A 72089-nucleotide genomic window follows, 5' to 3' on the forward strand; every position below is an offset into this window, starting at 1 on the left:
GGGTGTCTAATGTAAAGAAAAAAATGGTTTAGGGACTGGCAAGTGGGTGCACTTGCCCAGTCAGCATGACAGTACCAGACTGCACACAGGCCCTGCAATGGCAGGCATTAGACACATTTTACAAGGCTGCTTCTGTGGGTGGCACAACCGGTGCTGCAATCCCACCAGCAGCATTTGGATTTAAAAGCCCTGGGCACACTCAGTGCAATGTCCTAGGGTCTGATAAGTAAACCAAATAGGGCAATCATGGAAACACTAATCAATACATCAATTTACAATAAGGAGCACTTGTACTGTGGCACTGGACAGCAGTCGCACAGTGCCCAAAGCATCTAACACCAGCAAAAACACATGAGGCAACAACAAAAATGGGAGGGAGACCCATGCAATGGTGCCAGGTCTAACAGTGCACTTTTCCTGTTTGCACCTGGTGTACCTGTTTTAGGGTGCGCCGGTCACAAGCAGGGAAAGTGCGCTCTTTACGGTATACAACCTTTACAACAAAACTTTTACTATGCACTACCATTACAACGCAGTCATTACAACGCAAACCATTACAACGCATTGCGCTGGGGGGCGCTCTAGGATAGGGAATACGTTTAATTTACTATCCAACACCTTCCCTAGTGTCCACGGGGACTGGAGTTGGAATAGTAAATTCAACTTTTCACTATCCAGCACCCCAAAGCGCTATGGGTTGTAAAGGCATGCGTTGTAAAAACCGCGCTGTAAAGGTATACGTGGTAAAAGTATGCGTTGTAACGTCATACATCCGCTCTTTACATAATAGGGCCTTAGGCATCCCAAGTGGATGTCCATTGCCAATCGCCATGTCTTCGTCAATCAAGCACACAGAGTCCTTCACTTCTGTCTCAATTCTAGGTACTGTGTCTCTCTAGAGTAACACATAACATAAAATCTGCCAAATTGAAGAACAATATCCACCTGTGAAGTGGGGGTGGGGCCTTGAAGGGGACGGGACTCGTGCCAAGAAGTACCTACAAGACACTTTACAACCCCACTCTGCCTCTAAGCCCCCTCCTCCCAAAAAAAGAACATTTTCCTGAGGCTGGTGCTCATGTCCTGGGATGAATTCACACCCTTTAAAGAACATAGGTTGTTTAAAGCCTCGGAGAACGAGCTGGAAAACCATTATTTAAAGTGGTTTTAATCTTGTTTGCCCTGCCACCATGTGATATCAGCTCCTCACCAGGAGATCATTTGATGGGAGCCAATATCGTATGCCACACTATGTCACTGTGTGAGTTGGCAGGTATGTAATGTGTATTTGTAAAGTGTGCATTCGTCCAGAAGGGTGACTTGGTGCTCAGTGACAGATGCTTATTGTTACTCAACTCAATGGTACTCATCTTATCAACCTCAGAAGGAAGAAAGGCTGAGTGGCCCCCCAGGATTTAAACCTGTGACGATGAGGTTGAACACAGGCCTCTACAGTGGACACATTAGTTCACTAAGCCACTAGAGCCAGCAGAATCTTTACTATAAAAACTTTGTAATGCCTGGTACACGTTTCCGACTCTGTCTCCACAAATTGGAGACATTTGCAGGTAGTGGCAACAAGAGAGCTGAATGATGTGGGGTGGAGTCAAGAGGTGGCGGCACTATGAAGAACAGTTAATTACAATCAGACTGTGTCCTGCCATTACATATACATTAATTTTAAAACACTGCTGCTAAAGACATTTACAAGGAAAAATGCAACAGTGAAGTTGTTCTGCTTTTCCTAGTTTACTACAAACAAACTGAATTTTGTTCGTTATTAGAGCGATAAGTCATTTGCTGCAAAGATCTATTTGGCTCAAGGCAAGCTGCTGGTAAAATGGTTGGTTAGTGAATGCCTCCCTAGCCAAACCTGTGTCCAATTTCTTGTCGCAGGTTTGAATAACTAAATTACCTTATAGGGTTAACGTACATAATACAGAGCAGTGCATGTACCATCATAGATTTGTAATCTATGTAAGCTTGCTCAGTTGAATAATGTGTCTGTTTCGCAGGTCAAACATTGTAATTCTGGTAAAATAGCTCAGTGAGTTACGCACTTGCCACAAACAAATGTCTGTAACCTGCAAGACGACTAAATCTTTCGCTATTTGAAAGTTAGCAACATGATTTCTGTTTGGTAGAAGTGCCACTTATTATTAGGTTGCAAATGCAATTCAGTTCATAAGGTGGCACACTGACTCCGTCAATCGAATGATCGCTAATGAAAATAGAATGTGATTTACTGGTCATGAGTTTGAGTCCTGCAAAGGCAGACGGAGAATTCACTTCTCCTGAGGCTCAGTTAAATTAGTAACAGTTGCATATGCTACTTACAGTTCCTAGAAATTTTAAAAGTGTGACTCGAAGGCGGCACTGTTAAAACAATTTATTATTGTGTGCTCCATGCACAATTAATATTAGTGCAATTGCCCAGCAAGATATAGCAGACGTTACTACAGAACATGCATGGATCTTGGAGGTGCTAGAAGGCACCAAGCAAGATGGCCGCATATGTGTGAAGCTCCTGCTGCCTGGTAGAGTATCCAACAAATATCCTACCCATCTCTTGCTCACCACGCCACAAAAAAGGTCCTACCTTACTGCCCTCATCACGGACCACTCTGAGAGACCAGCTGGCGGTTGCGGAGCTGCTTTGGCCTCGGAATACTCGCACTGCTGTCCCCACCGTTGGTGATCTCAAAATGGCGGCTGTTGCGCTCTGGTAGCCGGCTGAGGTGTATGCTGGGCGGATTGAGAGGCGCTGACCGTCGCAGACCAACAATGCTGCTGGCCCAAATTAGTAGCAGGCCTCCTTGGGCTGGCGCGCTCCCGCGCAGAAGGTGGCTGCCCGCTGACACTGCGAGGAGGCCTGACGTGGCTGCGGTGCTGGAGGCACGGGGGATGCCTCGACTGGCTGATGCGGTGAGTGTCTGTCGCTGTCCGCGTGCCCCTGCCGTGGCCGCTGGAGTGCTCGCCTCTCCTCAGCGCTGACCTGGCGCAGTAGTGGAGAGCAGTGCCCCCCTGCATTGCGGGCCTCGACCATAGCGGCTTTTGAACACTCGTACTGTGCTGGGGGCGAGGGCGGGGTTGACGATCCCGGCTCCCTGCCTGACTGCTCCCCTGACTGCGGCAGCCCCCCCTGGGATCCCTCTGCGCACGGGATCGGTGAGGCAGCTCCTGACATCGCGCTGGGATAGCGGCGCACTACAGAACCTGCTGGGCCTTTTACAAGACTTGACCCCCTTCCCCTATTTGCATGCGGGGAGTGGAATGCCCCCCACATGAAGCTGCGCCATAAAGCCAAGCAGTGCCTGCGTGAATTCAAACACAGCTTGAGATAGCCTGAATGTTGCCATAGCTCTGGGATCTGAACCACTGGCTGTCACGCGCCGGGCCTGGAGAGAGGTGCTCACACTCACCACTGACTGGAGGAGACGCTCGGCTGCCCGGCTGCCTGGCTGCCCGGCTGCCACCCCGGACTGGCCTACAACCCGTGGCTTCACCCCAATACCTTCACACATATAGCCGACTCCTTAGGAACTGCGGGGGAGACGCAGACACTACCACCTCCTAGCATAGCGGTGGGACCCCATTAGCCCTTACAGGCAACGTCGAATACTGACCTCCCCTGCAGCGGAGTTTGTGTTGCAGGTGCCCTGTTCCCCCCACCCTCGCTACATTTTGCGCTGAGCCTCCGGCCTCCGCCGCAGGTCACCGGGGCGCATATGTCGGGAGAGCATAACGGACCCCTCTGGACCCCGACTGAGCCGCGAGCCCTCCCGCCTCGTCGCCATGGGGAAGCTAGATGGAAAACAGCCGAAGCTCAACTTTGATACACGAAAGACTCCTCACTCCCAGACGGAGCCTGAAGAAGATCACGTCGACACTCCCACTACCTCTAGCGCGGACCTCAAGGAACTACTGTTGGTAATGCAGTCGAGCCTGACTTCCATAGAATCAAAGATGGACTCTATGTCTGCTAGAATGGATGGCCTAACCCACAGAGTAGAGAAGCATGATGACCGAATAACTAAGGCAGAGAGGCAAATATCTGACCTGGAGGACAACTCAAATGCTACCACCAGCTGCACGCTCGAGATGGAGAAGGTCCTCAAAGTGATAGCTGAGAAGAATGAAGACTTGGAATCATGCTCCAGGAGAAATAACCTCCGCATTTTAGGTGTGTCGAAGTCGACAGCCACCGGAAAAATGAAGGAATACGTGGAGGGCCTTCTCATAGCATTGTTTGGCAGGGAAGAATTTTCATCGGTCCTCATAGTGGAGAGGGTGCACCGCTCACTGGCGAGTCGACCTGCCCCCGGGACCCCTCTATACCCCTTCATAGCCAAACTGCTGAATTATAGAGACCAGGACTCTGCCCTCCAGCTTTCATGCAAAAAAGGTAAACTTAAACATGAGGGAATGGAGATATTCCTACAGGTCACAAAGAAACTACAACAACTCAATATACCATATGCTATGCTGTTCCTGGCCCGCCTCAAATTAACACACCAAGGTAAACAACATTTTTTCACCAATCCGCAACATGCCCAGGACTTCCTCAGGACCCTGCCTAGGCAGCCTGGCTGCCACAAATCCCCGGCACGCCATAATGGAAATAATGGTGGTGCATCTGACATTGAGCAGCACCTCCCAAGGCTAACACCAAAACTGACAGGGACGACTCCATGCCTCTGCAGTGACACCCAGAGGCCCTTAAAGCTTCTATGGACTTGCACGGGACTTATATGGCTCCCACCCAATACACGAGGGCCTATCAAGACATAGTGCTCACTCTCCACAAGCTACTGAGAAGATTTGAACGCTCTACTTCCTATAGCTGGCCGAAGAGGGAGCAACCTGCTCCCCGTTTTTGCATCATGCTTACTGCCCCACATCAAAATTTCTTGACTCTCTAATGATATATAACACTACACATACCTCACATAAGGGGCATCCACACCAGAATCAGCACCGGATGTCCTGAGGCGGGAGCCAATGGCCTACGCTATTGCACAGGCTAAACTTGTCTCCACTGTAAGACGCACATTGCATTAAGGACCACATTAGACACTGCATCAAGAAGGACTCACACCACGTTACCCGGGCACCCCCCCCCGCGAGGTGTATCTGGTCGCCCTTGAGCCGCCGTCCAGCAGGTCAACCCTAAAACTCTGTATCTTAAAAATGACTAAACGGTTACCTCACTGTCCACAGTTGCGAAGGGGGATTATGGGACTATTGGGGAAGAGGGAGGGACGAGTCACTGCAAGATGGGGATGCTGCTGTGGGAGGGGTTAGGGATTGGGTAAGGTTTTTCACATACCACTTTACACTATACCAATCTTGTCACATAGGCTGATGCCATCTGATATGACCAATCGCATCGCATTCTACATAGATGCAACTCTCCACATACACCATGGAGTCCTGACCTAGAACCCTCCAGTACAATTTTCTGACATGGAATGTATGAGGCCTGGGGAACCCCTGCAAATGTCAACACATCCTAGCCTACCTAGACCGTCACAACATAGACTATGGCATGCTCCAGATTACACATCTTGCTCCCAATACACCCTTAACTTTTGCAACCCGCTGGGTGAATACCAGATGCTTCTCAGCATATTCCTAATATGCCCGGGGTACTCTCATTCTGGTGAAGCACACGCTCCCCTACACCCCCATATACTCTTATGGAGACCCACAGTGTCGCTACAGCATCCTATGGGGACGACTATCCACACAATCCATAACACTAGTATCGTGCTATGGGCCCAACACTGATGATCCAGAATTTTTCCGGATCTTATGGGGAAAAATAATGGACATAGGATCTACGCACTTACTATGGGGAGGTGACTTCAATGTCACCATACACCCGACTCTGGACAGGTCGCACCCGCAGCCTCACCACTACACTAATGCACAATTGACTTTCAAAAACATTGTTGAAGACCATGGCCTCGTAGACGCTTGGAGAACTCTCCACCCAATAGCGCAAGAGGGTTCTTGTTACTCCTCAGCCCACTCCTCCTGGATGCGCATTGATGTTTGGTTAGTCGACAAAAGATTAGGAACCTGGATTACACATGTGTCTCACCTCCCTCGCACATACTCAGATCACTCCTCTGTACTCCTCACCCCTACACCTCCACATGAAGGCCCCCCTTCCTCTCCTGGCGCCTCAACCCACAGACACTGTTAGATTCCATTTTCAAGGATGAACTTGAACAGGAAATGTCTGATTTCTTCCTCCGCATTACTGGCTCAGTTCCGCAATACTCCACGATATGGGAGGCCTTCAAGGTCACCATACGGGGCGTCTGCATTGCTAAAAGTGGGGGAGTGTTAAAAGATATCAGCAATGAACTTCGGAAGCTGAAATTAGACATTAAAAAAATGGAGTTGTCTATACAGTCCACACCCTCCTCTACATTGCAGATGCACCTACATGCGCTGGTTACAGAATACCCGGAAACGTCTGAACATGAATGTAAATTTAGGGGAAAATACCACCAGGCCCGTCAGTATGGAGAGGGGGAGCGACCGGTAAAGGTGTTGGCCTCCTCTGTCCGACCCCCTCGATTTGCCAACACTGTCCTCGAGATTGAAGATGGGGACAGAAAAACACGTAGAAACACTTCAGATATACTCAATATTTTAAAAAAATTCCATAAAAACAATATGCTACCCACTGAAATTCTGGGGTGGACTTCACTGCATTCTTCGAGGACACTGCTCTCGCGTGGTTGGGAGACGGCCAGATGGAATTTCTCCTTGCGCATCATGAGGACGAGGAAATTATCTATGCTATCATGCAGCTACAATCTTGTAAGGCTCCAGGGCCAGACAGCCTCCCGGCCGAATTTTATAAAACATTTTGCCATCTGATCATCCCTGTCATGCGCCACATCCTTGTGGAGGCCCGTGAATCTCCCTACCCAAACCGGGCAACCGACCACACAAGTTGATTCATACAGGCACCTATCCCTTACAAATGCAGATGCCAAGATCCTAGCTAAATTAATCGCAAATCGTATCAGCCCCCTTCTGTCGGTGTTGGTCCTCCCCGACCAATCGGGGTTTGTCCTAACTAGAAGTACATCCCACAATTTACGTACCCTCTTCGCGCTGCTTCACGATATCGACCCTGAGGAGAATGCAGCTGCAATTTTTCTTGATGCCACTAAGGCATTTGACTCCTTGGAGTGGGACTATCTGTCCTTTGTATTAGTGCGCATGGGCTTCCCTCTCCCATTCTTAGAATTAATAAATGCATTGTACACAGGACTCGGTGCTACGGTAATTATTAATGGAATACAGTCTAATACCTTCCCCATAGCCGGGGGCACCAGGCAAGGGTGCCCTCTATCCCCCCTCCTTTTTGCCCTGGCTATTGAGCCCCTTGCTGCCAAGATTCAGCAGCATTATCGAGAACACACAATTATTTATCCTGACAGAAAAATTCTTATTTCTCTATATGCTCACGACCTTACTCTGTATTTGCATCATCCAGCCGAAAGCCTGAACACAATTCTTCAACTCCACATTCTCTTTGGGCACCTTTCTGGAGTCAACATTAATTGGGGTAAATCCAAATATATCCCCTCACTGATTCCACCCCAGAATTCACACCGGACTATTGAAGGACTGGGTTATTCTAAGACCCAGCGGTGCCAGGGATAACACCTGAAACCTTCGTGGGTTACCTGTTCCGGCGTACAAATGACAGAGACACGGGACACTTCCTTCGGCGTCAAAGATTCGAGGTTTATTTACTGCAGGGAACACAGAAGTCACAAGAAGTACAACACGTGTAGGTTCTAGGAGACTGCTTCAAATTGTATCTGTGGATCACTCTTTTTATGTAGTTTTCTGTCATAGGATAACATGACAGACAAAAGGTTACAACCCGGTTCCCACAGTAAATATCATAGGGGGGCGCTTTCATGTATTCAGGTCCCGGAACATAATTACAGTAGCATTTGGCAGTTCCCAACTGTAAAAGTACATCTTCCCACCATTAGTGCATTCCTTTCGGCTGTAAACGAATCAAAGAAGAGTCAGAAACAGGTGCAGAGGAAGACGAAGGATAGCGAACAGATCGAAGAAGGTGTAAAAGGGGTGGTGTCAGGAAACACGATTGCAGGGATCAAAAGGACGTGCCTAATGAATGCACAACTGAGACAATAGACCGGCACGGCAAGATGAGCCTCAAGCGGGGCCATCTGCCCTATAGTGTCATCCCCCTCCTCATAAAGACACCCTCAAAGGAACACGTGTCTTCCGCCAGAGTTTGGGAAACCCATGGTCGCGAAGCGGACAGCGTCCGTTCGCTGGCTACTTGAGGGCAAGAAACAAAATGGATGCCATATCTAAAATGGAACCCGTGGGTTAAAATAAAGAAACCCACGAAACAAAGGAACGGTTCGGCTAGTACAGCGAAAATGCGTACACCCACTAAACTCGTCATTTGCGGTTCATAGATACCAGACTCGACCATATTCGTGCGAGTCGAAAACACCACTTACAATTGTCACGGAACCTCACTATCCCCTTAAATGGTGCCACAATACACTTACTTACCTTGGGATTATCATATGCCGCAATCGCGAGGAGCTGATAAGAGCAACTATGGACATGTGTTGGATTCAATAACTGACAAAATTACGAGATGGATAGCCTTGCCCCTCTCTATGGCTGGCAGAACTGCCCTTATAAAGTTGATTATATTGCCTAAGCTTTTATATTTGTTTGTTAATATTCCCTACGCCCACAGTCGTCATTTCTTCTCGTCCATCAAGACTCAGCTCATACGACTTACCTGGGGAGGAAAACAATCCAGAATGTGATGGGACACCCTCACTCGCCCCTTCTGTGCAGGCGGATTCGGAATACCAGACATTAGCTGCGCGCAGGCCCACTTTGCCACATATTGGATGAAACCCCCTCCCTACATTCCCCACCTTGCGATTGAGGATAGCTATATGGCCCCTACCCCCTGTACTGCCTACCTCAGCACCACTGCAGTCCCGCGGCACCTCGCTTCCACCACTATCCACTGCACCACTAGTGCTTTGCAAGATCTAGCCAAGTCCACACAATGCACACTGTTGTACTCCCCTCTTCTCCCGCTCCCTGGACAACAAGATATCCCAGTGGCACAGGAGGGCAGATGCCACCAACTCCTCCATAAGCTGTCCATACTAACTTGGGGACAACTTTACACTGAAGGAAAATTCCGCACATGTGAATCATGTTTTGGCCATATCATTTCAACCCCTCTAGAGCGTTTTTATTATATTAGACTGCGCCAGAATGTGAAAACCATCACATTGGACTTCCCACAAGAGCCCTCCATCATGTTCCCACTACACAAACTCCTGCAACAACCTGCTCCCTCACACGTGTTATCTCTATTATATCGCACGGTACAAGCTAACAGAGAGTATGACCCCCCTTTGGCCAGAGGCAGATGGGAGGAAGAACTAGGACACCCCCTCACGGATAAACAGTGGACAATTTGCTGTAGGTAAACAGGAGATATATCCGCCAGCAGAAGATTTAGACTCATACACTATAAATATGTACATCGACTCTACTATACACAAGCGTGACTGTATCGCTTGAGACTCCGGGATCACGATAGATGTGACCAATGCGGAGGGAGGGTGCGGATTTTAGACACATAGCCTGGGACTGCGCGCCTGTCCAACGCTTCTGGTCGGAGATACTAGAAGCACTTAGGGCCAGATGTAGGTAGCCCTTTACCGATCGGAATCGTCCGAAAATACCGATTTTCTGCCGTTTCCGATCGGTAAAGGGCTATGGAGATGTAGGTGCACATATTCGGTAAATTTACCGAATCGGTATTATTACCGAATCGGTAATTTTACCGATTCTGTAATATTTACCGATTCGGTAAAATTACCGAAAATGATATGTGGATAGCCAATTTTCCATTGGCACATGGCTTTCAGAATCGGTATTTTACCATGGAATACAAATCCATGGTAAAATACCGATTCCTATGTACATGCACATCTGTGCATGTACACATGTGCCATTTGACAGACAGACGTGCCCTTAGGGCATGTCTGTGTGCCACATTGCACACATGCTCGTTTTGGGGGTGCTAGAGGGTGTCAACGTGACACCCCCTGCACCCTTGACAAATTCGGTATTTTCCGATTCGGTAAATACTGAATCGGTATTTGAATTGAATCCTATGGCCTTCAAGGCCCATAGGATTCAATAGCAAATACCGATTCGGTATTTACCGAATCGGTAAATACCGAATTTCAAGGTATCGGTAAAAAATCCAGATGTTGGTACCTACATCCCATTTACCGATTTTGAAATACAGAATCGGTAAAAATCGGTATTTCAAAATCGGTAAATGGGATTTACCTGCATCTGGCCCTAGATCACATGACAGGTTTACATGTTCCCGCAGACCCCTGACTGCATCATTGGGTTATACTGAACCCCTTGATGCTAAAGTGCACAGATACACCTCTCTTACACTCCTTCTTGCTAAGAGTAGGATCGTCTGTAGGTGGGGAAGAGGGAGGGCGCCAAAATTTAAGGACTGGCTCCAAGACCTTATCTATTGCCAAGAGTAACTACATATTTATGCGGAAGCCCCGAAGGATATTTGGGCCCCCTTACAGACATATTTACTTGAGCACTCTGCCGATACAGATTCCATGACGCCCTAGTAGGTACATGACATGAAACACAGGGAACCCCCATCTAAACCTACACTTACCCTTTACTGGAGACCATGTGACACTATGAGGTACCACCTCACACCACAAAGGATCGGAATGCGACAATATTTCAGACTCGCATACCTTGATTTTAGTGCAAATAACGGAAAGGTTGTTGTTTTTTATTTTTCTTCTTTTACAGTTATTGTTCATTGATAGATGTCTATAGATATTCAACTGCCCTTAATGTTCAACGCTCCAAGTAACGCGGCCGGCCCGACGTGGTTGTAGGCGGCTTACGATGTCCTTCCCTCGCCTTTTGATTTTGCTATTTTCATGCCTGATCTATTGCAACGCCGGCCCCACTGCGGATGTGAGCAATATGCTGTGGACTAGCCTTTTTTTAAACTTTTAATAAAGGTTTAAAAAAAAAAAAGAATATGCATGGATTTTGTGTAAATAAAGAGCTTGAGAAAGTCAAACAGCACATTGAAGTTCTTGTTTTGGCAATTTATGAATTGGCGTGTTGTGTCTTTGGTCCATGAATGGGCTCCTTCGCCTTGAGTATAGGTTTGAGGTACCATGTCTACTCTGGCTGACAGTCCTGGAACATCTGGAGAAAAGGTGGTACTGACTGTGAAGTAAGGCATAGGCATCCAAGGTGTGTTGAAGAGAGAGAAGCAGCGGCAGCCCGCTCCATTAAGACGGCAGAGCGCCGCTCCCCCTCAACTGGTCACAAATTAAATTATAATAAAACAGGTTTTAAACCAGTTTTATTATCGGTTTATTTTAATCCCTTTGGACCCACCCTCAGTGCTCTGATGAATCTTGGGGTAGGTACAGGGGGGTGACATTGTGGTGGGGGAGTGGTAGTGCACTCCCTTCTCTGCGCATGAGTGTTTGACCGGCCATTTCAGACCGGCCAAACCCTCATGCACGGTGAAGCTTTCTCCAGCCCCAGTTGCGTTGCTGGGGCAGGACAAAGCAAGCACAGGCTTCCAGTCTGCCTGGGAGTGCAAATTCCCAGTGTTCATGCCAATCCTGACATTGCTTTCATGCAGTAACAGGATTGGCCGCAGTGCTTTCTGGGAGCCTGTGCCCAGAAAAGTGCAACAGTGATTGGGTACGTTTTTTGTTTTTTTTCAATTATTATTATGTGGAACCCAACAGCCCCCCAGCTTCCCCCTCCAGCCCGCCCGCTACTTTGGCAGGGGAAGGGCCGTTACTGGTGAAAAAGGAATGCCATATACCACCTCTAAACTTCTGCTCTGCACAACATTCACTAAATGTGCATGCGCTGCTTCATATAGTTGTGTCAGCGCGTCTTACAGGATAAATGTGGAAGGTTCGTTGGAGCAGCCATGTTTCTGTTCAGGAACAGCTGAAGGAACCAGAATCCAGTAGTTTTTACCTCACAGCTAGAAATAGTAACACCTTTTTGCGGAAGGTATCTGTTCACCCTTGTTCCATTTAATTAGTGGCGGCTGGTGACATTTGAAAGTGGTGAGGCGTAAACATTCGGGATGAGTGACCTGTGGCGAGCGGGCATAGCCAGCGAGCCTGACAGTCCCAAAGGAGGGGGTTCCAGCAAATTTGGAAAAAAGAGTAGACAATGGTGCATTTTCAAGCAAATTTGAGTAAGCAAGAAGGCTAATATGGCAATTGTGAAAGTGTAGTTATGACATCAATAAAGAGATTTCATATAATGATGTAGGTAGCTGCTTATTCAGTTAAAGCAGAGAATTTCATAACAGACTTTGAAATAACAATCAACTTAAGCAAAGGCAACATTTATTATTTAGGTAATTGAGTATTGCAAGTGCACAGTTATCTAACCTAGATTATTCTAGAATGTCATTCTGATTTTGAGTAATAACTGCACTCAATATCCACAACGTCAGTACAAAACAATTCAAGCCTCAATGGTGCAAAGGTGCAAATAACAAAATGAACACACAAGGTGTGTTTTGGCCCTAGCAAACTGTAGTAAACCAAACTACACTGGAAGTAGGTCCAAATAGATGTATTCATATGAAGCACAGCTTAACAACCACAGGTAGCAAGACATGTCTTCATACCATCAGCAAGCCAGTAACAGTCCCAGTCAAGGGAAAACATTCTAAGTTACTCAAACAATTCTAAATGACATAGGAAGATTCCCGATGACATCAAGTCATGGAATACCACACACGTCCCCCCCCTTTATTAAAAAAAAAAAAAAAACTAAAACCCCAAGAGAAACAAAGTAATACAACAAGAAGTTAAGTTCTAATGTAATCTTTAAGCTTTGAAGGAGCACATTTCACGCGCTCACTGCGTCTTAAAGGAACTTCTTCACATTCTACATTTGATTGGTTGTCTATTTCGACACACGGAAAAGGTCGAACATCAGGATTAATCACAACATGAGAATTATGTACAGCCTTATTTTCTAAATTGTCATAAGCTTCATGCGTACCAGAAAAACCATCTGAATTATAGTCTGAAGTAAGTTTTTCTGGAAAAGTAGTTTTTTGAGTGGAAGAAGGAACAGAAGACTTGCATAAGGAAATCCTTCTCAAATTCCATATTTTACCTCCTTCAACTCTGACAGCTTTGCTAAAGATTTCAATTACTTTGACAGGATCAGACCATCTAGAAACTTTCTTGTGAAACAAACCACCCATTTTTACACGAACTAGGTCACCTATCTTTACACTGCAAGAATTGTACTTCTTTTTGGCAGAATGTTGGATCATTCTCTCCTGGTATTTTCCAATTTTATCCTTCAATTCTTTAAAATCCACCTCATAAGGAGTATTACCTTTTAACCACCAGGGCAAAAGTCGAGAACCTGGTTTCCTCCCTCGTAACAACTCAAAAGAAGACAGACCAGTCACTGAATTGGGAGACAACTGATAAGTTAACAAAGTTGCTTGAAGAGCTTTCTTCCACTTCAAACCACTTCTTACAGCTAATTGGCAAGATTCCTTGATGACCCTGTTGAACCTCTCAACTTGGCCGTTGGCCTGTGGAAAATAATTTGAGGTTTTTTTATGAGTAATTCCACAATTTCTAAGAAAATCCTCAAATTCGTTGCTAATGAACTGTGGACCATTGTCTGAAATCAGTTCATCCGGTAAACCTTCCCTAGCAAATATCTCATCAAGAAAATCAATTATTTGCTCTGAAGAAGTTTTCTCAACAATTTTCAATTCTGGCCATTTTGAGAAGTAGTCAATTAGAACTAATGCAAACATTTCTTTACCAGATTGGTAACTGAAAGGTCCGATAATGTCAATACCTAACCTTCGCCAAGGACCATTAGCATACTCGATGGGAGTAATGTCAACAGACACACTCTTCACTGATTTGTCGCTCAAAGAGCATGGAGAACAATTTCTGACCCAACTATCCACCATAGCATCAACACCAGGCCACCAGTAGTGTTCCCTAATCCTTCTTTTGGTCGTGGAAATGCCCATGTGCCCTTCATGTGCTAATTTGCAAATTGTTTCTCTCAATTTCATGGGAGGGACAATTTTATCAGATCTAACAATGATGTCCTGACATAACATTAAATCGTCCTTGACTTTATAGAATGACCCCAAATCACCAGAAAGCTTCCTTTCCTCAGGCCAACCTCTAATCAAGAACTGCTTAACTTGATTCAAAACGACATCATTCTCCATGGCTTCTGACCAATCTTTTTCTGAAAGAACCAAAGAACTCTCTTGATCTGAAATCATATTCACATCTGCAAACGAGTATGCAACATCACAATCAACACTATTCCCTACATCTACACTTGCTGGAAAACGTGACATGCAATCTGCATGAACATTCAAACGTCCTGGAATATACACAACCTCACAACGATATTCTTGTAGTTTGGCTGCTAGCCTCGCTAAATGAGCAGTAAGAACTCTTCCACCTCCTGCAGCTAACATAGTGATCAAAGGTTTATGGTCAGTTCTCAAAGAGAATTTTGTCCCCCACAAAAATTGTCTGAAGTGCTGAGAAGCCCAAGTACAAGCAAGCAATTCCCTCTCAATATTTGAGTAGTTCTTTTCAGCGTCACGTAGGGCTCGAGAAGCATACGATACAACAAACTCACCAGATTTGTCCTTTTGCATCAAAACAGCACCTAAGCCAACATTGCTTGCGTCAACATAAACAATACACTCCTTACCCACTGAGTAAGGTTTCAAAAATGGTGCTTCAACAATTTTGCGTTTCAAAATTTCAAAGGATTTCTCTTGTTCTTTGCCCCACTCAAAATTTGCATTTTTTTTAACAGAATCCTCAAAGGATGCACGATATCCGAATAATTTTTTACAAATTTACCGTAAAATTCAGTCAAACCTAAAAAGGAAAGTAATTGTTCTTTTGAGTTAGGAGAAGAAGCATTGACAATATTGTGGACATGGTTAACTTTGGGTTTGATACCATACTTTGAAATTTCATGTCCAAGATACTCAACCTTGTTTTGTCTAAACTTGCATTTGTTATATTTCAGTGTAAGACCCTTAGATCGAACTTTTTCCAAAACACAAACTAAATTCTCATCATGTTCCATGTAGTCTTTCCCAAAAATCAAAATGTCATCCTGGAAGGCTATAGCTCCCTTACATTCTGATAGTAATTATTTCGTAAGGCGCTGGAAGACGGAGGCTGCATTTGCCAACCCAAAAGGCATGCGTAAATATTGAAACATACCTTCTGGAGTGACAAAAGCAGTTAACTTCCTTGAGTCTTCATGTAATTCTACTTGGTGGTAAGCGCTAGCCAAGTCAATGGAGGAGAATACGGTAGCACCTGATAACGCAGCAATCAATTCATGTATGTTTGGCAAAGGATGTTTATCTATCCATATTTCTTTATTAAGGCTGCGAAGATCCGCACATAAGCGAAGTTCGCCTGAGCTCTTAAGTGATATCACAATGGGCGAAACCGAAGGAGAGGATTCAATTGGCTCAATTATGTTCCTTTTTACTAAATCATCTAGTATTTCTTTTAATTTGGGTCTATAAGCTAAAGGAACATTTCTTACCCTATGCCTGACAGGAACAGCATTATCATTTAAAATGATCTTGTGTTTGAAGTCAATGTATTTCCCCAATTTGTCGTTAAAAATTTCAGGAAATTTTTCAAGTACACCCTTAGTGAAACCATCATTGTTAGATGCATCTAAGGTTAAGTTAACCAATGAATCGGTAATAGGCTTTTCAAATCGGGGCTCATCAACATAAACTGGTGGAATAGCATTAGGATCTAACTTGATTCCTAAGGCACGTTGATGAGGCCAACCAAGAATAGACACACCCTTGGTAGCAACATAAACTTTTGCTCTAATATCCCACTTCTTGAAAGATAACTTGGCCCAAAAAAAACCCTCTAAAGCAATCTTTCGTCCCGTGTACCCACCAGGATATATGTCTGGACTCAAAAGTTCTCTTTGATGCCACAATTGTTCAAAAATATTCTTACCAATAATGGTGTACCACGCACAAGAATCAACAAAAATCTCAATAGGTTTGTCATCCATAAAAATTGTACAAGAAGGAAAATTCTTTTGAAAACTCTCATCAACAGAAAGTATGCAGTTCAGGCTATTAAGAACTTCCTCTTCTTCAGGGGAAATGTAATTAATTCTTTGACCAGATCTGCACACATTACCAAAATGCCCTTTTTTCTTGCATTTGATGCAGATTTTATCCCAAGCAGGACAACCTTTGTAATTGCCAACATGGTTGGAACTACCACATCTATAGCAAAATATAGTACTTTTCTTAACAAAACTCCTATTATAATTAGCATTTCTTACATATTCTTTTTTGAAGTTGGAATTAGTGTTGAAGGTACTTGAAGTGGGAAGACTGGTTTGACTTTTAACGATGGCTACTTCAACCTCAGGAACATGTGTTTTCAGATTTTTCCCTCTAATTTCAGATACAAATATTTCGGAATGTTCTATACCCTTAGCTATATTCACTACTGCAGCTAGTGTAGTCTCAGTCCCTAACCAAAGTCTTTCTTGGATCTTTTTACTTTTTGTCTTCATCATAATTTGGTCCCTAAGAACTTGCTCATATGATATGGTTTCGAAAGAGCAAGTGCAGGCAAGTGAACGTAGTGCTGCAACATAATCTTCAATTGTTTCATCGGGTTTTTGTTCACGAGAATAAAATTTGAACCTTTCCATCACAGTATTTATCCTTCTGCCAAAACGAATTTTCATTTGCTTAGAAACTTTATTAAATACATCCATGTCACCAGCATCCTCCAAAGGTGGTAGATTATCAAATTCTTTTATCCCTGCTCCACCAAGACAATGTCTTAAAAGAGCAAGTTTTCTTTTTGGCGAACAATCATCTTTTTCTAAAACATCCACATATGCAATAAACATGGGGAACCAAAGGTCCCATTCAATAGGAGGATCACCTGCAACTTGAAGGAAGGGAGGTGGTGCTGCAATATTAGACATCCTGTAAATAAAATGTTAATGTTAGTACACAATAAACGAATTTAGAACAGTAAGAATAAATAAATCAAACAAAAAAAATATGTATATATTTTTTTTTTGGAAAGGTGTGCAAATCACCGTAGAGATTTGCAGCGAAATGTTTCAAAGAGGTGTGCAAATCACCGTTGAAAAGTGCAGGAAAGCGTTTAAATAAAACTCGAGTTGCAAATATTCCGGAATTAGAAATTCTAATGTACACGTTAAATCCAAAAAAACACGAAGCTATTGCTTCAAACTGCACCAAGATGGCCGCCGTGAGCGTGTAGACGTGCGCGATGACGTGCGCGATGAAGCTCGTGTCCCAGAATACACTGCAAATGATCGGAAGAGTAAACGAACTCCGGGATGCTCGAGACTGAAGCTCGAGGTGAGTTCCTTAATGTGTTTACTTTCAAAACTAAGCGAGGATAATAAAAGCGTACATGCCAAAAATGAAGGATTTTAAATACTGAACGTGAAAACCGCTCGATGAATGCGGTCGAGGAGTAGAAATTAGGTGCTGAAATGGTGGGTGCGTAAAATAGAGATAAAAGTCCAGCAAAACTTGAAATAGGCTCACTTACGTTTGAGAAGCAATGTCCAAACAGTTCTTTAGAAAGTTGAAAGGTATATAGATGAAGTTTCTCACAGCAGAAGAAAACGAAGATTCCTTTAGTTGGCATAATTAAATTTTGCATGAAATTGAAGACAAGGAAAATGAGTGAACGCTGTCTTCATAAATCCACTGCTCTCAACATCGCCAGTAATTGTGTAGTAAACCAAACTACACTGGAAGTAGGTCCAAATAGATTTATTCATATGAAGCACAGCTTAACAACCACAGGTAGCAAGACATGTCTTCATACCATCAGCAAGCCAGTAACAGTCCCAGTCAAGGGAAAACATTCTAAGTTACTCAAACAATTCTAAATGACATAGGAAGATTCCAGATGACATCAAGTCATGGAATACCACACAAACATGTTCAGAACCGGTTACCATATCCAGTATTCTGGACCAGTGCTCTAAACTTGGGACCAGTACCCAAGAACTAACAATCATGACCATTAACTATAAATACCTAGTCCAGTAACTAGAGCAGGACTGAGGACAAATATCAGTGCCCAGTACCCAAGAATGGTAAATCAGACCAGTAGCTTGGATTCAACCATATGCAGTTCAAGAGGCGCCTAAAAATGGAAATGTTCAGCCTCACAGCACGTTATAACACTGCACAATAAATGAACATCAACAAGCATAACAACCCGATGTCAGCACTTTCTTCTCATCCAGCAGCTACTTCTGGCATTCTGATCATCATACTCTGGGGGTCCGCTGTAGACTTCAACCTTCACCCAATCTCCTTGGTAGTAAAACAAAGAGTTCACAATCAGGGGCTGAGATTTCTGAATAAGAGCTAGAGGAGGCCGAAACTTGGGAGCTGAAACTTCGTCGTCTGGCGCAGTGGCACACCAGGGGACTCAGGAATAGCTCCTCATGCATCTCGTGAAAATGATTCTTTAATAAAAACCTCTCTATGACAAATAATCTCATAAAACAAATTTGCATCTACTGACAAACTATCTATTCTAAATAAAAGTAATTTCCTCGACTGACAATGAAAAGGGCAGCACTGGAATAGGGTAAACTGATGTTTTATTATCCTGTCCAGCTTATGAATGCTGGCCTGTGCTGCTGAAGGTTGCACTGGGCCTTACCTGGTGCTGGTGAACTTCTCCGAAGTTCACAGATAATAAAGTCTTCTGCTCTGGCTCGTACTCTCCCGAGTCCCGATACAACACAACAGCAGCTGGTCAGTGCTGTGCACAGTGGCAAGCAACTATCTGGGCAAGCTGCTACTGGCAGCACTGCACTGCAGCAGACGATGATTCAGACTGCATCCGACTCTGTCAATCACGCATACAAGCAGATTTTTTTTAATGGCGCCTTCAACGTCAGATTGACCCTGCAGAGACTCACGCGGGAAGCAGTCTCAGGTCAAGTCTGCGCATACTTGATTCCTGCTTCCCACCTGCCACACCCTTTCCCAACTCGTCACAGGGTGGGGTCCTCCCATGTCCTGTAACAAGTTGGGAAAGGGTATGGTGCCATTGTTCTCCACTCTCTGATTGACGTTGAGGCTTAGCAATACCGGGCTTGGTTTTCAATCGCCCGGGGCTACCTTTGTCTCCACACCTTCAGGGGGTGGAGACTTGGCCCTGAAGCTAGATCTTTGCCGAGCTAATGACATCACAGCCTTCAGGGCTCTGAGGTTGTTAGCCCAGCGAACCCATAGGCTTCTTTGGGACCGCATGGGGAGCAAACAAACAGAGAGAGAGTCACTGAGTCTTGTGAGGTAGCGACGGAATCGGTGAGTGGGGCAGACAGTGCCCCATGCTTTTCTAGCAGTATTATACATAGTGAGAGTAGTAATATTAGACTACAATAAAGGTTTTTTGTTATATGATATAAGCTGAGCATTTATTGTTGAATGTAACAGGCCGAGCCCCGATGCCCTTGGAGAGAAACCACCACTGCATTTAATATATACCCAATCGCTGGTTTTACACTTTGAAAACATTTATTTCAAGCCCTTGCATTGATTTGAATTTGTACCCGAATCGCTAGCATTGACAGAATGTTAGCTGTATCTTTTTTAAACTTTTGAATATTCCAAAGTTGTCAGGTGAGCCTATAAAAAGTATTTGCTGATCCCTTGTAGGAGGCTTATCATAACAAAAGATGGGGGCCCCATATATCAGATACAGGCTTGTTCTGCAGGCCTTTGTTCAGCAATGTCAAGGACACTGATACTCAAAGAACAGCAGGGGTCCGCATGCGGCCCTCCTGACCTTTACATGCGGCCCCCTGGTCAACAGCAGCACTGGGATGCTGTTTACTCAACTCAGTAATAATATTTACAGATGTTAAATAAACAGGCACGCTTTATTGAAAGGTTCATTGAAGTTAAATAAAGAAAGCAACTAGGTTGTCCTGCATTGCTGAAATTTAGAAACACCTTCATTTTTAAAGACATCTGGTACTATAAGTGTAAAAATATGATAAAGTATCTTCAAATTAAAAAAATATATATTTCATTAACATGCAGTACCATTTCACCTTAGCACATATCAGATTATTTCAGTGCACTGACAAGCATTTTTTAAATAAAGCAATAGTTTTCAAACATTACTTTAGAAACATTAATTCTTCACCCCACCCAGACAGCAATGGCAATAGTGAACTAAGAGGAAAGGCAGTTGTTATGTGCACTGTTTGGATGGCCTAGATTCCTATTATATGTTAATAACATTTAATTTTTTTGAAATCAAACACAGGAGAACGTTTTGTACAACCCATGGCCTGAAGTCATGTATTTATTTTGAGGTACTCATATATGTTATAATGAAGAAATGAAGAAAAAGGAGGGAAGGTGAAACAAAACATTTGCCTAGGATCACACAATTTGGTAAATTGGGAAAGCTGAGATTAATTCCAGGTTTTCTAGTTTTACGTTGTGCAATTCAGAAGCTAGATGCATATGCTTCACTTCCCCAACACCCATCTTATTGCAATCCCCTCCCACCCGAAACCCCCTCACCTCTGACCACCACCATGCTGGCATCAATTCAGATCTAACTTTTTGGCCCCTGGAAAAAAAATTGCAAGTATCCATTGTCAAGGATGTAACCCAGTCATGTTGTTTGCAAGCACCTGCAGAAATCCTACTTAATAAGCATGAATGAGGATTCATTCTGTGAACACCTGAAGAGAAGCTGAGAATACAGAGATGAAACTCTATACAAGCAAAAGATATTCCCTCTCTTGATTCACTTTAGCAAAGTGCTGGCATTGTGACCTGTATCTCTTTAACGTTTAAAGGAACAGTGGTCCCTAGTATAATAGTGATGTGTTGGAACTGGCACTTTCTGTTTGGCTGAGACGATGCCCTGGCCAGGCAGCACCTACCACTCCTATCTGGGGTGGTTGATTACACACACCGTACAACCTGCTCTAACCTTTGGGTAGCTTGGCACTGAGCAGTCAGGCTTATCACAGAGGCAATGTGTAAAGCATTGGCACAGCAATCGCTCACAATAACTGCACTGAGCGTCACAAAAGAGACTTCATGTGATGTATGTAAAGAACATTTGTATTCAACACACACAATATTCAACACAACATGAGCATCATCTATTTCTGGGCATAAAGCACACTTGGAATTATTACTGGCAGTACTAGGCCCAACCGTGTTAAAATCACATCAGTAATATGCATGCTGAGTTTTAATATAGTTCTGGCTGTATGGTGCCAGAATACTGTAGACTAAGTATCATCTGACACAAATCCAAAAATGTGTACAAAATTAGTACCCAATGGGACTTGTTCACACCATCTACCTCCATTGGGATGTTATTTTGATAGACCAGTTTTAGGACACAATTTATATGACATATGATGTTTATGTAAACAATATAACGATATGAAATCAATTCTGGCCAACTGTAAAGGTGTGCACTTGCTTACGTTACCCTCATTTCTCCAACATGTTACCATTATTCAGTATCGGAGGTGCCCTCTTGATATCTCACAAAGACAAATGCTCACTAACCAGTGCCCAACCAGGAGCGGCTCATGCAAGTAAGAACGATGGGGCCGGTTTGGGGAGTTTCAACAGACGACCACGAGGGGAAACTAAATAAAGAATTATTTTTCCCTTGTCTACACCCACTCACCCCACCCTGCCCCACTGCTCTTACTACACGGCCGCGGCTGAACACAATGCAACACACCAAGTACCTGACATGTTACCCTGATTTTTGTTTTTTAAATACAATCTCCAATGTCCTATTATATATGCAACAATTAAATGAAATTGCTAGAAAAGTGCAGAATGCAGCCCCACTCCATAAGCATGACACATTAGCTTTTTTTTTTAAAGTTTAAATTTTATTAACAGAGATAGTAGAGAATGCATATGAAGAGTAATAATAAACATTAAATACCAATAATACAAAATAAATAAAACTAGGGGCGTGGCCAAGATGGCGGGGTGAGCGGACGCTTCCTCCCGTAGCACCTCCGGGCCCGGCTCAGCTCGAGCCTCTTTTTTGCGCTTCTCTCCCCCCGCTGATGCTCAGCGAGTGAGAGGAGTGTGGCGGAGAACTTGGCGCGCACATTGATGTCACCTTGGTCCTAATCGCCTCGGAGGAAGCACTTCAAAAGTTTGGTCAAAGATCGAGGGACGGAGGAGAGCCTGGGAGGCGGAGCGAACTGCAGTGCTGTCCAGACGCCTCGGCTGGGCCTGGTGCTGAAAGCTGACGATCCGGTGGGGATCGGACCCGCCGGGTGCCGGTGGATAGTGGAGCCTACGGGCGGGGTCTTGGCGGCACGGAAGACTTTGGATTTGAGATTTGCGCTTTGGCCCCCCGACTAGCGACGGCGACACACTGTGCTGTGCGGGCCCCGGCCCCGTGGACGACAACCGGGGGCCTCAACGTTGGGATCGGCCCACTCGGGCCCTTCTGTGAATTTGTGTGACATTGGCTGTGGAACTTCTCTGACTGCTGTGTTCCGGGGGGGCCCCGGCGGTGTCGCCAGCCCGGGCCGCTCTGCCCGGCCCGCCCTGCCGCCATCTTGTCCCCGAAAGACTGGTGTTGGTAGCCTCCATCGATGCCCTTGGCTGGCGGGTGCTTGCAGTCGCCTCCGCTACTACACTAACTTCCTGTGGGATGTGCTGAAGGGGGACCCCTGCTTTGGCTTTCGATCGCCGCCCCGACTGGGCGCCGCGACTGGCGGTGCCGGGACTGGTCCGCCATTTTGTCGCTTGTGACGCAGCACCCCTACTTGCAGAGCGGTCCCCACATCTGGCGCTCGCCGGCGACTGGGCAACCCTGAGGCGGCCGGACCTGAGCCCGCTCGTCCATTGCAGCGACTACGATGACTGGGAGAGGCGGCTCGAAGAAGGGGGACCGTACCCTGCCGGATATGCTTGGCAGGGCCCAGCAGCTGCGGGACAGAACACAGCCGTCGCCGGGCTCTTCCCGGGCCTCGGCGGATGCGACTGGGGGCGAACCGCCGGTCACGAGGTCCTTTATGGAGGAACTGTTTAGCTCCCTCAAGGAAGACTTTCAAACGCTGAAGAGGGAAGTGGCAAGTGAGGTCCGTGAGGTACGCAGGGAGGTGGAGGGCCTCGGCGAGCAAGTCGAAACAGTAGAGACGGCGGCCCAGCGCCGGGATGAAGAGATAGTCCATCTTCAACAGGACGTTCTCCGCCTCCGGGAGCAATGTGTTGAGCTCCAGGCCCACTCTGAAGACCTTGAGAACAGGTCCCGGCGGAACAACATCCGGGTGCGTGGTGTCCCATCCGCGGACGAGGGGGCCGACTTGGTGGCCTATCTGCAGGACTTGTTCCGAGAGATCCTGGGTGAAGATGCAGCCTTCCCTATCCGCATTGACAGAGCGCATAGGGTTGGTCGGCAGCGCCAGTCATCGGCGCCCCCACCGGACATTCTGGCATTCTTGCCCGACTTCCCGCTGAAGGAACGCATCATGGCGGAGGCCGAAAGAAGCAGCCTCTAACTTTCAGGGAGCGGCCTGTAGCGCTCTACCAAGACCTGTCCGCCATCACGCTGCAGAAGCGCAGGTCCTTCAGGATTGCCACTGACTTTCTGCGCGAACGCGAGATGCCTTACTCCTGGGGACACCCTTTCCGTCTGATCTTTAGGTGGAACGGGGTGCTGCACCAGCTGCGCTCCCTGCAAGACATCTGTGGGGTCCTGGGGCTCACGGCTACGGAGGAGGACGGAGCTACACCGTCGTGGAGGCGCCCAGAGAGACGGAGCCGACGGAGGTCAACGAGGAGACAGTCGCCAGCGAGTGCAGGGCGTCCTGATTCCCCTACTATCAGGGCAGACATGGCTGATGCTTTGAGGGCGGCGGCCAGGGACTTGGCCGACTCCAACGGCGTGGCCATGACGGCCTAAACTCACTCCGGGGGGAGAGGTTCTTAGCTTCTAAGGTGCTGGGTTTGGGGCTGGGGGGTCGGGGGGGAGCGGATGGAGGTGAGTGGCTGAACGTCCACTTTGCTTTTTCCTACGGACTTGCCCGTTTTTGGGGCTTGACTGAGACAATGGGGTGTTTAAGTTTGTATTTGGCCAGTTGCCATGGGTGTGTTTTGGGAGGGTGTAAAGGTTGTTTTGTTGTTGGGGAGGTCCTGTCCGATGTTGTCCATGCCCACGCTTGGCCTGTCCTGGCCTTTCCCGCGCGCCTGCCCCATGCGCCCCACCCGCTGATCCCTTGCTTGCTACATAGCGTTTCTGGTCCCCGGGTGGAATGCCGTCCTTGAAGGTAGTGACCCTTAATGTTAGGGTCTGAATAACCCTGTGAAGCGAAGGGCGATCCTATCATTATTGGAGGGGACACAGGCGGATATATGCCTCCTGCAGGAAACTCATTTGCTGTCCCGGGATTGCCATAGGCTGCGCTCTGCCAAGTTCCCCACTCAGTTCTTCTCCTCGGCGGCGAACAAGACTGCGGGAGTAGCCATTCTTTTAGCGAGCTCCTTTAGAGGAGAGGTTCTGTACAAATATGCTGAACAGAAGGGGAGGCTCCTTGCACATCGCATGCGCCTGGGGGGAATAACTTTTACGGTTGGCTCAGTTTATAGCCCGAATGATCACCAGGATCGTTTCTTGGACTCAGTGTTGGTAGACGTCACTGCCTCTCCCGACCGCCATGTTATCCTGGGGGAAGACCTTAACATTGTTTTCGACTCTGCTATGGACAGGTCGGCGCAACGCTTCCCGCAGACGGGGGAACTTTCCCACGCGGTGAAGGATCGGATTGTGGAGATGGAGCTGCACGACCTCTGGCGTTCTATGCACCCCACTGATAGGGACTACTCCTACTTCTCCCATGCGCACCGCACCTACTCGCGGCTGGATTACCTCCTGGTGAGTGGGCCAATGTGCACTGCCGCCACAGCGGCGGACATTGGGGTCCTGTCTCTGTCTGACCATGCGCCAGTTTCCGGCGTTTTCAAGTGGCCAGTGGCTTCTCCCTCCCGGGGGACATGGCGTCTTTGCGATACTCTTTTACATAAAAAGTCTGTTGTGAAGCGCATAGGGGAGGTCATACAGGATTACCTGCTTCATAATGGCAACTCCGACACGTCCCAAGCAACGCGTGGGCGGCTTTGAAGGCGGTCCTCCGGGGGGAATTTATTTCTATCTCCTCAGCCGAAAATAAGGAACGGCAACGTAAGAGGGACGAACTGACCGCGCAGGTCCGGGAGCTTGAGCAGGTTCATCACCGCACGGGGGCACCAAGAGTTTGGAGGCAACTGAAAGCGGCGAGGAAGCTCCTGTCGGCACTGGATCTTGATAGGGCAGAGTATGCCGCTTTACGCCTGAAGCATGCCTTCTACTCAGGGGGGACAGGTGTGGTAAGCTCCTAGCTCACCGGCTTCGGGTCGCACAGCAGCGTAGTGTCGTGAAGGAACTGGTAAGCACGGACGGGGTTGTTGTTTCTGGTGACGCAGAGGTGGCGGAATCTTTTCGCAGCTTCTACGAAGTGCTGTATGCTGGGGAGCCCTCCTCGCCGCGAGACGCCGAGGACTATTTGGAGTCAGTGGCCCTCCCGGTGCTGGACCCCGCCCAGGCGGACCATCTGGAGAGGGACATCCATGTTGAGGAGGTAGTCTCCGCTATAGCACGACTGAAGCATGGTAAGGCCCCGGGCCCTGATGGCTACACATCCTTGTTTTATAAGACCTTTTGCACCGCTGTGGCCCCAATCCTGACTCGCCTGTTTAATTCATTCTCCGAGCCTGGCGCCATCCCACCGGACCTCCTGAACGCAACGGTATCGGTCATCCCGAAACCCGGGAAAGACCGGGCCTTGTGTGGTTCGTACAGGCCCATCTCGCTCTTAAATGTCGACCTCAAGTTATATACGGGGATTTTAGCGTCCAGGCTTGGTCTACACCTACCAGGACTGGTGGAGGCGGACCAGGCTGGCTTCGTACCCGGTAGACAGACGGTTGACAACACCAAGAGGGTGACGCATGTACTAGAGAAGGCCTCGCGGATCCCGGGGGAGCGGATGCTGCTATCAGTTGATGCGGAGAAGGCCTTCGACAGAGTTCATTGGCCGTACCTCGAGCTGGTTCTCAGGAAACTGGGTATCGGTGAGAAGTTCCGCACCATGGTCTTCAACTGTTACAAACGTCCTTCGGCGTCGGTGCGGGTCAATGGGTGTAGCTCCGGTAGTTTTGCCATCGAACGCGGTACGAGACAGGGTTGCCCCCTCTCGCCGCTTCTGTTCGCCCTCTACATGGAGCCGTTTGCTCAGAGGATTCGCAACAACCCGGACGCTATTGGGGTCAAGATGGGCCAATATGTCCACACGGTCAGCCTCTACGCGGACGATGTCCTGCTGACCCTAGACGACCCCAGGAGGTCGCTCCCTGCTTGCATCCAAGAACTGGACGCCTTTGCGCGTGTGGCCGGCTTCAAAATGAATATGAGCAAGTCGGTGGCGTTGGATGTGTCCCTGGCGGCGGATACCAGGAGGGACCTTCAGCTCCTTTTCCCCATGCAGTGGTCCTCGTCTGCGGTGCCATACCTGGGGATCCTGCTGGCGCCCACACTGCCTGAGATGGTGACAGCCAATTACACATCCCTCGGCAGGAAGATCAAGGAGGAACTTGGCCACTGGAGCAAGGGCCTTCTGTCTTGGCTGGGTCGCATCGCGGCGGTTAAGATGACGGTGCTGCCCCAGATTCTGTACCTCTTTCGCGCTCTGCCTCTCCAGCCACCTGTGGGTTGGATAAGACAAACGCAGGCTGACATCTCCCGCTTCGTTTGGCAAGGCCGCAAGCCGCGGATGAAGAGGGTCCTCTCCACGCTTGCTCCGGAGGCGGGGGGTCTTGGCATCCCGGACCTCCGTAAATATTTTCAGGCGGCGCAACTGCGATACTTGGTGGAGTGGAGCAGGTGGGAGTCCGACAAACACTGGCTTTTTCAAGACCAGGCGGTGGCGGGCCGCACCCTCCAGGAGGTTCCGTTCTTACGCCGCGCGCATCGCCCTGCTAATCTCTACGCCTCTTTTGTTACGTGGGTCCCCCTGAGGGTGTGGGATGCAGTTTGTGAGGTTCATGACCTGACCACCTTCCCCTCGCCGTTCAAACCCATAGTGGGTAACCCGGACTTCTCCCCAGGGATGGAGCCGGGAGCCTTCTCCCATTGGGTGAGCGCGGGCTGTAGGGCACTTTTCTAGATCTACGGGCCGGAAGGCGTGATTCCTTTTCAACAACTCCGGCAGGACTCCGGCCTGGCAGAGACGGACAGACTGCACTATATGCAGGTCCGACACTGGGCTCTCCAACCCCAGGTGCGCGACACCGCTGCTCGCCAAATCACACCGTATGAACGGTGGTTGGTGACTCGGACCTCGGATGCCAAGCTGATTACTGATTTGTATAAATTCCTTCAGCCTCCGACGTTCCACTATTATAACCCGGGGAGGGAGCGCTGGCACAGAGAATTGGGTAGGACACTCAGTCATAAAGAGTGGGATAAAATTGCATATAGGGTGCGGCACTCTGCATATCACACAGGACTTACGGAGACCTTTACTAAGGTGTCTACTTATTGGTACTACACCCCGGAGAGGCTGTATGAAATGCATAGACACACTGACAAGGGGTGCTGGCGGGGATGCGGACAGGAGGGTACCCTCTCGCACATTCTTTGGGCTTGCCCGGTGCTGACCGCTTATTGGAAGGAGGTTTTGGATGAGGTGGATAAACACTTTGAGATTGAGCTGCCGCGCTTCCCAGCGTATGTTTTGCTAGGCCTTCCCAATGATCTAATGTATCCGTTGAAGTCCCGCAGGGGTAGACAGATTGCAATTGCGCTGGGCTCAGCGGTCCAGAACATTCTTGTCCACTGGCGCACCACCACTGTCCCCTCCATTACGGGCTGGTTGCATAGGCTCTGGCAGGTGTTAGGAATGGAGAAGATGTCGCTTACGGTGGCTGGGGATGTAGATCAATTTGAGGAGCTATGGCAACCCTTCCTAGCACTACTGTCCACGGAATTCTGGGAGCTCACCTGCCCGAGGTACCTTCGACTTCTTAGGCTGACGCCACCGACGACCCCGGTGGATTAGACTGCACGGGGGACGGGATCCTAGGGGATGGGGTGTGGGCTGATTGGGGCGGGTTATCTTAGTACAGGGCCATTGGACGGGGGAGTTGGGGTGTTGTTTTCTTTCTCTTCCTTTTACTGGGGGTGGGGGGATAGGAGGGACTGGGTTGTGCTTTGATGAGTCGTTGATGGCTATGCGCGCTCGGCTTTAGTTGGGGCGTTGAGGTGCACGCGAGGGTCATACAGATTGTTTATTTGCCTCACATTCTCTGTATTTTGCTTCTGGACCACCGGACTACTTTCCGCCAACGCTCCTGAGATGCACTTCTTCCTTTATTGTACTGTATGTAACCTTAACCTCCTATTCCCCTCCCCCATGTTTTTTTGTCTTAATAAAAATGCTTTAAACCCAAAAAAATAAATAAAACTAAAGGGGGAGGGAAGGTAGAGGGGAAAGGGGGAAGAAGGCAATATCTTAATAAAACAGTACAAGCAAGAAAATTACCTGAACCACAAACCATAATATATCAAAGAGAGGCAATAATAAATACACTGTACAGTAGAAAATCCAAAACTGCAATAATTGAAAAGATAAAAGGAGTAACAACAAAAAAGAAATCTAAAAAATGTAAAGACAACAAAAAACTTCATGGACGTTTTCGAACTTCATCTGAGGAAGTAGGTAAAATGTCTAAAGATGAAGCAATAGTTGTTAGATACTAAGATAAGGGGAGGCATAAAAGATCCCTTTTAATGGCTAAAGATACAGGAGTAACATTGTTTGTGTCTAATCTATGATGGAAACATATAGCATTCCACCAAGCTTTAAAAATAACTTTGTCAGCTTGTTTCCAATTTGAGGGTATTAAGTGGAGTGCATGCAAGCAGCAAATCAATTAATGAAGGAGACGGGTTTGAGTATGGCCAAGAAGTTGATAGAGACCCCAAAAAGATTTTGGATATGGAAAAAGGAATTTGGGCGTTGACAATTTTATTTATTTGGGACCAAACCAAGAGCCAAAAAACAGGAAAGAGAGGGGCAATCAAAAATCATGTGTTTTAAATCAGCTGAAGGAGCTTTACAGGACCAGCAGACGGAAGAAAAATCAGTGGAAAAGGAGGCTAATTTCATTGGAGTAAAAAGGAGGCGTTTGTAAATAAAATAAAGAGTTTGAGAAGTATTAGCAGCTCTTGACGTTTTATGAATTTTTAACCACAATTTGTCCCAAAAAGGAATAGGCCAACATTCAGTAAGATCCTTTTCCCAGGCCAATTCAAACTTCACCTTGACCGTGTCAGAGGAGAAGAACAAAGATCTGTAAAGAGAGGAAGCCGATGTAGTGACAGACAATAAAGGTATAAGAGTAGAACACCTGAGAGGAATACTGGGCTCAGATGGTAGAGAAAGAAGATATTGTGTAAGAGATAGAAAGAGCAAGTCATACTAAGATTTACATGAAGAACGTAGAAAGAATTTTAATTGGAGATCTGAGAAGGATAAAGGTGTATTATGAGAAACCTATTGTGAAATCCAGATTAAACCCTTGAGTCTCCAAGCTTTCCAGTAGATAGTCCGGCCTTTGATGCGTAATAAGTGATTATGCCAGATAGGTTGTTGATCTAACGAGATAAAAGAGGGATAGAAAGATGGCAGAAGAGGAATCAGTAATTTACGAGTGTGAGAGATAACTAAAGGACGCAAAGAAGAGAAATTATTAGTAAAAGCAAGAACTTCCTTAAAATAGAAAGGAGCTATAAAGTGTTGTTCAATATTCAACCAAAGAGGAGGATGAACACAGTGATCTGGAGAAAGCCATCTAGAGGATTGTCTGAGAGAGAAAGCATAATGGTACGCTTTGAAATCAGGAAATTTGAGGCCACCAGAAGATGTATCTGCTTTAAGAGCATTAAGAGCTATGTGAGGAGATTTATTCTTCCAAAGAATTTTTTTATTATAGAATAAAAAAAAATTAAATAAAAACCAGGAGTGTGCACCGGGATCATAGACAGGAGATAAAGAATTAGTGGGGAGAGCATCATTTTAATAAAATCTAGGCGACCCCACCAGGAGAGAAAGAGAGGATGCCAGTGGTCAATAGATGCAGAGAGAGTTTTGGAAAGAACATCAAAGTTTTCCTTAAAGGTTTCTGGAATAGTGGGAGAGAACCATAGACCTAAATATATAATCTTGGAGGATTTCTAAGAGAAACCAGTAGAGACAAAATCTTGTTTCAAACAAAAAACATTTAAAGGAAGAAGTTCACATTTATCCGAATTGAGATGATAACCAGATAATTGAGAAAACGTATCAACTTGAGAAAGAAAAGCTGGAAGAGAGATAGAAGGATTTGAACAGTATAGAAGAATGTCATCCACATAAACAGACATTTTAACATGTGTAGCATTGATTTTAAATCCAGTAATCCTATTAGCCAATCGAATTTTCATTAAAACGGGTTCTAAAGCAACAATAAAAAGAAGGGGGGATAAGGGACAGCCTTGACGGACTCCTCGGAAAAGAGAAAAAGAATCAGATGTTTTCCCAATAACAAAAATAGAGGCTTTAGGACCAGAATACAATAGGGCGATAAGAGAGATCAATTTAGCAGAGAATCCAATCCATTTAAGTGCCTGAAACATAAAGTCCCATCCAATCCTGTCAAAAGCCTTCTCAGCATCCAATGCTATAGCAGCAATGGGATAATCGAGGGAAGAAGCTTTACTTAAAACGTTAAAGAAAACTGTAGAATTGTCTGAGGATAAGCTACCCTTCACAAAACCTAACTGTTCGGGCCAATATTATTGGGTAAAATGGGGTCGATACGAAGAGCAAGAATCTTGACAAAAATCTTGTAGTCTTAAATTAACTAAGAAAATAGGACGATCATTTTTACAAAAAGAGGGATCTTTATTCTCTTTGGGAATTGAACAGGTTATGGCGTCCTGATAAGATCCTGAGGAAGATCATTCAGAGATAAAAAAGGTGTAACGTAGCAAGAGATGAGGAAGAAGTATAGACGCGAAGTGAGAATAAAATTCAATGGTAAGACCATCTGGACCTGGTGCTTTACCTCTTTTTAAATCCGACATAGCATGTTTATTTCAGCCAAAGTAATAATATCTAATTCTAGTGGGGCTAAACCCATATCATTAGTAAGAGGAGAAGGTATCGATTGAAAGGAGGAGAAGAGGTCAACAGAGGAAGGTTGGTGCTCTGGCATATACAACATTTTATAGAAAGAAACAAATTCATTTAAAATATCTTTATCTTTAAAGAACAAATCTCCAGTATTGTTGCGGATTGATTCAATTTTAGTTCGTTCTCAACAAATTTTTAAATAGTTGGCAAGTAATTTGCCCATCTTGTTCGGACCACCGTAATAACGGGCACTGCTTTTTAAAAGGTAAGAGGATGCAGCTTCAGTTGAGGATTTATTAAATGACATTTTCGCCTCAATAAGATTCTTTAAAGAAAGTTCAGGAGATGAGCGATAAAAATCATATTCAAGTGTTTTAATTTTTGCCAATAACTGGGCATTTTTAGCTTCAAAAAACTTCTTCTCGGATGAGACAAAATTGATGATAAAGCCCCTAGTTGCTGCTTTAAATGAGTCCCAAATCATTACTGGAGAGGAGTCTGGGGTGGAATTAATAGAAAAGAATTCAGACGCAAAAGAGGTGAATTGGCCTGTGAAATTGGGATCTCATAATAAAGTATTATTAAAAGGCCATCTACCAGCATTGGGAGAGAATGGCAGCAAATCAAAATCGACAAAAACTCGGGCATGATCTGAGATGAGGATGGAACCAATCTCAGCATGTAGTACAAGTTGAGATAAAGGTTTACTGAGAAAAGGATAGTCTATTCTGGATTGAGAGTTATGGGGAGGGGAGTTAAAGGAATATTCCAGTAGATCTGGGTTACAAAGCCTCCACATATCAATTAAAGCTTTGTGTTGTATGGCAGAGGTAAATTGAGAGTGCATCTTGGTATTGGAAAATTTCACAGAGGAACGTCTATCTAAGATAGGGTCTAGAATCTGATTACAATCACCTCCAATAACAACATAATCTTCATCAAGCATAAGAAGTTTATCAGAAATAAGAGGCCAAAACGTATTATCAATATTAACTGGTGCATAAACTTTGAATAACACTAAGGGTACTTGATCAATAAGCAATTTAACAATTACCCAACGGCCTTCAGGATCACATTCTTGATGTATTACTGAAGGTTGATGTTTTTTATGACACAGTATAGAGGAGCCATTTTTCTTTCCTAAAGCAGGTCAAGAAAAAACATGACCAACCCAACCTCTTTTCAATTTGGCTGCCTCAGCGTCTGATAAATGAGTTTCTTGAAGGAAAGCAATGTCCATCTTTAATCTGGCTAAATGGGTTAACACGCGTTGTCTTTTTATAGGGTGAGTAACTCCTTTAACGTTCCATGTTACAACTGTAAATGTGAACCATTATAAGCAAACATATGTGAATGGTATAAAAGCAGTAAAATAAGCATTTATCAAGCAGAACATGAGCTATTGTTAAATAAACATTATAATAATTCAGGAACTTAGTATGCAGTGAAATAAGAATATAGAAGAAACGGTTAGGTAAGAAATTCAGGGGTAAGAAAAAGAGAGAAAAGAAAGGTACTGCAAAATATAGAAAGATGGAGAAAAACAAGAAGACAAAACAAAATAAACAATTGATAATAAACAAAGATGTCAAAAAGACATACCATAAACCAACAATAAGACTGGGGCTGGTGGAACCACATAAGGAAGGAAGCACACCGGACCGAAGACTCCGTGAGAGCGCGCCGGAGGGAGACACAATTCTAGATAAAACACAATGAACACATAAAACGAAGGGTCCATGACAAGGCGTCTGAAAGGAATCCAAAAAGATATAATATTAATAACGAGTAAGGCAATAAAATAGAGCACAAAATACAGAGAACATCAGGGAGAATAAATCAACAAACACCTATGAATAGGTCAATACGTCAATACACAAAACTATTACACCTAAAACTCATGCAAGAGAAATGTCCATGGAATCATTTCTACAAGAGTTGAGAAATTGTTGAAGTAATGCTAGATACTCATAATGCATTGTTCTGTTGTTATAAGTCACTTTAAAGAGGGAAGAATGAAATAAGCCAAAACGAGCATTCAAGGAACGCAGAGCCGGTCTTATCTCCAAAAATTTCTTGGGATGATCTGCAGTGACCTTAGCGTAGTCTTGAGCAAAGAAAAGGTTAGCACAATTCCAATTGATTTTCCCTTTCTGTTTGACAGCATGAAGGACTTTAAAGAGATCAGTGCATTGTATTTCAAAAAATACAGAATGACGCCTCTAGGTTTTACTGAAGAAGACGAAGAAGCGGAGGAGCCTGATATTGATCCCAAACGATGTACCTGTTGGATATTTAAAGGAGGCGAGGGGGGAAGACCAAGAAGGGTGGGCAAAAATGATTGGAAAAAAGAAATGGATTCGATCCCTCAAGGCCTTCCACCAGACCATAACTGGGTAGGTTATTACGCCTATTTCTGTTTTCTAAATGTTCAACTTGCTGCTTAAGAACATCCATTTCTTTATGAACACCGGGAACTTGGTCAATAACTTTTTGAGCTGAAGCAAAATCTCTTTCAAGATTATCCACACTTTGCTCAGTATAGGACCAATTGACTTCGAGGTTTTGGAGGCGAGAGTTTGTTTCCTTCATGTACGGTTTAAGAGCACGAATTTCCTCCAATAGGAGCTCCATGGAGATGGAGGAAGGTGTATTGGTGGGAGAAGGAGCATTTGTTTTAACTCTATTTCCTGACGCGGAAACAGAAGAAGAAATTTTGGTAGAGGTTTTGGAATGTGTACGAGAAGAAGGATAGGAGGTGCATTTTACGGTAGGCAGTAGGCACATCATTTGGTGTATCATCCATGGTGTCTTGCAGAACACTGAAAGGGTTTACATCTTCCAAAGGCGATTAGCTACTAGTCTTTGCTGGGTATTATTCCGATTAGCACGTGACGTCGCCATTGAGAGTGCAGCAGGAAATTGTTGTCACAGCCAAAAAGTCTTAGCCTCTTAGTGAAAGATGATGAATGCTGCTCTGTCAAGTAACAGCTACCTGTGGTGAGAATAAGGAGTATAACAAGGACAGCAGGTTGGCAAAGCAATTAAAACAGTAGCCAGAAAAAACTGTGAAGAGCAAATAGTTGTCTGAGATTATTTTTTCCCAAAAGTGAGGCAGTAAGAGGAGAAAAGGTAATAAACCATTTAGTGTGTGAGGTAAAAACCAGCGACAAAGGGCTGAAGTCACTTTAAAATGGCAGCTATATTAGAAAATAAATTTGCCGGTATCCACTTGTGCCACCACATCTCACTTCGGTCAAACTGCCAAATTTGCAGCCAAAACAATGCCAAAAGCGCTTCTCAGAAGATAAAAACGCGAATAACATGGACAGCAAGCTGGTAAAACGATTAAAACAGTAGCCAGGAAAAACTGTGAAGAGCAATTAGTTGACTGAGATTATTTTTTCCCAAAAATGAGGCAGTATGAGGAGAAAAGGCAATAAAACATTTGGTGCGTGAGGTAAAAACCTGCGACAAAAGGCTGAAGTCACTGTAAAATGGCGGCTATATTAGAAAAGTAAATTGCCGGTATCCACTTGTGCCACCACATCTCACTTCGGACAAACTGCCAAATATGCTGAGAAAACAGTGCCAAAAGTGCTTCTCTGAAGTTAAAAAACCCCAGCTGTATATAGCCTGATTCTGGGTGGGACAGTAGGTCAATGCAAAACGGGGGCAGCAGGAAACGCAAAATGGCGGACGCGCCTCAGATGTGAACCGCCGAAATATAAAAGCAGGATTTCAGCAAAAGCGGCTCACTCTGCACCCTCGGGATGACATTTTCCAGTGCAGCCGACAATCCGCTTGCAAACGTTGCGGTCTTGTGGACCGGACGACTGTCATGCGGTCTGGAACGGCCCCTTTTTGTGTCACACTCTGAGGGAGCTCCTCCGGTTAGCGGCCACCATCCCCGGCGCCATAGCCACACCCTCGACATATTAGCTTTTAACTGTTTGATTTTGTTTGTTTTTGTCCATTAAATTCTTGGTCCACTCGAATATGTTTGAGTTGAAGCTGCAGCAACATTTCAAATTAAAACAGACGTGTTAAGAAATGTACATCCTGCCCAGTTAAATAAAATAGCACAATGCAAGGATTTAACTCGTTGCAAAATGCTTGGGGCCTTACAACGTGCTTGTGCCTTAAACTGATTTAATAAGCAAATACATGTTAGTTTGTGCAGATGAGTATGGTCTAAGGGAACACTTGAAACAAGACAGTAGTTGACGTTCACTATTATATGCTAAAGACATCAATTTGGTAGAGCAGTGTGCCACAAAGCCCCCGGTTGGCATCCACGGTGCAATGGCCACTGCATACAAGACATGTTGCTCCTTTAAAAAAATTGCACAATTAAATTTCCAAGCACATGCCACATTAAGGGCCAAATGTACGAATCTTTTTTGCTGTTACAAACCCTGGGATTCAGAAAAGCTTATTTGTTAGGGTACAAATGCTCTTTTAAAAGTCGAAAAATGTATTCTGACTCATAAATGGGCTTTTACGATCCTTTTCCACCACAAATAGGAAAGGGCATCCCTTGCTATTTCTGAATCATGTCAGTGGCCTTGATGGGAGCAGGCAGTGTCATAGCTGCCATGTTTTAATATTGCTATGTGTGACATTCTCATAATTTTCGATTTTGAGTGACATTTCAACGACTATGAGTGACACTTTCTAGCGAGCAATGAAGACGAGGAAAACATATAAATATCAGAAATTACACCCATTTGAGCAACAAGAAGCTCTAAGGGCCCCTGACAGACACTAAATTATGACGCCCAGTGAAAAAACCCGAACATCACAATTTCAGGGACAGTAGCACAGTGATGCAGGCAAAAAAGCACAGCTTAATAAACAGTCACAAAGAAAGAATTTACATACAATACAACAAGAAGGAATTATATACTTTTATAGTATGAGAAACGTACCAGATGATATGCATAGTCTTACAGAATATGCACAGTTATGGAAAATGTCAATTTGTATGCCAGCTTTGTGTGGAATGTTGAGTGGAAGCTATTAGGCAATCCTAAATGCATTGCAAATAATCACTTCTACTCATTCACATGCCTATGTTCACTTAAATGCGCACTCAAACACGAAGGTTTTGTGCCCTTTAAATAACATTTACCTACTTCATGAAATGTTTTATTACTACACTAGTTCAGAAGCCTGCTTTTTGCCTAGATTGTTTCCATCACTTTGTAAAGTATTAAAAATATTGCACTTTAGTAGTGTCAACTCAATTATTAGATTCAACCCACTTAACAAAAGTAGTATTTTACGCCACACAAATGATACATGTGAAATACACGAGAACAAACACACAGCTCATACACTCACTTAGCAGCTTGCAGGAGGCTGCTATATTATTGAGAGAAGGAGATTGGAGGAGGAAATGGAGCCTGCATGACTAAAGCTGGGAGAACTGGCTCTGATTTACATGCACTCACACAAAGCAGACATGTTTTGCCACCACAGGCAGGTGCGTTATGTGACCGGTGATGAGTCGTGACCAGTCACTAGCTGCAGCACTCACTCTCCCTCGCTATCCCGGGCTGCAGGGACGTGGAAATAATTTGGGGGCCCAGACGACCATAGAATAATTTAGTCTCCCACAGTACCTGGTGGCCAAGCCAGGCTTCAGGTGTATGCACAGTGCAGGGAGCCAGCCGAGCACCACAGCTTGCCGGCGCTGCCCTTGAACAGGCAGTGTGAGAGCAGCCACATTGGCTCTGTGGGCAGCCAGTCCACCGGAGACTTGCGTCAAACTTCCGCTCTCTCTCTCACATCACTCCCCACACTGCAGGACATGACGCCATGTCTCCAGACCCCTGCTGGACCGCAGTAACACACACCCGACTTGGTCAGGCCTGGGCCGGGTGTCTCTTTAGTAGCTATTGGGTACAGTACCCCCCCTGGCCAGGCTGTGACATCAGACAGGCCGTAGTGACTCAGCAGCTAGCGCAGCGGCAATAATTTTACAATGCAAAAGAAATACATTGTCGCACTGCAGCACAATCTTTGAACCTGCTCAGTTGCTGTGAACACGACAAACCTGCGGAAGCAGCCGTGCCATGCCACAGGTGTGCCGCTTTAGCCTGGCATTGTGTTCCAAAACACTATCAATTTCAGCCACAGCGCTCGTGTTGTGACAGCTGAGACTATGAATTAATATGCATGACAATGCATTTCAGTGCAGTGAAACGGAGCACCACACTGAAATGTGTTAGTCTAACGCCTGATGCGTGGTATTTGGCAGGACTGCAGTGTTGCATAGTCCTATTGTCTGCTCCCCTGATGGCTTGGCAGGTGGGAGCTATACTCCCACTTTGTGGAATAAAATGCTTGTGAGGGGATAGGTCCTGTTGCACCCAAAGCCTCAAGCGAATATTTTGGCTATTTTTTCCAGTAGGTGAAATTGAGTCTGATGTTCTTGAACCCAGGAAAATCCAGTCGAAAGGACACTAGCCCACCTGTAACAAGGCAGAGCGACATTCCATACTAGAATTCTGCTGGTAATCAGGCCTCATGTTTCTTGGTCCAGACACAATTAATATCGCATAGAAATTGCTGACTGCAGTGTTCTCTGGCGTACACTACTGTACAGAAAAAACAATCTGCAAAAAAGTCTTTATTTTAGTCCTTCCGCCTTTCTGCCTGACTCAAAAGCAAGTGAAGGGCAAACGATCAGGTGCTACAAGCTTAGAGACAGATGACCTGTTTACGAGGAATAACCTCCCCCTTTCTGAAGGACCTTTTCCCAGTTCCTGACAAAGAAAGTGGCAAGTAACAGAAATAAGCTAATTATGTCCTTTGTCTGCGAGATCTGAGACAACATGGCTCCTGCGTGGAGCGTGAGCCACAAAATTGCTGTGGAGTTTGAGAGGAAACTAATTCAAACACAAGTCCGTGGAGTATAGCTGCAGAGAGTAAGCATTATGACTCTTTGCCAGGTCTGTTTGTTTTTTCCCTGCCACAAAGGTCGCAAGAGAAGTGCAAGTGTTCTCGAAGGGAAAGCCAATCGTAGCAGTTACATCCCCTGGTGACCTTTAAATGACCTCCATGTTTTAAAGGTTTTACTATCCAGAACACGGCACCTCACAAATGGTACATCAAAAGCAGTAAGGTCCTCTGTACCTCCTCCCCCACCCAACCCCCTTGCTGATGCTGACAGATGCCACCCCATAGTCGAAGCTGCCCTTTATGGAAAGCTTCCATTTTGTAAATGGTTACTGACTAATGACTTCAGTCAGTAAGATATCAATGCTGTCTGACATGTCACAAAGATCTGGTACATGAAGTACAATATACAGTCAACTGGGGAATGCCTTTTTGCTGCCTTATTTAATATTTAGTTGCGAATCTCAGAATGCATGCATTGCTAGTCTCAACAGTTACACCTGGCAGTATGCTTTGATCCAGTGCATTTTTTTTATTCTTGCAACTTTGAGCAATGCAGTCTTTTGGATGCAAATTTGATATACATTGGACCAAACACTACCTAAAGATGGAATTTAATCTAGTCAGCAAAGAAGGTATTTGCTAAGAAGAGATGCTCATTAATGATGTGAGCGCGTTTGAAAAATACTCATTTAAATAGTGCACACTGTGCAGATTGGGACTTCTTGCTGCTTCTGTCATCAATAATGGCTACAGCAACTCTATAGATCCTTTCCCAAAAGCCTATCATGCATCCCTAGAGAGGCCAAAACACAAGGACTTGATTGATCACTCAGGAAAAATAAGCATTGGCAAAGCCAATAGATCAGGCCCTGTCAAGTTGTTGCATTTGTTAAATGTTTATTTCTTTATTGCAAGCATATTCTAAGAAGGAAAACAAATAAAGGAAACTGTACCCACCTGGATTGAATTGCACCATGCTTTAAATAATATGTTTCAGTGTAAAAGAAAGAATCAATCATTGATTATAATCTTAAAAGAACAGTACAGAAAAACCTTGAGAGGAGACATACTTAGAACAAGTACGGAAACCCTTTTAAATTAGGGGTGCAAATAAATGATACTTTTGACTTTCGGTTACTATAACCTGAAGACATATTTTAAATATGCAAAGAATACAAAAAACGATGAATAATGAATGGAAATGCATAGGCAAAGCAAAGTAATGTCCAGCAAGTCCCTACACTCATTTACTCTTCCTTATTAGACAGATGTGCACATGCGATCAGGCAAATCATGTCACTCACAATGCAAGAAAGCCATTAGTTAAAGTGGCCTTAACTATTGCCCTCTGCAGTATGCTGTGATCGGTGAATACAAAATGGGAAAACACTTGACTAAGCTAATGGATAAAGAGGGCTGACTCAAAGTCCATTTAAGTATGCATATGTCTATGTATTTTTATTTATGAATTTCTTTGATTAAAAGTGGCTTATGTTACAGCTAAAGATATCTTGATCCAGACCTAAAAACTCTTCGGAAACCATAACCTGTATTTTAGCAGAAATCCACTAATCTGGGAGAGCCATATATTGTGCTCATGTTTTTTTCTAGTCTGTAGCTCTTTTTCACCTCAATAAAGAGTTGGGGGTCAGCGTATTTGCCCTATATGTTAAATGACAATATTTCATTAACAAAATAGACTTTCTCGAGTAAAAAGTACAAAGTTGTCTAAGCAGAACCTAACTGGACAGAATGCTTCTTTTAAAACACAGTTAAATTGTCTTCATAGAATTGTAATATTCTAAATGTATTTATATGTATGTATATATATTTCTTTATTTATTTATTTTGAAAGTGTTATAGAGCGCAAACAAGACCCTTGCGGGTATCAGAGTGCTTTACAGTAAATGTGTATAGGCATATCAAACAATAAAATTAAGCAGGACCATAAGAATAACATTAGAAAGGACAAATCAAACATTAAGGATAAACAGGACCATAATGAATAGCAGCAAAGACAATCACAGATAAAAGGACAAATCAGATATGGTGCAGAACCGGAAAGGTCGGTCTGAAGGGTGATGGTAATACATCGATGATGAGAACTTCAAATAAATAGAACAGACTGTACATATAAAAAGTAAAGCAGTGAGGTGCACAGCAAGGGTGAAACATGCGGATCATGGTAGTGGCAAAAATTGATTAGGTTGATAGGTAGGATGAATGGAGTAGGGGTTCTAACAGTCATGTGAGGCTATGTTTACGTACATTTTGCCATAAGGATGCCTTTTACTTCCAGTTTGAAGGAAGAGGTGGAGGGGTTCAGTCTTATTTCTGGTGGAAGGGCATTCCATATATAATCTTGGTGCCATTCCTGAAAAGGAACGATTATACGTTTTTTTCTTATTGAATTTTTGTGGTTTCAGAAGGAGGTTTTCCGCACTTCTTTTTGGTCTTGACCCTCCAGATATTGTGAGTTTTTGTGTGAGATAGCTGGGTGCATTATGATGTAAGGCCTTGTGCGTCATTCAAGGCATTGAAGAGATTTTTCAGTGAGTAGCACACAACTCCAGAATCCAAGATTAGGAGTTATTAGGTAAATACAATGTTTTCTTATGCATTTCTTGTGTTAGCTTTATGCACTTGATTTTTTGCAAGTTTAGTAGAATTTGGAGTATGGATTTCAAAGGGGGGCAGAGTATAGATAGAATGATAGGAATTTAATTGAAAAGGGGAAGTAGTACATTTTTTTAAAGTAATGGTTTTGCGTGCTTGACAGTGAGGTTGCATGGCTAAAAAGGAGGTATAAAGTTTGAGAAGGGTGTTTGGGAGTTCATAGTAGTCAGAAAGGTTTGGGATGAGACAGAGAGAGGAGGTATGTGAAGGACAGAGGGATAGTGTAGGGTTGTTGTGCATGCTGTAGCATCAACAAGAGCATACTAAAACTTGTAAAGGCATAACTAGGGGTTTCATCACAAATTCCTTGTCACGTTTTCAAGGAGATGTTGTGGCTGGAATTAACAATTCTTTCTGGTATCTCTTTGCCAGTTAACAGGGATTAGGAGTTAAACCTCCTGGAACTTGGAATAGCTTGCTGGATCCAGAATGGGTCATTTTACCCAGGTTTTATAAAATTCTGGGTAATTTACTGCTACTTTGATCAAGCAGTAGTAACTTGCAGAGTGTGGCTGGTCTAGTTTGGTGGTGAAGGTGGCAGGAAGTTGGGCCATCTCTGACCATGCCAGCCTTTGGCCTGGTTTGGGGGATGGTGGTCTGCTCCTTGCTATGGAGCTGGAGGGGGCAGGTAGGAAACAGTTTGCTCTTCTTCTGCATGCAACCTCTGCCCATCTCCAGCAGTTTTAGAGGGTGTGGGCCCCTAAAAGAGCAAAGTCAGGGAACATCGTAATTTGAAAAGAAGTACAAAGGTCCCCGAATTTGCTCAAGTTTCACTTTGCCTAATTCATTCCATGCAACTACCCATTCCACTCAACAGGGATGAGAGATTACAGTCAGGGCCATTGGAATTATGCGATTGTGCAGCAATTTTAGCATAATTATACATTTGCTGCATTTGCCATAGAATCCTTCATCTGCTGCATAATCTACAGATTTCAACAGAAACATTTTTTGTTTCTAGCTCAAACGGCTAAAAAATTACTAAAAATGCAATGAAGTGTTGCCACGCAATAGAAGGCCCTTTGCAAAGCTGGACTGCACACAATTCTGTTGCTTATAACTATATTTGGATGGTAAACTGCTACTAATGAGGATGTATGTCATTACAACGCATGCTTTTTCCACGCTAGCCTTTACAACGCAGGTTTTATAACGCAAGTCGTTACAACGACTTGCGTTGGGGGGCGCTGGATAGTGAATAGTTTAATTTACTATTCCAACTCCAGTCCCCGTGGATAGTATGGAAGGTTTTGGATAGTAAATTAAACTATTCCCTATCCTACAGCGCCCTCCAGCGCAAGTCGTTGTAACGACTTGCGTTGTAATTCCTGCGTTGTAAAGGTACTGCGTGGAAAAAGTTTTGTTGTAAAGGATGTTTCCCACTAATGAGGTGCAAACAATGGCCAGAGTGTGTTACCGTTTAAATCAATGAATAAATAAGCAATACTATTACAAAATGTGCCGTATTATGCTGCATAATTTGCCTTTCCTTGCCGCACAATTTTTTTATCAACCGTGAAAAAATAATTTGGCCCTGTCCTGCTGCATAATTCCAGTGGCTCTGATATAGTACAGGAAATTGGGTTTTTACTGCTGTCAATCAAGGCAGCCCTTGACCCGAGTGACAACGGGGAATCACACCAGAGCCCCAACTTGTCAGCAGACATACTTTTCACATTGCTAGAAGTTCCACTTTTGACTTCTTCTAGCCTGGAAATGAGAGACTCGCTGCTCCACACACAATAATGGCATTTGAGTGCTGTGGGGCGCACCCCCCCCCCCCCCTGTTTTGACCAAGATTTGTAAACCTTTCTGGCTTTGTAAATCTTGCGAAAACGATTTAAAAACAGACAAAGTGGCAAGGACTAGGACTTTGCAACACTGCAGACATTTAATATTTTGCTATTAATGCATATTCAACCATTGCCCTCTCTATAAACCCTAAACTATTGGCAAAGTATGGAGGGACGACCCCCTCCACGGTCATCTAAACTCTCTCCACCATCAAAGGAAGCATTTCGAACGAAGTTCGTTCTTACTAAGGCATATTTGTTCTCCTTGTGTTCTTCCACTCAACGTACAAAAAAACAGCAAGATGCGAATGTAAATTAAATTTAACAAAGTGCAGGGCTGTTACTCGCAGCCATTATATCCACGATTAAAGGGGATGTATGTAGCGAACTTAATGGACTCGGGAGACAAACGAGCTCTCGAAACCCGTGTGTGCCAGGCAACCTCATAATGCAATGATATATGGCAGGCCTCGCTGCATTCCTTGGCACTTCCATCTGGCAGGGGCCCGCGCGGGGCGCCACGTGCGCAGGCACGGCAGATACGTCGGTTGCATACAAGACAGCAGTGTGTCCAGTGTGCACTCCTGGGCCCACGCGCACATCTCGGCTGAAGAGGTTTCTTAATGCTATTCTCCTCGACTCAGGGATCAATCAAGCTCTGGCAGGAAGCGACGTTTCTGCTCTTAATGAAGTGTATTACAGAATATATAATGGAGGTCAGAGAATGAAGTGCGTCGGGAGTGCATGATAGAGCTCGCCGCTGCCTCCCTCGGAGTTAACCTGAAAACAAACCCGTGTGTCCTCGGCTGCCCCTGGTGCATTGGCTTCACAGCCCCTTTATGTTTATGTATTTGAGTGCGCGCATAAAAAAATTCAAATTAAGTCCAGGGATGGCTTTAGGCAATAAGAGATAAGTGTCACCACTTCAAAACAATACATACATTTGCACAAACATATTAATTTGGCCTTGTTTGACTGTTTCTAGATAAGGTGTTTTGTGTCTTGCCAGTAGATCTTGGGTTATGAGGCATGCCCTATTGACTTCTTTGCTGCTGAGTGTCCTTGGGCGCAGTATCTGCAAGATGAGGGCTTGAAATAGGCCCTTATGGGCTTGGACAAAAAACATGCCCTGCTGACACTAAGAACAACAGTACCTTACAGAGTGTGGGTGAAACCTGTGCGCCATGTCTAAGTGACTGACGGCCCTCAGCATTCTGTAACAGTTGCAGCACTGAGGCTGGGCTGACACAGAATCTAAATTTGAAGAGGTTGGCACTTGTGTGTCTGTCTAGAGCATAGTTGTTACTTAGGCTGTAGTGAGAGTGCTCCGAATAACAATGACCTACTAGGTTACTAAAATGTCTCAATATATGGAGAACTAAAGAATCAACACAGAGTGCTGGCGTGGAATATCACCTTAGTGAGAATGATGTCAGAGCTTTGCAGGTTCACTCACTCACTCATTCCCCCATAGATTCCTCTCAGTGAGCTAAGACCCCACTCTAGATATCCATCTCTAACCTTCATGTCACTTTCTTCTTAATTGTACACACACTATGGTGATGAAAGTTTGTACAACTTGAAAATTTGCCCTATCGTCCCAACCCCTTTCTGAGGCTGGTGAAAATGCCCTAGGAAGCAAGGATATTTCACAATATTTGATGTGACATACCTGTATTCCTGGGGAAGATGTCTGCACCCAGAGTGGCATTATTCAAGCACTGAAACATGTTGATGGAAAAGATAAGTAGGCCTGGGTGGAGTATGTGACCAAAAAACTCCACAGCGCTACACAGAATTCTGCAAGTGGCGGAGTGCATTAATTTGTACTGTTCGCACTGATTTTTTGCATCTGGTGTTTTTTCCCATGCTGTAAAATCAGTACAAACGGCACCATGCTCAGCGCATAAGGGCGCTGCTTTTTTCTGCCACTCTAGTAGGTGTTCTATTCGAGTTGCACTTTCCTCAGCGTGAACGAAAGGTTTCTCAATGTAAGCAGTAGTGACCATCCACGACTGCCCGTGTCGAGAAATGTCACCACGAGGTCTGAGGTAAGATTTTCCTTGCTTGCACTCACCAACTTAATGTTGGCAAGTGGAAGCGATGAAAAAACTCCGCAATGTCGAGTGGAGTTTTTCAGAACCCTGTGCACTATGCAGAGCGTGGAGTGGGAAAAATACTGCAAACTCCGCGAGCTGAGCGGAATTTCACACTCAGGTCTAAAAATAAGTAGGCCGTCTGGAAAGGGGATTATTCGTAGGGGTAAATGTGCACCTATACTAGCAACAAGGCCAGCAACGCAATATAAGATCCAGACATGGTCTCAATAAATTATTCCCTTGCTCAACCCTTTGTAGCTGTCAATGAGCAGACAAGCTTATCCTAGGAGACAGGGGTGAGAAGCATTTTAAACACTGATACATTAAATAAGTAAGACACAACACACAATAAAAATCCACCACCATTTTATAAAAAAAGGAAATATTTTTAAGATTAAAATGACACCAAAATGATAAAACTTCAATATAAGGAACCGGATATATGAATTTTTTAAAACTAAACACATTCTAGTGCTTAAAAACATATAGAGCCAACTTGGGACATCTTGTTGCGCTTGCCATGGAAAAAGTCAAAGGTTTTGGCTGACCACGATGGAACCCTAGTCAGATATACTAAGCAGGAGGCCCTGGTCAAAATGTTACCTTTGCATTTAGAAACATTTCTGGAGAATTTTCTCTCAACATCGAGCTGGCCTTTCCAGTGAGCCAGTTTCCCAGTGGGGGCACCCGGTCAACTCCTGGAAATTTTGAACTGCTGAACTTTCAGTGGGACAAAATTGAAATCCAGGCTGGGTCAGTGTGCGATGTAATTAGCTAGATGCTCAGTGTTGGTTCGGTCACCTTATGGATCTCTCTCCAAAAGTTGTTCCAAATTTCTCCAAACTTCTGAAACTTCTCTTGGAAGTTCCTCTTGCGGGTTCAAAGTATATACAACACAAATCCAAGGTTCCAGAGTCGATCAGTTACTCCTCAGAAGTTAGGACTGCAGGTGCCACAATGCAACAGGCCAAATTCTTAAAAGTCTACTGGACTCACACCAGGCTGGGGACTTCTTGAGGGAGATGGTGCAGGTGAGCTCTGTTAACCTGTTGCCTTCAGGGAGTTCACTCCTTAATCCTTCTTGAAGCAAGGCAAAGTCCTCAGGGCTGTAGTTCCAAGTGTGCAGCAGGAGCAGCTCTTCAGAGTGCAATCTTTTGGGGGTGCCCACCACGGTTCCAGAAGGGCAGTCCTTCTTCTCCTTGTAGTTTCAGGCAGCAGATCTGAGTTGCTATGCAGCTCTGACATATTTATTTAATGTTCTGAGGGAAACAAGCTGGTGGGCACCCCTGACCAATAGGGTACAGAGTTCCACCCAAAAGCATGACACCTTCCTCTAAAGTGTGGCATTTTCTTGTCCCACAAAGCACTGCACTTGAAAATTCAATATTGAGTATTCCTATTCTTGGTAGCAAGACCTGGCTAAGCCAACCCACTAGTGTGGCTCATTTCCCTTAACACTCCCTTCCCAGACCTCTTGCAAATTCCATTCCTGGGTTGCAATCAGGCTGGGGGTTATAGGAAGAGGGGATAGGACTGGCCAGCATTTCTTATTGGCCTGCTCTCTTCGAAGCGCAGTTTGATTTACCCGGTTCGTACCTACTGACCTGTTCTCTGCAGCTGCAGAGCTCCATCCATCATATAACCTCTGTCACTGTACAGGCCACTTATAACCTCATCAGAGCAGTTTGGCTAAGCCTGTTAAGGACTGGGAAATGAGGACAGCTGCTAAAAAGCTGGATTTTTGTTCACAGAAAAAAAGTCTATACTTTATTTTCTGTATCTGTTATGTCAAATTCAATAGTGGCAAATTGTTAGATTTATCATTACCAATCGCTTGAGGCCTTGGAATATTAGTTTAGCTCATTCTAGTCAATAGTTACTCTGTATTACACGATTCCCATGTTAGCTTATGGAGCAAAACGTGCTACAATGGGGAAAAACTAAATTGGCGGGGCCAATTAAAAACATCTTTTAAAATGCTTTTACTTGTTATAACATGACAACCCCTGGAGACACCGAAAGTAGACCTTATGAGTGACTTAAATGTAAACATAAGGTAGTTTAATACTTTGGAAGTACCTTCAAATTCAAAGTCGAATTTGAATGTAATTTCAATTTAAAAGCAGCTTGGAAAGCAGGGCTTACTTTTAAAATAACAGCAGGCAACACAACAGTACACTCGCAAGTATGTCAAAGCTGCTGGGCCTCTAAATCTACATGCCCTACCGTATACAAGGGACTTACAGGTAGGTTTTCAGGGCCAATTGTAATTACACCTAGTTACAATTGACAAAAAACAACCTAGGCAACCTATACAATGTAATCACAGACAAATGGCTACACGGAGTTAAGAAAATATATGTTGTTTTATTCTCAGGTTATATTTAAAAAGTGCATAACATATAATACAATAGACAATAGACATGAATTAAAATTTACTATCACATAAGTAAAGATTAAACAAGTTTATACATTGGTAACAAAATACACGAAATTTGGATTAAAAGAGAAAACATAGAAAGTGGCCGATAGGATCTCTACGCGCGTTTCGGCGAACCAGCGCCTTCTTCTGGAGTAGCCACACACAGCTCTAAAACAAAATATTTTTAAAAAACATTGCATTAATAATACATCCTTAAAACAATATGTATAAAAACACATAGCAATTTATATCTTAACATTGTAGCCAAAAAGTCTTGTATATAAAAAGAACTTTTTATTAGCTAGTAGTATGAAAGCACTATATCCCATAAATATCTCTATGCCCATATACTAATCCATCTCAATTGCTGCTCAAAATAAAGATCTGTGTCTGATCGGACTCATGAACCACACTAGGAAATGAAAAGATATAAATTAGATTATCTATATACAAGACTTTTTGGCTACAATGTTAAGATATAAATTGCTATGTGTTTTTATACATATTGTTTTAAGGATGTATTATTAATGCAATGTTTTTTAAAAATATTTTGTTTTAGAGCTGTGTGTGGCTACTCCAGAAGAAGGCGCTGGTTCGCCGAAACGCGCGTAGAGATCCTATCGGCCACTTTCTATGTTTTCTCTTTTAATCCAAATTTCGTGTATTTTGTTACCAATGTATAAACTTGTTTAATCTTTACTTATGTGATAGTAAATTTTAATTCATGTCTATTGTCTATTGTATTATATGTTATGCACTTTTTAAATATAACCTGAGAATAAAACAACATATATTTTCTTAACTCCGTGTAGCCATTTGTCTGTGATTACATTGTATAGGTTGCCTAGGTTGTTTTTTGTCAATTGGTTCTTTTTCCCTGGCCTAGGAACTTTTCTGTATCCGAATCCTCAGGGGGTCCTTGTTAAATACTCAAGATTACACCTAGTTACTATATACATTTTTAATCTGAACACTGCCCCTAAGCCTGGTTAGCAGAGCCCGGGGCGCAATCAGAATCAGTACCCACCAGTATCAGTCAAAAAAATGGGGGTAATTAGGACAAAAAGGATGACTTTGTCACACGATTCCATTGCTCGGCCATCTTGTTTTTAATTTTGTTGAAGGGAGACACCAGTAAAAATATTTTTGGATAACCTACCTACATACAATTTATTTTTATATATATGTCTGACCATATAACAAAGGGAGAAAATAATTGTCAATATAAATGACATGATCTCACCCAAATTAGAGATTCCATACTGGGAAACTGTACAAGCATTGAACAGTAGTACTCTTTAATGCTTCCCAGTGCAAGACTTGGAATCCCCTGATGACACCCCCCATCACAATTGAGCTGAAAGGCTTTTTATTCTTTTAAATGCTTTGTGGGACACTTTGAAAAATTGTATTTTTGTGTGAATCCTGTGCTTCCGCATCTCGGTGGCGATTTGCGCTGATTGGCTGCCCAAGCGCCAATCAGACACGACGGGAGGTTGCCTACTGGCCATTTAAATTATATCTAATGTGTACACGCATTGCATTGTTGCTGCTAACATCTTGGAGAGTAATAATCCTCCCAAAATGATTTTTTCCCCACTAAAAAAGATGCAACACTCTCACGAAAAAGCTAAAAAGCTGATTCCCCGATTTCTTCCAACACTCAGTGTGATGAACAAGCTGATTTTTTTGTGCGGAAGGTTGAGATCATTTACAACAACTTGTCAACTGTCTCCCCTCCAGTAATCGGCTCGTCTATCAAACATCCTGTTGAGCTGGAGGACAGGCCAAACGTCCCTATAACAACTCTGTGCTACTTTCCCCCACTTTCACTTCCTGAGACTGAAACTCTATGCTTCAAAATTAAATCAGGCTCACAAGCTGACCTGCTGAGATCAGATCAGCTTTGTCAAGTTCTCAACTAAATCTCACCAGCTATAAGGGAATTGGTGAATTTGTCTCTGTCCTCTGCATTACTCCCGGCAGCCTGGAAGCACGCAAAAGTTGTAGCTCTTTTAAAGAAGCCATCCCTGGAGCCAACAGAGCAGAGCAATTTTCAGCCGATTTCCCAACTCCCTTCCTTAGCGAAGGTTACTGAGCGTTATGTCAACACAGTGTTGGCGGAATTGTTGGAGCATAATAATACGCTGGACCCTTCGCAAAATGGGTTCTACCCACCTCATAGTACGGAATCAGCCTTGTTGGCAGTGAAAGTGGATATTCCATAGCTGCCTTGATGTCGGGTACCTCGGCGGCCTTGATTCTGTTAGATTTAAGTGCAGCCTTCGACACGGTTTCCCATGACATCCTTCTAGGTCGGCTACATGATATCGGAGTCAGGAGGCGTGGTTCCAGTCCTTCTTGGAAGGCAGAACTTTTCAAGTGGTGGTTCCACCTTTCCACTCTCAGAAGCATGTCATTAGACATGGGGTTCCCCAGGGCTCAATATTGAGCCCTGCGCTCTTTAACACCATCGCTGCTTGACATATTTTTCTTCTGTGCTGAGGACCAATATAAATGGGTGTGGTCTTGACAAACTCAGCTCGTCATGAGCACACGAGCACCCTGCCTCATGACGAGTTGAGCTCGTCATGAGCACCGAAGGGGTTAATATCTATGTGTAACCCCTAGCTCTGTTAGCAAAAAACAGAGGGTTGTCATTGGTTTCTTACGCCGATGACACCCAGCTAGTTATCGCTTTCTCTAAAGAGTGTCAAGCCAACCTCCTGAAATTTGGTGAGGACCTTCTAACTATTTCTGTCTGGATGACAGCAAACTGCTTACAGCTGAATGCCGCCAAGTCGGAAATTCGGGTCATAAAAGTGGTGGCCTGATAAATTACAACCTGCACCCTTGCTAAAGAAGGCAGTAAAGAACCTGGGATTCTGGATCGATAGCGAGCTCTCATTTGACGTGCAGTCTAAAGCCTTAGCAGGTTCATGTTTCGGTCTCTTGAGAGGGCTGAAACTGCTTCTTGGTTACTTCTCCCCTATGGTGCGTCAAACTATTCTTCACACTACAATACTATTGAGACTGGATTATGGGAACATGCTCTATTTAGGTGCTAATAAATCCTGCATCTCTCGTCTCCAAAGAATCCAAAATGCGGCAGCTCGTGCTCTGTTTGTATTGCCCAAATCATGCTCAGCCACAAACCTCCTGCCTCAACTCCACTGGCTACGACAGCTAAAAGAGTTCATTTTAAGACGCTGTGCGTAGCCCATAAAATCTTGACGCATAAAAGTCCACCGATCCTAGCAGATCTTCTGGTCCGATATGTGCCAAATCGTCCTTTGCATTCTGCCAACTCTGGCCCAGTTTGCATTCCTCGCTTTCAAAGAGCCAGAACGGGTGGCCGCTCGTTTAAGGTCAAGGCGGCGCAACTGTGGAAATCCCTTCCTGCGTCTAATTGAAGCCTTCAGAACCATCTAGCATTTCGAAAGGCCATAAAGACCTTGCTTTTCTCTGCGTAGACCGCTCTCTTGGGTTGGAGTTGGTTCAGTGTCATTGTTGGGTTAGCGCTGGGATGCCTGGTCACTGAGGCAGCTATGCGCTTTAAATTTTTGTAAATAATAATAATAATGAAGCATGCCATACTAGATAGGTGAGTGCTCATCACTCTATATGAGTACATTAATGTATGGTAATTCCATAAGAGGTTTGGCTGTTTCTTTCAAGGAGTTTTGTACCTCTTGTATGTTTGTCTGCTTATTGAAATCATATTACAGTCCTTTAACACCTCGCATACTCTTTAGTGTGTTAGCTACATATGTTGTATCTGAAGTGTAAGAGAATGGTGTGATGTTCCTTCTGCTACTGTCACCTGTCTTTTACTTAATGTTAGTATAGGTTGTGCTACAGCTGTCCATGTTGCAACTTTGTATTGTGAGGCTCAGTGTGAAACTTTTCACTACACACAGGAAAAATCCATCCACATTGCCAATGCTTGTGAGTGAAAGAGGGAATCCTCACAAAATGTGTGAGCAGTTTACTTTTGTGTTTTCTACTCAAACAAGCATTTTTAATAGACTAGGCAACCCTGTAAGCCTTTTTTTTTATATTTCTTTTTATTAATATATAATAAACAATGAAACAAAATTAACAAATGCATTGGGGTTACATCAACATTATTTCTGCAGTGCTCGGAGCAGAGGAAGTCTCGCAAACAGAATATGATACACAGAATGGTATAGAGCTTAGAATCAAGGGGAGTCCAGAGTGTCCAAATCAGATCACCCAGCTGGGGGAGCACAAATGTCGCCCCGGTAAACATTCCACGGTCCCCAAACCTTTATCCACCTTTCTGGGCAGACCCTCGCAATATACACGGCACGCTCTCTGAACATACACCAGTCCAGATCCTGGACCCATTTGGTGTGCTGCGGCGATTGAGTAGCTCCCCAGAGCTGTGCTATATTGCGCTTTGCAATCATACAGGCCAGAGTAACCCATTGCTTTAAGTATTGATTAAGATCCGTGGGTTCCCAGATATTCAAAAGACATCTGCGCATTTCCAATCGCACCTCGCAGCCCAGGACCTCCTTCAGCGTATCATGAGCGGCGCGCCAATAACTCTGAACACTATCGCAGTGCCACAATATATGCAAAAATGTTGCAACCTCTCCACAGCCTCTCTTGCATTCGCCATTCGTACTCCATCCCATCTTCACCAGACCCGGACCCGTAACATACGATCTATGTAGAATCTTTAATTGCACCAGACGCAGCATCATCTGTATCGCCACTACCCTAGGGGAGGACACAGCCTCAACCCAGTCCTCATCATCTATCTCCAAACCATCAGCAACCCACGCCACCCTGAGGGACCCCAAAGGGTCTTCCATGTGATTAATCAATTTTCGATAAATCAATGAAATAGTTTTCTCTGGTATATGCCCTTCTAATACACGATCTTCAAGAGGGGAGGCCTCGGGGAGGGTGTTTCCTGGTAACACATGGGAGAGGAGGGCATGCCTGACCTGCAGGTAACGAAACCGCTCATTACTATGGAGGTGATGTCTCTGCTGGAGTGCCTCGAAGAACAGTACTTCCCTTTTCCCCAAGACATCCTTAATCTGACTAATGCCAATCAACTCCCACTTGTCAAATCCTTTGGTGGACCACAGATTGCCCAATTTGGCAGAGCTAAAGAGAGAAGTCGCGAGAGTCAATCTCCCTTCCCATCCCAGACGCCTGTTAGCCGCATGCCAGATCTTCACTGCATGCGAGGTGGGACCCGCGAGCGAAAACCGTCCCGGTCGATTATACAAGCCCAAAGGAAGTCTCCCCCGTGCGACTGACTACGATCCATGGAGTACCCAGGGTCTCCTGGCAAGCCATACACTATCTGATTAATAGCCGCCAACTGTGAGGCCCAATAGTATTTCTTCAGATCGGGGAGCCCGATACCTCCATCATACCAGGCCAGGGTGAGTTTGGGATAGGCAATGCGGGGTCTACCATCCCATAGAAGCAGCCTCTGAAGTGCCTCTATCTCTTTAAAGTATTTAGTGGGCACAGGGTCCATAGCATTTTGGAGAGCATATAAAAACCGAGAAAGCGCCAACATTTTAAACAATACCGCTCTGCCCAGGAGAGACAGAGGCAGTGCTCTCCAACGTTCAACATCAGTACGTAGTCTAATCAGCGGCGGCAATAAGTTCTCCACGTATCTTGTCCTGGCGTCCAAGGCAATATAAATTCCCAAATACACAAAGCCCGTAGTCACAATTTGGAGGGGGCAGGTCTGTGGAATCACCGGCGGGTCTCCCGACAGTACTAACAATACAGACTTCGCCCAATTAATAGCAAAGCCCGAAAACACACCAAACACCCTGAGAATGTCAAGAAAGACAAGCAACGAGGATCTAGGCGAAGTGAGATAGAGAAGCACATCATCGGCATAAAGCGAAATCTTGTCTTCCCAATCCGGGGACCACCGCAGCCCACGTACCGACCTATCCCATCTGACCCAAGCCGCCAATGGTTCCAGCGCCAATGCAAATAGAAGGGGCGACAGAGGACATCCCTGTCGCGTCCCTCTCTCCAATGCAAAATCACCGGATTGACAATTGTTCACAACGACGCGGGCCAAAGGGGCAGTGTATAGCAGGCGCACCCTTCCAATGAACTCAGGCCCGAAACCCACCTTTTCCAACACCGCGAATAGGTACGACCATTCGACCCGATCAAAGGCCATGGTGGCGTCAAGTGACACCACCACAGCGGGTTGCAACAAATCACGGGACTTACCCAGCACTCCGTGTAAACGCCGAAGATTCAACGCTGTGTTGCGCCGTGGCATAAATCCCGACTGGTCTGGGTGTACCAAAGTGGAGATCGCCTTGACCAACCTGATCGCCAGTATTTTGGCCAAAATCTTGGGTTCCGCATTAAGCAAAAAAATAGGTCTATAGGAAGAGGGGGAGGTTCGGGGCTTAATGGCTTGTGGATAACGACGATATTCGCAATCCGCTGATCATAGGAGAGGCTACCAGACTCTTTACTCTCAATGAACATGGCTTTAATATGCGGCACAATTTTGTAAGCATTTAATTTATAGAGCTCAATCTGAATACCATTGGGACCTGTCGCCTTCCCCGAGCTAATGCTCTGGATGGCTCCCACTATTTCGTCATCCGTAATAGCGGAATCAGTATATGTCCGATCTTCCTCAGACAAACTAGGCATAATAATATCCCTAATCATCTCAGCCTGTTCAGCGCCAGTATATGCGTCCGAGGAAGCATAGACACTCTTATAGTGGCAGCCAAAGGAATCCACGATCATCTGAGGATCTGTGAAAGCCTCAGGACCGTCACTCTCAAGCTCCGGTACCATCCGGGAGGTGCGCTCTCCATGCTCCAGCCATGCTGTAAGCTTGCCAGCCCTATCGCCATGCTCATAGGTCCTGCTCTGGACATCATTATGTTGCGTCACCGCCGATTCCCTAGACAGCCTGTGGTACTCGTCCTGCTTGAGGTGTAACCGATGCTGATTCTCGACAGACCCACCACTGTCAACCTGCTCTTCCAAGTCAACAACCTCCGCCTCAACAGTATTAATCTATGCCAGACGTCTCTTTTTCTTACCCGCAATGAGAGACAAAGCCTCCCCGCGAAGAACAACCTTATAGGCCTCCCACAGCGTCTGCGCCGAATCCACCGTACCCTGATTATGCTGAAAATACTGTTCCGAAGCCCTACATAACTCTTTCCTAATGACGGGGTCTCGAAGATGCCAGGCGTTAATAGGGGCAACTCTACCCGCTGTAGGCTGTCCCATCTCAACTCAGACCCAAACTGGGGAGTGATCAGAGATACCCCTACCCAAATGACGCGCCTCCCTGAAGTGTCCGCCATCGCCGCAGGCAACAGAATACAGTCAAGTTGCGACATAGAGCCATGCGCAGCCGAGAGATGGGTATAACTCCGTAGTACAGGATTCAAGAGACGCCACACATCAACCAGACCCAAAGAATCCAAAAATTTGGGGAGCCACTGATGCGATGGAGGGAGGGATCTCAGCGGGGTACGATCTAAGCTACCATCAACAACGGTGTTAAAGTCTCCACCATGAACTAGAAGACCAAGTGGGAGCGAGAGAAAAACCTTGGCAAGATCCTTAAAGGTGTCAGACTGGAGGCCCGGGGGAACATAGATAGAGAGAAAGGTAACAGCTTTACCTTCGATCCTCCCAGAGACCCCCACATATCTGCCCCGCTGATCGGACCACATAGCCTGAATTTCAAATGGGAAGGCCCTCTTCACCAAGATTCCAACCCCTCTAGAGCCCGTCGTGAACCCTGCATGCGCGATCAGTTTATATCCCCCTCTATGAAGGGCCATAAAACGGTTACCCACAAGATGCGTCTCCTGCAGAAGTTCCACATCTGGTGAATGCCGCCTGATAAGCTGACTAACCATAGCCCTCTTAATTTTGTCCCCCAAACCATTCACGTTCCAACTCAACACCCGGATCCCCGATCTATGATTAGAGCAAGACATTCACCCCACTCAACCTGCGCACATTCACATCCGCCAACACCCAATGCAATTCAAAACAAAACTGAAACAAAAAAGAAACAGACAACAAATCCCTTCCCTCGCTCAAAACTCCTCCCCCCACCCTGCACCCCTGCATTAGGACCACGCCCCTACCCCAACTCGCAGTGTGCCTGTCGCCCGCCCAACAATGGTAACTAAAAGTAGCCCCACACCCATTCCCCCACAAGAATCATGCCTAAGGAACAAACGTATTAGCTCAAAACAGTACTGTTACACAATAAGAAAAGGTTATATCCACCCCACGTGTCCAAAAATCAATTGAATCATTCATTGCAGAAGTCTCTCATTCCGGGCCCTGCCGCTCATCCTCAGCCTCTTGTTGCCGGTCTTCAGCACCATCAGCCATCAAAGTGTCCAACCAATCCGATGCCACCTCCGCATTGTCAAAAAACCAAGTCTTCCCGTTCGCTTCGACTCGTAGCTCAGCAGGATACAGCATCGAGTATTTCATTTCTTTGTCTCTCATCCTCCGTTTGACTTGGAGGAAACTCTGACGCATCCTCTGTACGGCTTGCGTAAAGTCCGGAAAGAAGGACACAGTAGTATTTTCGTACCGTAGCTGGCCATCCGTCCGTGAGGCCTTTAGTATGACATCATGGTCCCGAAAATTCAGGACCCTCGCAATCATGGGTCTAGGTGGTGCCCCCACTTTCGGTGGTCCGCCCGGAACCCTATGCGCCCTCTCCACTGTAAAAAATTTGCTGAGCCCTTAGGTTTCAGATGTTTAAGAATCAAGTCTTCCACAAAAAGATCAGGTGTACGATCTTCCGCCTTTTCCGGTACACCTAGGATGCGAACGTTGTTGCGCCGATTACGGCCCTCATAGTCATCAAGCAGCCGTCGGGTCTCCTCCCGTGCCGCTTGCAAAGCCCGGACCTCTCTCTACACTTCAGCAACGTCGTCAACCAAGCTAGTCGTTTTGATGTCCAGGGACTTCACTTTTTCACTAGTCTTAGCGTAATCCGTGCGCAGAAGGTTAACATCAATCTTAACCGAGTTCAGCTTGGTATCAAGCGCATCCATCCTAGTCCCCATAGACGCCTCAATCCTAGTGGCGACATCCATTATGTCTTTCAGAGAAGGCTCAGAGCCGCCACTTGGGGAGGTGGCTCCGGCCACGGGGTGTTGAATCTGGTCGCTCGGAGATCCCTTAGGAAGCGTATATCTGTCCAGTTTATTGGACTGGACAGCCCTCTGTCCTCTCCCACCTTTGGGGGGAGGTTTCTCAATCTCCGACCTCGCCGCCATGGAGGGTGATCGAGGGGGCCTCAATCAACCGGCCGATGTCGCACAAGTTCACACCTCCGACAACACTTCACACCTCCTCCGCGCTCCAAGAGCCGAACCAAAAGCAGTCAATTAGTGCAGAGAAGGCCCCCTCAGAACACCCAGCAGTTAGGGATAGTTCCTGGTGACGATTCCAGGAGGAGGCACCACTTCCGGTCGACACGGCCGGCGTTGTCGCATTAGTGCCCGGCCACATTTGTCACAACAGTCCGCGGCTCAGGCGACGGAAAGGCCCAAAACTTCAGACGACGACCCGGAAGGGTAGAATTGCACCTTTTGAGCAGCAATTTCATCAGGGCGCAGCAATGCTATTCTCTCATCGAATGCGGTCCTCAGGTCACAGGATAACTGGCAGGATAGACAAACGGAGGATCGGGTCTTACGGAGCTACACGATCACGCGGCCATCTTGGTCCCGTTCTAGGCTCCTCCCCAACCCTGTAAACTTTTAAAACATAGTTGACAAGTGGTTCCATGTCATGTCTAAAACATGTAGCCAATGTTGGCATTTTAGTTAACAGTTCTTTGCATACTGAGGTTTTGAGCAGATAATCAAACTGCCAAATGTAAAACTACAAGCCCCACAATACAACATGCTGCTGGCTGACAAAAATGCATGTTGGTATCCAATGCTGTGGTGTTAACTAGCAGAATTGTGAAATACAAAATAAAATTAAGTTCCTGGCTTTCTGCCTTTTTTTCTTGTAGGCAGTCACATGATAAACAGCCCAGTTGGTGAGAGGGCAAAGATGCCTTTCAGATGCAAATATGAGCACCTCCTGCTCATGGGCTAACATTAACGCTTCTAGGAAAAACTGCATTTAAAAGGGCCTAATTTACCAGACTGAGAGAGCACTAGCAGATAGTCCTGTGTAGAGACACAGGTAATGGAAAATTAATGGCCTGTCACCCCCCTAGGTGACCCCATCATCAGAGTTTGTGTGATTTAAATAGTTCACGTAAACCACCACTTTAATAAGCCCTGCACTAAAGAAGTGCAGTATGTGCTGCAGGTACTGCACTGTGAGGGCCACCAGTGGGCCAGATTTATCAACACTTTGGGCACCATTACGATGGTGGGAGGACTTTATCCGCTCGCCACCGTAACGGAAAATGGGAACCGACTTCCAGAGTCTAGACATAATAATACATTTTCCACCATTTTTGTAAGTCTCCAGCGATGCCTTGATTGTAGTATACCAGAGGCTTGACCTGCAGGCCAGACTTGTGGGCAATGCACATAGGTTTTGTCCAGTAGCTATACTTTCTGAACAGTATTGTTTCCTTTAGCACCTTTTTCACATGTACAATTTTCAAATTTTTTAAGCATCACCGGCCATGGACATATGATCACACATCTAAGTAAGCAATTTTAAGTTACCCTAAGTTAAACAGTATTTGCTAAAATGTGCATAGGTTCTCAACTTGATTCCAGGGATATATGCTATCCATGCCCAGCTTTGGATTCGATAATTTCAGCTATTGGCTTTCTTTACTCAGCCTGTTGCGAATCACTGACAGAATATTGAGAGTCAAAATAACGACCTACAGAAATATCGACGGAAAAATATCGAAGTCAAGAATATCAACATCCTATCTACATTATGGTAGGTACAAAAATACCGGAAATAAATATCGATGTCAAAAATATTGTTGTTAAGAATATAGATTTTTTTTTAAGTTACAAAAATATTGTAAAATAAAGTAAATAATACATATAATTAAAATGAACATAGTTACAAATATTTTAAAATGTATAAAAATGTACTAATATATAATGTGAAAATAAATTAAACACACACATACAATATATATACTTACCTAATATTATTTTGTAATAATTATTTTAATAACTTATACATTGTTTAAAAATATCTTATAACTTACAAATGCACCCATATACACATAAAAAAATAATATAAATAAAAATTAAGTAAATACATATAAAAAACAAAATACAATTATTTTTAATCTTTTTATAATTAATTATACAATACATTAACTAAAATAATACAAAAATATTAGACAGCGGAGGGAATACAATTACTATTCCAACTACAAGCAGCTCAAAAGTAGGGAAAATGTTGGGTAGTGTAGGGGTAAAAATTACTATTCCCACTCCAGTGAGTGCAACAGTAGGGAAAGTGTTGGATAGCATAGGGATAAAAAATACTGTTCCCACTCAAGTGAGTGCAACAATAGGAAAAGTGTTGGATAGCGTAGGGATTACAATTACTATTCCCACTCCAGTAAGTGCAACAGTACACAGTAGAGGGAAAGTGTTGGATAGCATAGGGGTAAACAATTACTATTCCCACTCCAGTGAGTGCAACAGCAGGGAAAGTGTTGGATAGCCCAGGGGTTAAAATTACTGTTGTTTAGTCAACAAAGAGACAGTATGGCTTGATAAAGGTCCAACATACTTGCTCCTAAAGAAAGCTAGAGTACAAGGAAGGTCCTGACCTTCCTGGATGCAGTGGAGCGGGTAGGTGAGCCACACAGATCCGAGAGGGAGCAGAGACACAACTTTGAGTGTCCAATTACTCTGCTGCAAACTGATGAGGCTGCACTTGAAAACGCAAGAGGGTCGCTGCTTGTCTCTGGGGCAGTTGCCCACGAGGATTATTAGTGGTATGTAACATTGCACCACACCACTCACTGTACATAGTTGTTTAATTCACCTGGTCCTGAAAAATCGCCACTTGATCCATTTTTGACATATTGAAACAAGGAACATGTTGACCTTTTGGGGATAGAGCGTATTTTTTGTCACATTAAAACAAAATAGTTGCCCGCCCCACTTTCTCCTTTTAGTCAGGCCGAGACCTTTTCAAGATAGTTTTGGAGAAGTGTGGCTCAGGGGTTAGAGGCGGCAGACCCGGAAGCTGAGATCGGTCCTGGACCAGGGTTCAATTCCCCGCCTCGGTGGGTCTTGGGCTCAAAAATTCCACGGACTCGATAATTCTCGTTCCGGTGCCTACTCGACTCACGGGTTCACACTCTGCGACTCTGGGCAATAGCTTGCTTAATCTCCACTACGGCCCCTCGCGGAGGGATGCCTGGCTTTCACCTTGTGGATACCCTGCTGGGGTTATCTCACAGGGGAATTCCAGGACGGGTTCCCAAGGCAAGCGCCTTGATGCCTTCGGGTGATACGTGCGCTATATAAATCGCAATACATTTACATTACATTTACATTTACATAAAAATAATTATAGAGGATTCTCCAACCTGTTTTAATTCACACACCACAGCTACATCCCCCTAGGCCCCTCACATCCACGGCACCTACATGGAAAGGAACAAAAGATCTCCGACAAAGAGTCCCTTTATGGGTACCCGTCGAGCATTGCAGCGCCGGCTCGGCGAGGAGCAGACCCGTATGATGAAGCATGACACCTACCTTGCTGGGTGTGTGAGGGTCCTAGTTCCAAAAGGAGGATTTCCCCACCTCCAACTTTCCTTGAGTACACACCAGGTTGCGAATTGCCACCTAGGAACTCCGTACCTTCCTTGTTCTTTAAAATTACTGTTCCCACTCCAGTGAGTGCAACAGTAGAGAAATTGTTGGATAGCATAGGGTTAAAAATTACTAATCCCACTCCTGTAAGTGCAACAGTAGGGAAAGTGTTGGATAGTGTTAAGGTTAACATGACTATTCCAACTCCAGTGAATGTAACAGTGTGGACAATGTAGGATAGCGTAGTGGTTAAATTAAATACGTATTAGTTCAATATTTTTTGTAAAATAAATAACATTAATAATTACATGATTTAAAATAATATTAATAAATACCGATAAAAATACATTAATATTTATTTAAATAACATTAAATTACTTCCCACCCTTTTCCCCTATAAACGCACAACATGCTACACATACAAAACACAATTAATTTAATTATCAATTAATCAATTAATAAAAAGTAATTACCAAATTAAAAAGTAACTAACAATAAATTAATAATCAATACCAATTAAGAAAAATGTATAATTACTTAATTATAATAAATTACTTCCCACTCTATTCCCCTATGACCCCACAACCCACTGCACATAACAAAATAGCACAATTAATGTAAGTATCAATTAATCAATTAGTAAAAATGAATTACCAATTAATAATTAACTAACAATACATTAATAAAAAATAACAATGCATAAAAATAGTAATGAATTAATTATAATTAATATAATTATACATTAATCAATTAATACCAAGTATTTACCAATCAATAATTAATTAACCATATATTAATAATCAATAAAAATAAATAAACATTATTAAATAATTAATTAAAATGTAATTACTTCCCACCCTATTCCCCTATAAACCCACAACCTGTTCTGATACAAAAAGGCAAAATTTACAAATTCCTAAACATTTAATACATATATTTAAAAATAATTAAAAAAGCATTACAAAAAATGTTAAACACATACATATAAAATACATACTAAAATGCATAACACTAATATAAATATTGATATTATTACCAACAATATTTTTGTAAATGATATTACTTCAATATTACTTCCTTCAATATAAAAAAACAATATTACTTACCTTAAGGTCGATATTCTGGTCACTGAAATTCTTGACATCGATATTCTGTCCCTACGATATTTAAAACTCGATATTAGTGTAGGTCTGCATACCGCCTGTTGCAGCCATTGGCTGAAGACTCTCAGTCTTACCTTGGCTTAGCCCAATAGATTGTTCGTCTCTCACCAAATGGCATTGGCTGGTTCAGTGTATCCTTCTACCTAAATACAAGTGCATGCACTTAACTTCATAAGGCACTACTTTACAACTATAGACCTCTCAGCTTGCTCCCTCCTTTCTTCCTTTAATGCGCTAATACTGCATTCATTCTCATATTAAAGGCAGATCTGCTACCTTTTCCACGGCTTGTTAAACTGACACTGATGACTTAGATGTGGAACACAGGTGGCTGTCAGATGAAAATGGTGCAGCTTAGATTAAAACGGTGAATTACACAAACTGTTACATATCCAACTGCCAATGTATCTATTGTAAGGAAATGCCTCTTTTTGCAAGTTCAGCCCCACATTTTTCAATTGATGCTGCTGGTTTTGGACTATGAGAGAGCACTAAGGCCTCTTAAACAGACCTCAGTGACGTTGGGCATCATTTCCCGCATTCTTTGTATTACGGTTTGTGTACAAAGAGAAAATAATAATTTTCTTTTGTAAGTGTAACTTCCGTTGTAAAAGGATTATTGATAATTGGCATTTGTAGATTTCTGATGATAAGTGAATATTAGCACATGTTATTTTTTTTTGCGTAGATAAATAAGAAATGGGTTTGCATGGTCATTAGTAACCAGGCAAGAGAGAGTGGAACATAACTCCTAGTTGAACAAACAGCAGCAAAACAGAAGAGAAAGGTACAATGATATGTAACGGAATAGAACATGTGTGTTGAAGTTTAAACCAAATATGCAGTATATCATTGTCCTACTTGTTGTATTCTTGGTGTTAGAAAACGAAGTCCTTTATTGATCAATGCCATATTGAGGGTCCAAGCAGTACCACAGACCTTCTCAGAACAAGAAGACAGCTGTGTGTTTGTTCTTTATTTTCTTTATTTATTTTGTCCAATTTTTTCCCAATCCCCTAGAGGTCTGTTCATGCCTTTGTGTCTTTTGAGTGCAACTGGGCAGGCATAGGCTTGTGGGGGTTTAGGGATCTAACATCTCATCTCTCAAATCGAACATCCTGGTGTTCAGGTGGGTGGTAACTTGACAGAAGATCAAGCCTCCACAACAATTTAAGTTCTTTTTGAGAAAATTGACTTGAATCAAGATCGTATTGATGATCAAGCCATGGCACAAGCTTTAAGTGAGGATACTAGCCAAGACCTAACTTTGGGGGACATGTTGCAGAAGTTACAATTTGAAATGCAGCAATTAAAAGAAAAGAATGCCAAATTGCACAGTGAGCTAATATGTTACAAGCCAAGGGAAAATTTATGGGAAAGCTCTTTTTATAGGGGCTTTAAATCCCCTTCAGAAAATGGTCCCAGAGCAAAAGCCTCAAATACATATATGGTTTCAGATTCTTCATCAGCTCCAGTTCATGTTACTGTGGCAGCTACTAACGTTGTATCTTTGGCTGCGCCAGAAAGATTTTTCGGAGATAGTGCTAAATTCAATGTTTTCATTAGTTAGTGTCAGCTTCACTTCATTTATAAACCGCAGGCCTATCCCACTGATGCATTGAGAGTGGCTTTCGTCCTCTCCTATTTGGGATGAACAGCTGCAAATTGGTCCATCCCTTACATAGATAGAAATTATCCAATTTTGTACAAATGGACAATGTTTAAGACAATGATGACAAAACTTTTTGCCAAACATACATATGTTCAAGCAAGTGACAATAAACTTTTAAGTTTAAAACAAGAAAGAAACGATTTGTTAAGCTACTTAACCATGTTTAATCAATTGTTGACAGAAACCCAATGGCCAGAGGAGAAATGCATTTCTTCATTCTATAGGCGTTTGCGTGTTGATTTGAAGGATGCTCTGGCTCATATTGTTGAGTTACCAGATAACTATTCAGAGTTTGTAGATTTGGTAGTCAAACTAGACCATCAACTTGAAGAGCGTAAAGGAGATAGATCACAGGCTGATACTAGACTGATTATTGTAAAAAATGATAAAAAGGAGACAGATAATAAATTACAAGACCAAGAACCAACGCAAATAGGGGGTATTAAAGGCCTATTATCCAAAGAGGAAAAGGATATGAGGCATAAGTTAAATTTGTGTTTGTATTGCGGCCGCTCTGGCCTTTTTGCCCGGGACTGTCCTTATAAAGCCAAAAGTAGCAAAAATAACAAATGCTGTAGTTTCAACTAATGCAGAGCAGGAAAACCAAAAAGCTCATCAGGAAAGGAGATCGTCTTGATCTCTCCCAATATCTAGCAAACACTGTAGCCCACATACCAAGTCACTTTACCATACAAGTGACACTAATTTTGGCCACACAAATCAGACATTCAGTACAAGTACTATTAGATTCAGGAGCAACAGGACATTTCCTACATATTCAGTTGGCACAGAAATTGAGCATCTCCACAGTTCGTAAGGCACAACTAGAATTAGTTTGTGCTGTGGATAGTTCCGAAATTGTCGTCAGGTTAATCAAACATGCCCCAATACTATGGTCTGCCAGAACAGCCATACAGAAGTACAACGTTTTGCTCTCATAGATACACCCACATTTGGACTCATTCTAGGTGTGCCATGGTTAATGGTATATAATCCATAAATTAATTGGGATTTAAGAACAGTGACTCTAGATTTCCTGTACTGTCAATCGCATTGTTGCCAGGAAACACAGACAGACACTATGACAGTACTAAATTGTGCATATAATACATCATTTGACAATATACCTAGAGAATAACAAGATTTCAAGGATATGTTTGATCCAGTAAATGCAACCACACTACCCCCACACCGATCATATGATTGCTGTATAGATGTAATTCCAGGTGCTGTACTACCTATTAGTAGAGTATATGCGCTCACCAAAGATGAAACACAATACTTACAGCATTATTTGGACAAATTGTTAGAGTTGGGCTTTATTAGTCATTCAACATCACCTGTTTCTTCGCCACTATTCTTCATCCCATAATGGGATAGTGGCTTAAGAGCATGTATCAATTACCATGGACTTAATAAGGTTACTATTAAAAATAAATATACCTTACCGTTAATCCCAGTCCTTTTTGGACCAGTTACGGCACTCCCCCATATACACTAAATTGGACTTCCGCGGGGCTTACCACCTAATACGAGTCAAGGAACATGACGAGTGGAAAACAGCATTTCGAACCAAGTTTGGCTTATTCGAGTACACAGACATGCCCTTGGGCCTGTGTAACACCCCTGCAGCTTTTCAATATTTTATAAATGAGGTTTTGAGTGAGTTTTTCTTGACATCTGTGTAGTTGTCTACATAGATGACATCCTCATTTATTCAAAAAATATGGAAGAAATGTCCAGCAAGCAAGGGCTGTGTTATGAAAATTACAAGAGAACTATCTCTTTGATAAACTTGAAAAATGTAGTTTCAATTCCGACACAGTAGACTTTTTAGGATATTGTTTGTCACCAGCAAAAATCATGATGGATCCAAAGAAAGTGACTGCCATACTAGAGTGGCCAGAAATAACTTCAGTTAAAGAGGTCCAGAAGGTGTTGGGTTTGGGAACTTTTATAGGTGTTTTATACCCCAAATCGCAGAAACAGTACAAAATTGTTACAAAAAGGTCAATCTTTTAATTGGACTGAAATGGCAGGTCATGCTTTTACTAAGTTAAAGCTTAAATTCACATCAGCGCCATTATTACGACACCCTGATCCAGATCTCTCATTTTTCGTGGCAGCAGATTGGTCACAGGTGACAGTAGGAGGGGTTCTCTCTCAGAGAGATTCTAAAGATGTGCAACTGCATCCAGTAGCATTTTATTCCAAGAAATTACTCCCCGACGAACATAATTATACGGTGGCAGAGAGAGAATTACTAGCAATCAAATTAGTTTTTACTGAATGGCGTCACCATCTAATGGGGAGAAAACATCCAGTAACCATTTCTACTGACCATAAGAATTTACAATTCTTTAGTTCGGTCAAGGCACTTACCCCTCGCAAATGCAATGGTTGATTTTTTTTTGTGCATTTGACTTTGTGATTACTTATCGGCCAGGTTCACAACAGATCCAATCAGATATATTATCAGGATATGGGCATGAAGCAGATTTAAAAAGCGATATGCCAAGACCTCCTATTAATAATAAAATCGTGGCACCAGTTGTACAACAAAACTTTTTGTCGCTTGTAAAAGAAGAGCACCTTAAGTTAAATATACAAGCATGGTTCTCTGATGCAATAAACACCATTCAAGATGGTCTTTTCTATCATAATCCTCTCTTATTCATACTCACTTCTGAATTACAGAAACAAGTGCTGACATGGAATCATGACTCAGCTTCTGGCTATCAAAAAACTTTTGACAATCGTAAGAAATACTTTTGGTGGCCCTCATTATCGAAAGATGTTCAAATATATGTAGCAACCTGTCCCATCAGTGTGAGGAACAAATCTTCACATACAGCACCTGCAGGGTTGTCACAGCCTTTAGCTACACCTCCAAGCCCATGGCATTCCATTAGCTTAGATTTTATTACCAACTTACCAGCAACCAATGGATAGACAACCATTCTTGTAGTGGTGGATTATTCATCTAAGATGGCACATTTTGATCCCTTGCGTAAAATACCAACTGCATTAGAATTTAGTAACAGTTTTCTGAATCATGTGGTCCATTTACATGGCTTACCATCTAAAATTGTTTCCGATCGTGATGTCAATTTATGTCACAATTTTGGAGAGAACTCTATAAACATTTGAAAATGGAAGTAGCTCCTTCTACAGCTTTCCACCAAAAACAGATGGACAGGGCGTGGCTAGCGGCCGAGCATGGCGGCAGCGTGAATTGGGAGCTCCCCGAGGCATAACGGCCTTCTGAAAAATCAGACACCCTGATCGTCACAAAGCCTACCCGAAGCGGCGGCACCGACTCAGGAACCGAAACTGCACCTCTAGGTCCAATCCTGATGAAAATCGGTGGTCGAGAACAGCACTTTCCATCGAGTGCGTGGAGAGGCCTACAGCAGGGGACGATCCCCGACCTATACTGTCCGACCCCGCCGGCAGCGGTGTGACTCGCCTGGGCGTGGCGCGGGGTCGACGCCCGGCCCCACCGGTCGGCCAGCACAAGACTTGGAGGGTCTAACCCGACCAGCGCTTGCACGCAACAGCCCAACCAGCAACCACTCCGGATACCCAAGGAGGTGGGGAAAGAACCTGAACGCACTTCCAGGAGGCGATCGGCGGCTTGGAGCTCGGACCAGCGCCATTCTAGAGAGGGACCCTGTCCGCCTGGAGCGCCCGTGACCAGAATCGGGCGCCCCAGGAATTCAGACCCGGACAGCGCCATTCTTGTCAGGACGACCCAGGCACACTCGCTTGCCTGCAAACCCACACACAACATTCACCCCGGGACGGCTCGGCTCCGCCGCCATCTTGGGGATTACAACCTAACACCATGGCGGGCAAAGGCACCAGGAGCTCGGCAACACAGGCGAAATTGGACAAGTTTGCCTACAGCCAACAAGGACACTCGCAAACGGGCGGCCGTCACTCCGCAGGGACACCCCCTGACGCGGAGGGTAACAAAAAAGTGACTCTGGAGGACATCATGAGAACTCTTGCGGAGGTTAAAACGACGGTAGGCTCCATCTCCTCTGAAGTCACCCTACTCAGAGCAGACTTTTCAAAAACCACCGAGAGGGTGGCGCAGGTGGAAGTGGTGACGAAATCACTTATCCAAGACACTTCGGACCTACAAGTGGCGATGGAGCGTGTGGAAAAAATTACAAGACTTTTACGCGACAGGCTTGACGACCAGGAAGGGCGTTCCCGCCGGAATAACGTGCGTATTCTTGGCCTGCCGGAATCAGAAGGGAAGGGGGCCATGGATCTCTACGTAGAGGACCTCATAAAAAACACTCTGCAACCTAAAGGTCTGTCCAACTTTTTTTCTGTCGAAAGAGCGCATCGTGTCCCGGGAGGGGCGCCCAAGCTGGGTGCGACTCCGCGACCTGTGCTGGCTCGCCTATTTAACTTTAGGGACAGAGACGCCATCTTGCAGGCGGTGAGGGTCTCCCCGCCGATCAGGATTCAAAACTCCACTTTGGCCTTCTTCCCGGACTACACGGCGGAGGTAGCCAGGCGTAGAAAAACCTTCACGGAGGTCAAGAAAACACTGCGGGACAGGGGCCTGCAATATTCCATGTTATTCCCCGCCAAACTACGCGTTGTGGCCGAGGGAAAGACATGGTTCTTCGACACGCCCGAAGTGGCGCGAGAGTGGCTCGACGGATGGAGGCAAGCGGGGCAGCGACAACGACCGCACAGAGAATGGACAAATCCACACAACGATGGCCAAGCAACTAACCAACAGGCTAGACCTTCACAGCAATCAACGGCCTCTGGACTGGACTCTGATCTGGAAAGAGACCCCCTCGACTCCGGACAACCGGCATCGATCTAGAGGTGAACTGTAACTGGGAACTGATATGTGTAACACTGGACTTCTGGGCGGCTAAGCTGAGTAAGGTGGGCACTAGCCGATGCCTATAGGAGTCTCACCGACCCCACAAGCAAGTACCATAGTTGGGAGGGAGGTAAAGCACTCTGCCAAGTTGGGGAAGCGGGCGGGGAATGGTCCGTGGAGCAGGGGAGCAGGGTGGGGGGGGAGGGGGGTTTGTTTCATTGTTAACATGGTTCTGTTTTGTCATCATGTCTACATTAAAGTACACCACACTTTTGCAGATAGCATATTGCCGGTACAATGGCGCGAGGCACCACCTTTGGGCGGGGGACGACATACATCGGTCTGCTGCCCTACCTTTTAGACCCAATGACCAGAAGGGTGCGATCGGGGCCCAATGAAGGGGCAGCAGCGGTAACTGAGGTGCCCCCATTCCAGGTCTTGACTTGGAACGTACGGGGATTGGGGGATAAAATCAAGAGAGGTCTCGTTTTGCAGATAATTAAACGTCAGAAACCAGACCTGGTTTTACTTCAAGAAACGCACCTTGCAGGGACCACATGTAAAGCACTCAACAGACGGGGATATGTAATGGCGGTACACTCAGAGTTTACATCGGGCTCCAGGGGCACTGGGATACTCTTGAGAAAAGCATCTTCCTTTATTGTGGGGGGACACAAAGTTGATGATCAGGGTCGCTTCGCGGCACTACACGGGCAATGGGAGGGACGGGCTCTAAACGTGGTCTCCGCTTACATCCCCCCAGCACTTCACTCAACAGCACTGCCGGCCCTGGGCAAATTTCTCCTGGACCTCCCGGAGGGGGACACGATAATAGGGGGGGATTTCAATGCCATAATGCACCCGTCGCTGGACTCCCTGCCTGTACGCACCCGCTCGGGTGCCACGAATGTACTTCCCGACTTTGTAGAAGCAATGGGCCTTACGGATGTCTGGCGACACCTCCACCCAGCCACCTCACATTTCACATACTACTCTGCGGTTCACAAAAGCCTTTCACGAATTGATTATTTCCTGTTCCAGGGGCTGGGTTTGGGATTAGTTGACAAAATCGAAATCCTGCCAAGAGGAGTTTCTGACCACTCACCAGTCTCCCTATCACTTACCACCAGGGGGAAAAAGAACGCGAGAACCTACCCACTGTACCCCAACTACTTAAAAATCCCTACAGTACGAAAAAAGCTCAAACAGGCCACTGCTCGGTACTTTATTGAAAACGAGGGAACCGTCTCCTCACCTTCTATCCTCTGGGAGGCCTACAAAACTGTTCTACGGGGGGAGGCAATAGCAGCCATCACAGGTCACAAACGGGATTCGAGACGGGAGCTCACCGAATTGGAACTCGCACTACACAACGCAAATCTAGCCCACATGTCCGACCCCACACCGGAAAAGTTGCACCTGCTGCAGCTCCGCCAACAACAATATCATGAACACCTCAAAACGGTAGTCCGTGCACAGCATGAAAACACACTACACAGGGTGTATGATGTGGGAGATAAAGCCGGGAAAATGCTGGCGTGGCTAGACAAGAGGGGAGGCAGCAATAAGGGCATACAGATGCTTTACACGCACGATGGGGTCCTGCAGAAACACCCGGAACACATAGTGCAAACCTTAGCTAGCCATTTTCAACGCATTTACACCCCAGACCGCGAAGTCACCGCACAAACTGCGCGGCACTCCTTGGAAAGCATTGACATTCCTACACTCACACCCGAGACACAACAGGACCTGGAGGCTGACCTCACGGAAGAGGACATTCAGGCGGCAATCCAGAGCCTGCAGTCGGGTAAAGCGCTGGGCCCTAATGGCCTACCGGTGGAATGGTACAAGGCGCTGGCGCCCTCACTGAGTGCACCGCTGCTGAACATGTATAATGAAAGCCTTGAAAAGGTGATCCTGCCACTCGACCAGCGCACTGCCACGATTGTGGCGATCCCCAAACCGGGTAAGCCACCGACGGCCTGCGCCTCATACCGTCCCATTTCCCTTCTCAATGTGGATGCTAAAATCCTTGCAAAGATCATTGCCAGCCGGCTGACGCACCACCTCCACTCGTTAATCCATCCCGACCAATCAGGCTTTATGCCACACCGGAGCACAGCTCTGAACTTGAGACGAGTTCATGGGGTACTGGCGCGCACACATCTTCTCACTGAGCCTGCAGCAATCCTCTCCCTTGACGCCACTATGGCTTTTGACTTAGTGGAATGGGAGTACCTGTTCGCGGTGCTCACCAGAATGGGCTTCGGGCCTAAATTTCAGGCGTGGATACGCCTGTTATATACACAACCGGTCGCCCAGGTGGTGGCCAATGGACACATCTCAGCACCCTTCCCACTAAAAAGAGGGACGAGGCAGGGATGCCCTTTATCCCCGTTGCTCTTTGCTCTGGTACTAGAACCCCTAGCAATTCTACTCAGAAGGACACCACTGTTTCGGGGGATCACATGGACGGAGGGGTGGGAAGACAAGGTCTCCCTTTATGCAGACGACATGCTTATTTATATGGTAGACCCCGAGGCTGGCATCCCAGCACTGTTACAGCTTTGTGACACACACGGGGCGGCGTCAGGCTACACGCTCAACTGGACTAAGTCCGTGGTATATGTACTCTGAGGCCCGGCACCAGTACTGAGAGAAACCTGCCCCTTGACCTTAACGACGTCCTCCTTTAAATACCTGGGTATCCACATTACGAGGGACGCCACCGACTTCTATAATACCAACTTGAAACCCCCTCTGGAACGTCTAAAAGCAGATGCCAAGCACTGGGCGACTCTCCCCTTGACCCTACTGGGCAGGGCAGCCTTATATAAAATGATGGCGCTTCCCAGGTTTCTATATGTTTTAGAGAATACACCACACTTGGTTGCACCACGCTACTTCAAACAGATCGCAGCAATAGTCTCCAATCTCCTCTGGAGCAATGGTCCGGCACGCATTGCCCATGACAAATTGGTGAGGAGTTGGTACGGAGGAGGGATTGCTCTTCCTAACGTCCAACTATACTACTGGGCAGCCCAACTTAAGGTGGTCAACTCCTGGGTGCATGCTTCGCGGGAAGATCCGGCCTACAAGGCCGACTGGTCGCAGTTCGGAACTGAGGGAATGCTTTCGGTTCTGTATAACAAAGCCCAAGTCAGGCGAATGATTGGCCCAACACACCACACGGCGACACTATGGCACAAAGCGCAGGCCCGACTAGGTTGGGAGGGCAAACTCACTAAACTGACACCACTATGGGACACCAAACAATTGGGTAATCTCTGAGCATGTAAAGGGTTCACACAGTGGGATCACATAGGGATCTCCACAGTGGGGGACCTATGGGACAAGGGCACAGTGATTCCTTTGCAGCAGCTTCAACAGCAGTATGGTCTGGGCCACACCGAGACATTCAGATATGTTCAAATCAGCCACGCCCTACTCAAAGCGATTCCACGGGGCACGGATCTTCCTGAATCATCCCCGTTTGAGGATAGACTCCTGACGGAATTTATGCCACAAAGCGCCACCTCCCTTACGTATAAGAAATTGGTCAATAATCTGAAAGACCCCACACTGCCACTACAGGATAGGTGGGTAAGAGAGATAGGGGAGGTTGACGAGACGGAATGGAACGATGCACTGGCTTCGCCGATGGAAGTGGGCATATCAATGAAATTTAGGCTTGTACAACTTAGAATCCTGCATCGAGTCTACTACACGAGGTCACTATTACACAAAATCCATCGAGCTCCTCACCCATTTTGCCTCAGGGGTTGTGGGGAGGAAGGGACCCTGTTTCACACATTGTGGGAATGTTCGCTGATACAAGAGTTCTGGAAACAGGTTATACGCACAGTTTCTCAGACACTTAACATATCTGTCTTGCCTGAACCCCGTAAATGCCTCTTGAACATTTGGGACCCCAATGATCTGGACCGATATGGGCAATTGTGGGCCACCCTGGCCATTACAGTAGCGAAAAGAGACATTGCACAGAGGTGGGGTGCACAGGACATGCCTACGGCGGCAAGGTGGGCCAAGAACATGGACATGTTGATGATAGTGGAACGAGGTGTGTATGTACTTAGGGCGAGCCCTAGGAAGTGGAATAAAATATGGTCCCCTTGGAACAGCTACAGGGGAGACATCTGTGATCCTCTCCCGGAGAATGAGGATCTG

Source organism: Lissotriton vulgaris, chromosome 11 (genome assembly GCF_964263255.1).
Source record: "Lissotriton vulgaris chromosome 11, aLisVul1.2, whole genome shotgun sequence".
Lineage (NCBI taxonomy): Eukaryota > Metazoa > Chordata > Amphibia > Caudata > Salamandridae > Lissotriton > Lissotriton vulgaris.